Here is a 72089-nt window from a genome sequence, read left to right as displayed (position 1 = left end):
AAAGTCCAACATTCCCTGAAGCATCAGCTTTTGCATGCTTTTTGTTTCCCCTTTTCCCAGTAGCTTATGAAGTCTTTCTGCCTCGGCCCCAGCTGTGGCTACACTTACCTGTGATTTATTGATGATAATCATAGGAAAGCCATTTGTAATCAAATGTTAAACAAAGACATTCTCTCGCTGAGAGGGAGTGATAACGCACCATTTAGTAATTTTTGTGCAGTTGGTAATTTGGAGAATGAATGATAATTTCTGAGCCTTGAAAAGCGACATTGACAATGCCTGGTGTTAGTCACCTAGTGAATAAAGACACCTTCCTCTCCATGTCTTGTGATAAATTTCTTTTATTAGGGCCACTTACGCGGGACTTTATCTTAATGGTCTCTTATATGGGGCAGTTGTGCTTGGGCCGTTAGGTTGTTTTTCATCACGCCTTAAATACAAGGCTCAGAGAAAATAAATAGCACTAGTGGTTCTAGGGAGCTCAGCTGCTACAGAAATTAGGCCCTGAAGCTAACATGTTTGCCAGTCACATACAGCAGGAAACACACAGAAATGGTGTGTCCTACACACCGGTGAGGACATGAGACTCCCCACCTACCCTACATTCCACTCCTGCTGACCCTTCCTTCTCATGTCCCCTTCCTAAATGAGTCCTACCTTCCCTTCTTCATCTTCACTTCCTACTAAGCTCCCTTGATTTTACTTTCTCCTGTGTTTACTCAGCATTCCTTTCATGTATAAGGAAATGGATGTATTTTCAGTAAATAAATGTTATGTTGGCCTATACAGATTCTTTTCAACCTGCCTTCTATCCAAGAGAAATCCTTGTAGATGGTTGGGAGAATCTGAGTAGGAAGAGCAGCCACTAACCCAGACTCCACAGCATGTCCTTTGACAGCCACAATAATGTCCCATCAGGGATTTACTTCAGATACAGGTTATATAACTCATAGCATTCTGAGACCCCAGAATGACAGGACGTGGGGGCCTCTGAGTACTGTTCCTCTGAGTGCTATTCCTGAGTACTATTCCTCTGGGTACTGGATCTCTGAGTACTGGTCCTCTGAGTATTATTCCTCTAAGTACCGTTCCTCTAAGTACTGTTCCTCTGACTTTTGTTCATCTAAGTGCTGGTCCTCTGAGTGTTGTTCCTCTGAGTACTGTCCATCCTGGCAGAGATAGGCTGCCGCAATGTGCTCTTCACAGGCTCAGGGTCTCCCCAAGCATTGTGGCCACCCCTTCAGAAGTCAAATATTCAGCACACTTGTGAATCCTGTCCTTGGGTTACGTCCCTTGTCCCACACTCTCCTAGTCCCAGACCCCTTCTCTATCCCCTGCACCCAGTTCTCACCTCCAGTGGTGCCACAGACCCCAGAAAAGGCTCTTTGAATTACAAAGAGCACCCTATCATTGCTTTAGCCTAAGATACACGCAGCCCCAGCAACAGTTAGAACCCTGTATGGAACAACCATTTGTTTCAAGATCAAGAAAGGAGTACAACAGGGTTGTCTGCTGTCACCGTTTGTTTAATCTACACACTGAGCACATCATGAGAAATGTTGGGCTGAATGAGTTACAAGCTAGAATCAAGATAGGCAGGAGAAACACCAACAACCTCAGATACATGGATGATACCACTCTAATGGCAGAAAGTGAAGAGGAACTAAAGACCCTCTTGATGAGGGTGAAGGAAGAGAGTGAAAGAGCCAGCTGAAGACTAAATATTAAAAACTAAGATCTTGGCATCCAGCCCCATTATTGCATGGCAAATAGAAGGGGGAAAAGTGAAAGTAGTGACAGATTTCCTCTTCTTGGGCTTCAAAATCACTGCAGCTGGTGACTGTGGCCATGAAATCAGAAGATGATTGCTTCTCAGCAGAAAAGCAGTAGCAAACCTAGACAGTGTGTTGAAAAGCAGAGATATTACTCAGCCAACAAAGGTCCATATAGTCAAGGCTATGGTCTTGCCAGCAGTCATTATGATTGTGAGACCTGGACCGTAAAGAAAGCAGAATGCCAAAGAATTGATGCCTTTAAACCGTGGTGCTGGAGAAGACTCCTGAAAGTCCCTTGGACAGTAAAAAGATCAAACCAGTCAATCTTAAGGGAGATCAACCCTTAAGTGAATATTCACTGAAAGGACTGATGCTGAAGCTGAAGCTCCAGTATTTTAGTCATCTGATGTGAACAGATGACTCAGAAAAGTCCCTGATGCTAGGAAAGATCGAGGGCAGAAGGAGAAGAGGGAATCAGAGGGTGAAATGGCTGGATAGCATCACCAATGCGATGAACATGAACTTGGGCAAACTCCGGGAGATGGTAAGGGACAGGGAGGCCTGGTTTGCTGCTGCTCTCTGTGAGGTCATAAAGAGTCAGACATGACTGGGTGACTGAACAACAACAAAAATATATAGTTCCAGGAGGTAGGGAATAAATATGAATAACAGCTGATATTTCATTTGTATTTACTATATGGCAGACATTTTACCAAGAACTTTACCTCGATTGCCTCATTTAAACTTTGTCACATCCTGAGGTTGTAGATACTGTTGTGTTTTTTTTTTCTGGTTTTATTGAGATGTAATTGATGTATATTAATAGCACTGTAAGTTTAATATGTACAATGTGATGATTTATTTAGGTGCTAATATTATTAGCTGCTTTTTATTGATAGACAACAAGAAGCCAAGAGAACCTCAACTTCTTGCCCAAAGCCACAGAAGCAAAAAGGCTGGAGCTGGAATTGGAACCAGGCTGCCCAACCCCAAATCTCTCACTCTCTTCCTCTTTTCTGTCCTTACAGTGACAACCCCATCCAGCCACACTTGAATAATGGTAAAGGGGTTGATTCACACCATTTTCTACCACAGGTGGGGAAAGAGAGTCTGTTCCATTGCTTCCCACATACAAAGTTTATGGTCCTGGGAGAGTCCCACACCTCCCCTCAACCGCAGCCATCACACACGCCTGAGAAGCTGGGTGGATTTCCCAGCACCCTCAGTGAGGAGCAGACGCTTGTTCTCTCCCTTAGGAGATGGATCAACACCTGCTCAGAGATAAGTATCATCTGCCCTTCAGCAATGCCCTTCTCCTCACTGGAGAAGCACTGGCCATGTTCCATGGGCCCAACTCCCTCTGGACAGAGTTCCTTAGAAGGAGTCTCTAGCACCACCACCACCACCCCCAGCTCACAGATCACTGCCTCCTCCATCTCCCAGAATGGTCAGTTCAATCCCTGCCCTCCACTCTACTCACCTCCCTATATCTGGCCCAGGGATTGTGTTTTTGTCCCATTAGGTTACTGTCTATAAATTCTGTCTTGGGTTTCAAAGGCAATGTCCCATGTGGGACAGGTCTCCTCCCATTGGTTCCTAAGTGGAGAGATGTACTACCTTACCTTGATAGATCTCCATCCACCCCATCCAGTCTCTGATTGTCTTACAAACTAGCCCAGATCTTCAACAGGTTATCCCTGGACAGTGGGTCTCTTTTCTGTCTTGTGGCATTGCATTTAACTACCAGAGTGCCAAACCATTCTTCAGCTTATTGACCTATCTTTATCTCTTCTGCCTCCTTGTCTGCTCCAAATCAGAGATCAGTGGGCAACCAGAGCTCCTGCTGAAACACAAGAATCAGGGACCACATCAGAGATGGCATTTTTACTATTACTACAACCATAAGCACACATCCCACATATCATCCCCATGATCTTTACTTCTCTGGGTACAGAATTATTTTAATAATGTCTTATTATATCTATTGATTTATCAATTCCTTTGGGAGTGATAGTGAAGTAGGACTGGCCATAATCCTTGCTTACATTCAGAGCTCTTGGTCAGATTTCCTGTGGAACAAACAGAAAGACAGAGATCCCCAGGCAAAGAGGAGAATAAGCAGCATAAAAGAGAAAAGCAAACCAAAACAGGAGGTTATCATACCCATTGTTAAAAGAAAGAAATGCAAAAAGGCAAAGTGGTTTTCTGAGGAGGGCTTACAAATAGCTGAGAAAAGAAGAGAAGTGAAAGGCAAAGGAGAAAAAGAAAGACATATCCATCTGAATGCAGAGTTCCAGAGAATAGCACGGAGAGATAAAGACTTTTAAACTGAACAATGCAAAGAAATACAGAACAATAGAATGGGAAAGACTAGAGATCTCTTCAAGAAAACTAGAGATACCAAGGGTCTCTATTTCATGCAAAGATAGGCACAATAAAGGACAGAAATAGTATGGACCTAACAGAAGCAGAAGATATTAAGAGATGGCAAGAATACACAGAAGAACTATACAAAAAAATCTTCATGACCCAGATAACCACGATCGTGTGATCACTCACCTAGAGCCAGACATCCTGGAATGTGAAGTCAAGTGGGCCTTAGAAAGCATCACTATGAACAAAGCTAGTGGAGGTGATGGAATTCCAGCTGAGCTATTTCAAATCCTAAAAGATGATACTGTGAAAGTGGTGCACTCAATATGCCAACAAATTTGGAAAACCCAGCAGTGACCACAGGACTGGAAAAGGTCAGTTTTCATTCCAATCCCAAAGAAAGACAATGCCAAAGAATGTTCAAACTACCATACAATTACACTCATTTCACATGCTAGCAAAGTAATGCTCAAAATCCTTCAAGTTAGGTTTAACAGTGTGTGAACCAAGAACTTCCAGAAGTACAAGATGGAAGAAAAGGCAGAAGAATCAGAGATCAAATTGCCAACTTCTGTTGGATCATAGAAAAAGCTAGAGAATTCCAGAAAACCATCTGCTTCACTGACTTTGCTAAAGCCTCCGTGTAGATCACAACAAACTGTGGAAAATCCTTAAAGAGATGGGAATACTAGACCACCTTACCTGAGAAACCTGTATGCAGGTCAGGAAGCAACAGTTAGAACTGGACATGAACAACACATTGATTCCAAATTGGGAAAGGAGTACTTCAAGGCTGTATATTGTCACACTGCTTATTTAATTTATATGCAGAGTACATCATGCAAAATGCCGGGCTGGATGAAGCACAAGCTGGAATTAAGATCACTGGGAGAAATAACAATAACCTCAAATACACTGATGACACCACCTTTATAGCAGAAAGTGAAGAGGAACTAGAGTCTCTCGATAAAAGTGAAAGAGCAGAGTGAAAAAGCTGGCTTAAAACTTAACATTCAAAAAACAAAGATCATGGCATCCAGTTCCATCACTTCATGGCAAATAAATGGGGAAACAGTGACAGATTTTATTTTCTTGGACTCCAAAATCACTGCAGATGGTGACTGCAGCCACAAAATTAAAAGATGCTTGCTCCTTGGAAGAAAAGTGATGACCAACCAAGACAGTATATTAAAAAGCAGAGACATTACTTTGCTGACAAAGGTCCATACAGTCAAAGGTATGGTTTTTCTAGTATGAATGTGAGAGTTGGACCATAAAGAAGACTGAATGCCAAAGAACTGATGCTTTTGAGCTGTGGTGTTGGAGAAGATTCTTGAAAGTCCCTGGGACTGCAAGGATATCCAACCAGCCAATCCTAAGGGAAATCAACTCTGAATATTTATTGGAAGGACTGATGCTGAAGCTGAAGCTCTAATACCTTGGCAACCTGATGCAAAGAACTGATTCACTGGAAAAGACCCTGATGCTAGGAAAGATTGAAGGCAGGAGGTGAAGGGAACAACAGAAGATGAGATGGTTGGATGGCATCACCAACTCAATGGACATGAGTTTGAGCAAGCTCCAAGAGATGGTGAAAGACAGGGAAGCCTGGTGTGCTATAGTCCATGCGGTTGCAAAGAGTTGGACATGACTGAGTGACTGAACAACAACAGCAAATGGATTATGTCTAACAATACATACCCTGCTGAGTCTGATACCAGTAAACCTTTTCAGTTGGTCAGAATGACTTAGAAAGAAGATGGTGAGAGTAAGACTTTCCCACATAAGCCTGATAGATTCAAGATACCCATAAATTGAGAGAAAGAAAGAGACAGGGGAGATGATGTGGGAGGAAGCAATTTTTTTCAATTGTGGATATGAGTATTGGTATGCAATGCTAATTAGAATCAAATAGATAAGAAACTGACTAAATTCTTGCGAGAGCTGTGTTTATTTCCCTCTTCCCCAAAATGTGCTAGACCAAAATATTAAAAGAGTTGCTAAAGACTTAAATCAACCCTTGGGCTTCCAATATTCTGTGGAAGGAAGTGGGATGAGAAAACTACTGAAACACTAAGGGGGACATATTCTCCAATGCCCACTTCAAATGTGACCAAGAGAGACAGGAGAAGGGAAAAGACCTCAGAGAAAAGTGGATGTGAGCTCCTCTCTGAGCACAGAATCAAAAACATACTCACCCCCAGGAATCTGGTCCCATGCATCACCTATCAAGAAGATTTTGGCATTGCTACAGATCAGTGTCTGCTGTGCTCCCACTTTTTCTCTTATTGAATGGCAGTTCATATTTTGATCATCCTACATGTGTGTCATCGTTGTTAATTGGGTGTAGAAGGGGCCATATTGTCTTTTTAGAGCCTTGGTCTTTGAATAAGGAGGCATGTTTTAAAGTGACTGATACAGAGTAACATTTGTTTTTAACCTTAGTGTTAGATGCATCCTAGTCTGATAGCTCACTGATCACTGAAATAGAATTCTAGCCCACTATTTGGACCATCAAAATTTAATATTTATGTAGTAATAATATTGAAGTTTTTAACTGAAGTATAGCTGGCTTACAATATTATATTAATTTCAGGTGTATAGCATTGTGATTCATTATTTTTACAAATCATACTCCATTAAACGTTGTTACAGGATAATAACTACAATTCCCTGTGCCAATAGTAATAATATTAATAATGTTGATTACTTAATGTTTTAGTGTCTGTCTGTAAACAAAGCACAGAAGACTTGCTTGTGATTGCAGGGCAAAATGTAAACCTTAGCAATTTTGACAATGAAAAAGAAAAATGAGCTGATGGAAGAGGTAGAACTGGGCAGAAAGTATAAAAGAAAGTGTAGCCTGTTATTATCCTTATCTTATAAAGCTGGTAGTAGAGAGATACTGTCAAATGTTGACAGGACAAGATATGACAGTTTATTATATTATTTAAAGTTATAATACAAGAAGAGATAATATTGAAATTATAAAATGTTGGGTAGAGTGAAAGAGAAATAGGTGTATGTGATCCAAATCTTTTATTTACAGTGAAAAATCTATATATCTTATCTAAAGTATATAAATCAAGAAATTAAAGTGTAAACATTTATTTAGAGTTATGACAGAGGAATTAAAAGAAGAAAATGTTTTTTAAATTAAATCAGGCTATTAGTACTAGGATCAGAGAAGGCAATGGCAACCCACTCCAGTACTCTTGCCTGGAAAATCTCATGGTCGGAGGAGCCTGGTGGGCTGCAGTCCGTGGGGTCACGAAGAGTCAGACACGACTGAGCGACTTCACTTTCACTTTTCACTTTCATGCATTGGAGAAGGAAATGGCAATCCACTCCAGTGTTCTTGCTTGGAGAATCCCAGGGACAGGGGAGCCTGGTGAGCTGCTGTCTATGGGGTTGCACAGAGTCAGACGTGACTGGCACGACTTAGCAGCAGCAGCAGTACTAGTATAAAAGAGAGTTGGGGTATGAGACTCAATTTTCATTATAGATTTTTCTTTGCTAATTTAATTATTACCATATAGAAAAATCTATTTGACAACAACCAAATAGAGCATTAGCCATTTTTGCGAGCAACCTTTAAAAAATATTTTTATTGAAGTATTACATATAGTAAAGTGCACAAATCTCAAGATCAAGATAGAAAACCTTTCCAAGACACTAGAAATTTCCCTTTGGCCTCTTTCAACTACCCTAAAGGGAACCACTTTTCTGACTTCCATCACTATAGAATGGTTTCACTTGTTTTTGAAAGTCACTTCACTGAAATCATATAGTATATACTCTTGTGTTTCTGGGATTATTTGGGGGGGGGGCTCACTATCACATCTATAAAATAAACTCATGTTGTGTGTGTAGCTGTTGCCAAACAGCATTCCATTGCATGAATATCCAAAACTTATTTTTGTGTTTTGTTGATGGCCATTATTAGATTTTTCAGTTTGGAGCTATTATGAATAAAGCTGCTAAAGCTGCTTTGATCATTTGTGTACTTATCTTCTGATGGACATTTGTACACATCAGCTGTATACCTAAGAGTGAAATTGCTTAGTTATATAGTAGGTGTACATTAGATTCTGCCAATTGTTTTTCAACATAGTTGTATCAATCCCATCAGCAATATATGAATGTTCCAGTTTCTCAACATCCTCACCAGCACCTACTATTCTCAGTCTTTTTTATTTCAACCATTCTGATATATATTACAGTATCTCATTATGGATTGTGGGTTTTTAAAAAACTATTTTTATTTATTTATTTATTTGGCTGTACTGGGTCTTACTTGTGGCTTCTGGGATCTAGTTCTTTAACCAGGGATTAAATGCCAGTCCTCTGCATTGGGAGCTCAGAGTCTTAGCCACTGGAAACACCCTGGAAGTTCCTCATTATGGTTTGAACTGGTATTCCTCTGATGACTAAGAGGTTGAGCATCTTTTTGTATGTTACTAGACGTTTGGACACCCTCTTCATTGAAGTTCCTGTTCACATCTTTGCCTATTTAAAGAAAAATGTTTGTCTCTTTTGTACTTATTCTTTATATATGTTAGATAGATACATAGATACATAGAGATATGAACTTTTCTATATATATATTATATATGTATTTTATTTATATATATATAGCAAATATCTCAAATGTCTTGCAAATATCTCAAATGTCTTCTACTTCTTTGTGGCTTATCTTTTCAATATTATTATAAAGTCTTTCAGTGAACAGAAGTTCTTAATTTTATTGAGCTCCAACTTATCAATCTCTTTTATGGTTACTGCTTATTGTGTCCTATTTTGGAATCTTTGCTGCTGCTGCTGCTAAGTCGTTTCAGTCTTGTCTGACTCTGTGCGACCCCATAGAAGGCAGCCCACCAGGCTCCCCCGTCTCTGGGATTCTCCAGGCAAGAATACTGGAGTGGGTTGCCATTTCCTTCTCCAATGCATAAAGTGAAAAGTCAAAGTGAAGTCGCTCAGTCGTGTTGGACTTTTCACGACCCCATAGACTGCAGCCTACCAGGCTCCTCCGTCCATGGGGTTTTCCAGGCAAGAGTACTGGAGTGGGGTGCCATTGCCTTCTCCTTGGAATCTTTACTCGAAGTCATAAAGAAACTTTTACAAGTTGTCTTGAAGCTTTATTGTCTTACCCTTCATATTTAGGGCTGTGATGGATCTGGATTATCTTTTTTCCCTCTTTCTTTATACTGCATCACAAATAGCCCTATTTGGGGGAGAAATCCCAAGACAGATGGGAGACAGACCCTAAGGGCAAGAAAAACTTTCTTCTACCAGCCTACTTAGATGAGTAACCCAGGCTCAATCAGTCAGAAGACCCCGCCTCAGCTGAGTTGACAGTGAGTCCCACAAAGGCCTGGGAGAAATAGAGAGAGTTCACTGGGGCCCTGAGGGAGCCCAGGGTCCAGAAATACAGGGGTGAGTTTCTGGGACAGGGCAGTCAAATGGCACAGACTATTAGCTGTTATGCCAGGTGGCTTCCTTAGCAGACTCAACAAGTGTGGCCTTGGTTGTCAAGTGGATTTTGTGATCTACTCAATATCCTTCCAATAAGTTTCCATATTTTTGCTCAAGTTAGCTCAGATTCTGTTAGAGATCAAGAGTTTTGTATAAAAGCAACAAATTCAAAACTACACAAAATCTCAGTCAAAAAACTATGTGCCCACTAAAATCTAAAGTTTACATATCCTTATTAAGTGGGATTCAGGCATTTCTCAAACATTTCCCTAGGCTTTTCTGTAGCTGGAGATAGCTAAGGGGACAGCTGTCCAAGGGGTGATGGGTGTGGAAGCTGCTGGGGCAGTGCTGACAAATGGCCTTTAAAGCCCCAGTTCATGGGGTTCTACCCACAGGTGAGATAGCGGCTAATTTCAAGCACAAAATCTTACTCATCACCCTATCCTCAGGGAAGACTGAAGACGTTTTGCTGCACCTATTCTCTTGGAAGAAAAAAAAATCAGCAAAATAAAATCCCTTAGATGACAAACTACATTCAAAAATTAATGAAAAATTCCAAATGGTCTGGAAATTATGTCTTAATTGGAATGCCATTTTTAAACTTCTCTTTATAAGGCAGATCTTTGGGGCATTGCTATCAAGCAGGAGGAAGTGAATAGCTTTGTAGAAGGAAGGAAACATCCCTGGAATTGTGGCATTTTTTTTCCCTTTTGCTAAGGAATTATCTTCAGCCTGGAATGTGATGCAGATAAAACCCCAATCTCTGTAAATGCCTGAATTGGTTTTTCCCCTCCCTTCCTTAAACCCTGGTGTTTAGAGAATGTTCCCTGGTAACTCAGATGTTTAGGGATGTTCCCTGGTGGCTCAGATGGTAAAGAATCTGCCTGCAATGTAGGGGACCCAGGTTCAATCCCTGGGTCAGGAAGATCCCCTGGAGGAGGACATGGCACCCTACTCCAGTATTTTTGCCTGGAGAATTCCACGGACAGAGGAGCCTGGCGGGCTACAGTCCATAGTGTCACAAAGAGTCAGACACAACTAAACAACTAACACTTTCCCCTAAACCCTTAGTGTAGTATGACCTCATAATGCCAGTGTTTTCTGGGACCCCTTTTGGAAATCCTTCTGTCCCCTCCCCAGATCCATCTGTATCCCCTCAAGTTATGTCTGTCTGTCTGTCTCTCCTTCCTTTGCACTCCTATGGCATCCTGGGTTAGCCTCTGTCAGGGCACTGATCACACTCTTCTATATTCATTGCCTTACTATATGTCCCATCCACTGACTAGTGGATTTCTCAAGTGGGGATTACATGTCTGTGTCAGAACCTGACACAGAAGAAAAGTTCAATATTTGTCCAGTAAAAGACCAAATGAATAATGAAGTAAATGGAGTGACTCAGCCAGCCAATTATGTTCAAACATTAGTCTTAACTAAGGTGGCCAAATAATTTATCCTCCCAGCTGTGATGCTACTGAGAGTGAAAAGTGTGCTCATTGAACAGGACCCTGGGCTGGGACAGTAACTGGGAGTGGCCTGACAACTGGGACACATGGCCACCCTAGCTTTAGCCCATCTTAGCAGTCCTTTGCCACTGTACAGTAAGGGTGAACCCTTAACACTATCCTAGGTTGTTTCTGAGAAAATGGAGGTTTTGTCCTTATCCGTATCTGCTGAGCAATTGTGTAGTGTGGTGGGACTAATATGCGAGAGAGGGTAGAATTTGAAATAATGATTAGAGAGTCATTCTCATTCACATAGAGGTGTTAACAAAACCAAAGAAAAAGATGGGATCTGAAAGACAGGGTCTTGGCTGAGATGACTGAGGCTCAAATTCAAGGACCTAGATGAAGGACACACTTGGAGGGAAGACAGGAGATTGAGTCCGAGTTCACTGTTCATATATATTATCTCATTTCATCCTCACCCTCTGAAGCCCTCGGAGATAGGGAGTAATGTCATGCCTGCTGGATGGATAAGCAAATAGAGGCACAAGAGATGAAGTGACTGCTTCTTCAGTCATAAAATCACAAAGCGGCAGACCATGGACATGAGTTTGGACTGACCCTAAAGCCTATAATCCTGCCCAGGATAGGAACACAGGAAGGGAGAAGAGGGGTCAGGAAGGAGGTGTATTCAACACTATCAAATGCTCCAAAAACATTTCAGAGACTATGCCCCGTATTCTAGGACAATATGAAACTGGAAAAGGTCATTGCATCAGACAACCAGGAGAAAAGTTAAGAACTTTCAGTGGTCATATCACAGGAGATTAACAGAGTGAATTAATGGGGAGCAATAATCAATAATCCAATAAAAATTCAATTCATTGCAGGGTTACCATTATACAAAGCACTATATGTTATAAATATATATTTATACATTTAAATACCTGTGTGCATGTATGTATGTATGTATATCTATTACATATGTATAAGACTTCAGCAAAATTACTGAGCCTGATGAAAGGATCTTTTGGACAAGTTTTCAGGTAATTGTTTTCTGCTGTGCATGGACAAACTGATAAACGCAGTGAGAAAGAGAAAACCATGAGTTCTATGAGGATGGGAGGGCATCGGTACTTTCTGAATTTAGCACTATACCCAGATGCCCAATATATGATTAATTAACAAATTTTAAAAATGAGTGCATGCATGCTAAGTCATTTCAGTCGTGTCCATGCTTTGTGACACTATGGACTGCAACCTGCCAGGCTCCTCTGTCCATGGGATTCTTCAGACAAGACTACTAGGGTGGGATGCCATTCCCTTCTCTAGGGGATCTTCCCTATCCAGGGATCAGACCTGCATATCTTGCGGCTCCTGCTTTGTCAGGCAGGGTCTTTACCACTAGCGCCACCTGTGAAGCCCCCAAAATGAATAAAATGAGAAATAAATGAGTGAGCCCAAATTAAAGCAAGAAGAATGGCTCATGTTCACTTCTTATTTGGTTGCTTTTTTAACAAATAGTACAAGTTTGCAGTTGCTACCAAGGAACAGAGAACCCTTTCTGTATTTTTGCTTAGAGTCCTATAACTTAACTTGTGTCAATGAATGCAATATTTTATCTTTCACATTTCTTCCTCAAATCTTTTCCTCACTTACTATTCATCTTTTTCCCCCTCTTAAGTTAACTTTAATTTCTTCTATATCCTTGGTTTCCAGGCCTTACAAATGGATGGAGTCATCTTTTCATCTACCTGCACTTCTGTCAGCAAACACTTTCAAGACTAAATTATAATATAAAATCAAGGTCCCTGGAAGATACAGCAATGAACAGTGGTGACTTATCCCCTTGTTGCAATATAGAATACTTAACTTTCCATTTTAGGCACTTAGGAACAGAGAAGCCAAAGAAGGGATAATTGTTTCATGAAATTAGTGGTGGGTCCTAAATAAACCCACAGAAATGGAAGATCTTAAATACAGTCCCGATAACAATGAGTAGAGGAAATTGACAGAAACCAACTCTTACTAAGATAACACATGCCCAGAATCAATAAAAGGGCAGCAGGAATTAAACAACTAAGCTGATAAAGGACAGGTCACCAAAGAGTCTGGGTTTAGAAAAATCTCTAGGGAATGGAACATATTGAAAGATGCTCAGTAGAACTGTTTTTCTTTGAAATAAATAATTCAATGTATTTAGTACACAACTCTCTTGTGTACCCACATCAGCTACTACCACTCCCACCAATTAAGCCTCAGCCCAAGATACATTTTTATGTAGTATTTGTCAATTTGTTTTTTATACAACGTTTTTAGATAATCACAACAAATATTTTTGAGAAACTAAAGGTCAGTGCCCATTCCTCTAGGTGAAAGATAACTTTGACAGGCATGAGGGACTCTAGGTAGAGTCTCTGTACCCAGATTTTCTTCCAAGACAGCCAGCCTCTATCCCAATCAGAGGTCAACATGAATTTGCAGAGTGTTTAATCTTCCCAGGAGTAGTTTTTCCCACCTTCCCCTACCTTTCCCCTCCCAATAGAAAAAAAAAAAAAAAAGAGAGAGAGAGAGAGAGAGAGAGAATCACAGGAGAAAGGAGTTTACTTAAAAGTGCAAGTCATTGGAGGTGAATGTGCTTTTACAATACTTAGTTTATAAAAACAAAATACTATTCTTTTTATACCATATATATTCTTATTGGTCATGACTTAATCAGGAAGAGAAATCCTGTCATTTAGAAATGCAATGCAATGTGGTGGTTCCAATTTGATTTCTACTAAGCAAACTGCTGGGTTTAAATCCAAAACTTGGAACTGAGACCTAAGGAGAAGTGCATCTCTTTGCATGTGTGTTTTTTAATTGGAGTAGAATTGCTTTACAATTTTGTGTTGGTTTCTGCTGCACAACAACGTGAATCAGGAGATACATATATCTCCTCCCTCTTGAGCCTCCCTCACACTTCCTGCCATTGCACTCCTCTAGGTCATCACAGAGTGCCAAGCTGAGCTCCCTGTGCTATACAGCAGCTTCCCACTAGCTATGTATTTTACACGTGGAAGTATATATATGTCAATGCTACTCTTCCAGTTTATCCCACACTTTCCTTCACCCTCTGTGTCTACAAGTCTGTTCTTTATCTGTGTCTCTATTTCTGCCCTGCAAATAGGTTCATCAGTACCATCTTTCTAGATTCCATATATACATTAATATACAATATTTGTTTTTCTCTTTCTGATATACTTCACACTATATGACAGACTCTGGGTTCATCCACATCACTACAAATGACCCAGTTTTATACTTTTTTTTCATTTTTGTCCATATTTTATTCATATCTTTTTTTGATATGACACTCGAACTTCATCTAACAGGAGACCAGAGGCATACGAATTACTATTTTTTTACTTATTGAGACCTAGACTCTCTGTGAAAGTCAGTCACTCAGTCGTGTCTGACTCTTTGTGACCTCATGGACTATACAGTCCATGGAATTCGCCAGGCCAGAATACTGGAGTGGGTAGCCATTCCCTTCTCCAGGGGATCTTCCCAACCCAGGAATGGAACCCAGATCTCTCACATTGCAGGCGGATTCTTTACCAGCTGAACCACCAGGGAAGCCCAGACTCTCTGTGTTAAATGCTAACTTACAAATTGTCAGCAGAGATACAAATAATTCCCATCTTATAGAGAAGATAACTGCAAAGGTTACTGTTGTATTGCCCTATAAGACACTAACCAGTTTTGTCTGTAATTTAGCAAACTTACTTTAGCAGGCCTTTCCCAAGGCCTTCCTAATTATATAGCTATCTGTTCTCCAAATGTTCTTTGAACTACATTTACCATCCTGCTGGTCCCCTCATTAATGAGTCCAATTTTGATACATATCCACTTTATATTCATATGATATATTTTAAACTGTTTTTAAGTATATTTTGAACTTAGCTGTGTGAGTTTATATATATATATATGTATATATATATATATATATATATATAATATTTGTAAAGCATTCTGAACCATGATCAGAAGAAAATAAATAAAATACAGATGTTTATTAAATAAATTTAAATAAAGCTTTAATAATCAATCTTTAGCATGCAGACTAGATCATTTACCTCCTCTTCTCCCCAGGTCTTAGCACCACTACCAACCTGAAGTGAAGATTTGAGTTATCCTAGAAAGAGGGCAGAGAAATTATCAGGCATGAGGAAGACTCATATTTCATTGGGGAAGGAGTGGTCTTCTTGGATATGTATGACCAACCTAGACAGCATATTCAAAAGCAGAGACATTACTTTGCCGACTAAGGTCCATCTAGTCAAGGCTATGGTTTTTCCTGTGGTCATGTATGGATGTGAGAGTTGGATTGTGAAGAAGGCTGAGCACCGAAGAATTGGTGCTTTTGAACTGTGGTGTTGGAGAAGACTCTTGAGAGTCCCTTGCACTGCAAGGAGATCCAACCAATCCATTCTGAAGGAGATCAGCCCTGGGATTTCTTTGGAAGGAATGATGCTAAAGCTGAAACTCCAGTACTTTGGCCACCTCATGCAAAGAGTTGACTCATTGGAAAAGACTTTGATGCTGGGAGAGATTAGGGGCAGAAGGAAAAGGGGATGAACAGAGGATGAGATGGCTGGATGGCATCACTGGCTCAATGGACATGAGTCTGAGTGAACTCTGGGAGTTGGTGATGGACAGGGAGGCCTGGTGTGCTGTGATTCATGGGGTCGCAAAGAGTTGGACATGACTGAGTGACTGAACTGAACTGAAAGTGACTATCCAAGTTTTCTAGTCTATCATGAGGCCTGTTCAGATCAAGGGTCTATTACAGGCTTTCTAATAAGGCAGGAAACATTTAATTTTAGAATGGAAATTATGCTATTCTATACTATACTATACTATCTATTTTGCAAGTGGGGACAAAACACAGAATTGCCTGTATTTACCCAGCAGTACTCATGTAGGCTATGGTGGAGTTGAGATGAGAACCCTGGTCCATGGGGCAAGGCCACCTCTACACTGTACTTATGGTGTGGTATGGTCCAGAAGCAACTTTCTTCTTTTTGTACCACTTCCCTCACAATCTGTAACAGAACTTCCTTCCCAGTCTCTGGATGACATCACAGGCAAATTCTGTACTTTGTTAGTCTCTGTCACACATTAAAATTCTTATTTTCCAACCTTGAAAATCCAGTCCAAATTAAAAGTTACATGTCATCTGATGGAAGCATACAACACCTGCAATACAGTACTTCTTGGGAAAAATCAAACTTGTATCCAATCAAGTTTCTAGACCTAAAAAGTAGTTTATAGAGAAATGTGCTAAATGACACATAGGAAAGTATAGGAAAATTTAGAATATGCAGAGCTCTATGGAACAGATGACTCAATTTCTTTAACAAAAACTTCAAGTGGAGATAAACAGGAATGCAGAGTCAATAGATTAAAATATCTTAAAAGACTATTCTCAGTTAAATTATTTCTCTCCAAGTAGGAAATGGCAACCCACTCCAATATTCTTGCCTAGGAAATCCAATGGACAAAGGAGACTGGTGGGCTAGTTCATGGGGTCGCAAAGAGTCAGATGACTAAGCAACTTGGCACACACGACTCCCCCAAAAGATATGCTGAAGTCCTAACCCCTCATATCTGTGACTATATTTCTATTTGGAAATAGGGTCTTTGCAACGTAATCAAGTTAAGATAAAGATCATTATGGTGGGCCCCTAATCCAATACAATTGGGTCCCACAAGAAGAGACAAAAAGACAAGAGACATACAGAGGAAAGACAGCCACATAAAGATAGAGATGGATATTGAAGTTAAACTTCCAAAGCCAAGGAATGCCTGGGGCTACCAGAAGCTGGAGGAGTTGAGGAAGGATCCTCCTCTAAAGGCTTCAAGGAGAGCAGGGCCCTGCTAACACCTTGAATTTGAACTTCTGGCCTCCAGAACCATGAGAGAATAAATTTCTGTTGCTATAGTTATCCAGTTGGTGATACTTTCTTTCAGCAGACCTCAGAAACCAGTACAGAGACCAATAGACCAAATGCAACAACTTTGGATCCTAATTCAAACATACTCACTATAAAAAAAAAAATATGAAATGGATGAGGAAATTTATACAGTGGATATTTGATGACATTAGGGAACTACTGTCAAATATTTGGGAGTAGTAATAATAAATAAAGAGTTCTTATGTCTTAGACATCCTTGAAAACTTTATAAGATGAAATGGTATAGTGTCTAGGATTTGCTTCAAAATAATACGGAGATGGGAAATGCTTAAGATTATAAATGAAGGAACGTTGGCCCCAAATTGATAACTATTGAAGCTGGGAGATAGGTGCTTGAGAATTTATTATACTCTTTGCTCTACCTTTATATATGTTTGATTTTTCCACAATTAAAAGTAAAAGGAAAAAAGTCTAATTTAAGAAAATCTTTAGTGTGACTTAAGTGTTATTTCATTTATACCTTTTCTTCCATTTTCCTGTACCCTACCTCCAAGTTCAGGCCCCAGTCTGATCTCTACCTTCTAACCTCCCTGATGTCAGATCAGGGAGGAACTGGAGGAAATATAGGCAAATACCTTTCTACATTAAGAGGGCCTGTTAGTAAATCTCCTTTAGTTGTCAATGTCCTTTTCAATGCAGGAGTCCAAATCTTGCCCCTTTTTCACAGAGTGCTCAACACATAGATGAGGACTTGTGCACCATCACATTTCCTGATAAGGATGATATTCTGTTTAACTGACCTCTTGCAAGCATCCTAAGCTCTTGCTTCAATGATAAAGCCCTATGGTGTTCAACAAACTCCCTTTACACAGTTCTCTTGCCATAGTCTTTTTCAGCATAACTCTTGCCAGGTTTCTTCCAGAGGCATTCTTGTAGCCCATAAGAAAGTTCACTAAGTGCCAGGAGCCAGCATGGGGAATCCCGCCCGTGGCAAAGGTCATGAGGAAAGGGGCCTGACAAAACGCAAAGGCAGGATCAGGTCTCAGGGGTCCCTCTGGATTTTCTTGAGCATCTACCCCCAAAACCAGCATCTGCCTACTTTACTGTGTTATGCTTTCCACCTACTCTTCTGACATTATAGGGGAGCTGTCCCCCACCCCCTCCACCTTTTTCTGGAAAAAGTTAATTTAGAGCTTTTAGATAATAAGTCTCCTGGGCATAATAAGAGTGTTTCAATCCAAAAACCCTCTGATAGCTTTCTAGTCTGCTTGACAGGTTTGTCTGGACTCTTACAGCTGCGCATGTGATTGTTTGTGGCCTCCCGATCACGAGAGGCACTGGAAGCTTAAAACACCCTAGGAATGTAGGGGCTTCTGAGGAGTCAAAATCATTAGAATAGGACAGATTAAGGGTTTCATTTGTTGAGCCAATACTTGCTGCCAAGTTTTCATATCTTTTATTTGTTGATATAGTTGGTATATAGAAAAAACAGGTAGTAGCCCTGGCATTAGCAACATTAGATCTTTGAATTAAGTACTTTCTTTGTTATAACCCACTGCACCTTTGTTCTATAGGAATGTAACTTTATTTAGTACTTTAAGGGTGATGCAGATTAAAGAAAAAACACTTCAAGGGAAAATGAGTTTTCTGGTTGATAGACGTTTATCTAGGAAAAGAGCCATAAAAATGTTAACAGGCCCCCTGGCCAGAAGATGACGTAAAACTACCTGAGACCTTTTGTATACAGGAAGGTATGCAAAAGGAAAGCCTGGTCTCAATAGGGTCAGGACTGCTGCCCCTGCATAACTCAGCATATTCCATTATTTCTTTATGTACAACTTGGGGTATATAAGCTGCTTTTGAAAGTAAAGTTGTGGGTCTGGCATCAATGCTTGGCTCCCCCATGGAGTTCTTTTCTCCCCTTTCAGGCTGAATTCCCATCTGGAGCACAGAGGCTCTCCGTTTCTACTTATTTGCCCTGGCTTCTAAGACCCATGCAAGAGGGAGCCCAAGGTGGGGCATGCTCTGCTATTCAAGCGGGCGCCAGTGGCCTACGTAGATGGTGCAAGCCCCTATCTTGTAGCTTTATTGGTTTCCTGTGTAAACCAAGTTATTAAGCCTCTTTTCTCCACTAATTTTCCTACTACACTATTCTTTCCTAATCTCTCTTTATAAATAAGTCTCTCCTCGCTGACTCTGTCCTCACTTCGAATTCCCTGGATCCACCTGGGCTGGACCCCAGCAACTAAGCCTTGACCATTATGTGAGGTGAAAATTCCTCCTTCAGCTTCCCAGTCTCCAGCCAGAAGTTTCCAGGTGCCTTGAGCTTTGGGTGACTTATGAGGGCCTCCCAAGAACTCTCTCAAGCCACATTCTGCCAGCAATGAAGGAAGTGAAATGAGGGTCTCCCCTCCTCTTTAGTACCCCCAATCTTGCTTAGTCATTCTTTTGGGTTTCTCCTGGCTTGACTGAGGTAGGAAAAAAGCACTCCTGACCTTCCTTTCTATATCCTCTGTGCCTACAAATTCCTTTCCAAGATTCTCCCATAAAGCACCCTCTAAGCAGCTACTGTTTATCCTACTGGAGGAGACAGTTACTACTTCACTTTGGCCACCTCTTGGCAAGCCCTTCTCTTGCTAAGGGCTCTTAAGATCCTGTGTGTGTGCATGCTCAGCCGCTTCAGTAGTGTGCGACTCTGCACAGTGCAAAGAGACTCTATGGACTGCAGCTGTTCATGTGCCTCTGTCCATGTGATTTTCCAGGCAAGAATACTGGAGTGGCTTGTTATGCCCTCCTCCAGGGGATCTTCCCGACCTAGGGATCGAGCCCGTGTCTCCTGTGTCTCCTGCATTGCAGGGAGATTCTTTACCATTGAGCCACCAGGGAAGCCCTTTAAGATTCTAAAGATATCTTAAAATATTCCCTAGCTTTGTCAACCATTCAACATCCTGCCATTCTCACTTCCAATCCTCAAACACCCTACAAGATGTATATTTTTCACAGGTAAGGAAATACACTATGAAACTTGCCCAAGCTCACTCAGCTCGCAACTTGTGGAAATTGAATTTGAACCTGGGATGTCCGACTTCAAAGCTAGAACCCTTTGTACTATGCTTCTGAATATTCTGGCTTACATCAAGTTAAATCAATGAAAAGGCTTTTTCAAAAAAAAAATTCTTAAGATAAAATATTGGGCACTCCCCCATAGTTGCATAGGACTGCTTCCAGCCCTGTTGCCAGAGAGATATAGTATCCCCAGTCAAACTGTCAAATTGCTGGAACAAAAACAAACAAAATATTATCTGCCAAGGAATACAGCAGCAGACTCAGAGCAGTCATTTTTGTTCTTTTCATAGCATCTGTATGAGGAAGATATTGAGACTATTAACCTTCATTCTACAAAGCTCCATCCAGAAAGTTGCCTTGTTTTTGTCCTCAGTCTCTTGCTCTGTCTTCCATAAACATGTCTGGTTACATGTCCATGGGGCCTTCAGAAACTAGAGGAAGAAACCCTTCTGGGTACCAAGTGAGTTGTAACATCCATGTTTTCATAACAACTGCTCAGGGACTTGGCATTCTCTTGGCCCACAAGAAATTCACAGTCCTTGCCCTTCAAGCTCTAGAAGTTTGACCACTCTTTCTGCTGCTCTTTCTCCTCACCCAGCATCCTGGACTACTCCTGTTAATCTCCCACCCTTCAAACAGCCTCCCAGACTTTCAAACCAAATCTAGTATCTTTCACCCTTAAACTATTCTTCTGTCATCATGCCTTTTCCAAGTGAATGATACACCAGAACTGGCTCTATAATGTGTAGGGCCTGGTGAAAAATGAAAATGTAGGGCACAGGTTGCAAAAACAGCTAGGAATTTCAAGACAGTAATAGCAGGGCACTAAACCAAGTGAGGCCCTGTAGAGTTTAATCACTGCTCTGTTATTGAAGTTTACTTTATTCTCATCAGTGGTGTATACCCACCACTACACTGTAAGTAACTTGAGAGCAGAGAATGTGCCTTAATCAGTTCTGTGTCCTGGTGCAAATTCAAGTGAGTACACAGTAGGCATTCAGTAAAGGTTGAATAAATGAAAAAACGTTCGAGTGTCATGAGTCTTCCAGAACTCTGACTTGTCAAGCTCATTCTGCCTCCAGAGAATGGAAGGAGCAATGTAGCCCACCTGGAAGTGTGCTAGGATGGGCCTTTCTAGAGGATATGGAACATGCCCAGGACAAAACATGAGCTATAATTCAACAAGATACACGCACTCCTATGTTCTGCTGCTGCTGCTAAGTCGCTTCAGTCATGTCCGACTCTGTGCAACCCCATAGACGGCAGCCCACCAGGCTCTGCTGTCCCTGGGATTCTCCAGCCAAGAACATTGGAGTGGGTTGCCATTTTCTTCTCCAGTACATGAAAGTGAAAACTGAAAGTGAAGTTGCTCAGTTGTGTCCCAACTCTTAGTGACTCCATGGACTGCAGCCTACCAGGCTCCTCTGTCCACAGGATTTTCCAGGCAAGAGTAGTGCAGTGGGGTGCCATTGCCTTCTCTGACCCCTATGTTCATATCAGCGTTATTCACAATAGCCAGGACATGGAAGCAACATAAATGTCCATCAACTGATGAGTGGATAAAGAAGATGTGGTACATATATACAATGGAATACTGCTCAGCCATAAAAAAGAATATACCATCTGCAGCAACATGGATGAACCTAGAGACTATAATACTTGGTGATGTAAGTCAGAGAAAGACAAATACCATATGATATCACTTATATGTGAAATCTAAAATATGATGCAAATGAACTTATCTGTGAAACAGAAACAGACTCACAGATATAAAGAACAGATTTGTGGTTGCCAAGGGTGGAGAGGGAGAGATGAGCTGGGAGTTTGGGGTTAGCAGATGCAAACTCTTGTATATAGAGCGGGTAAACAACAAGGTCTTACCATAATAGCCCAGGGAATTTTCAATGTCCTGTAATAACGCATAGTGGAAAAAAATACAAAAGAGCTTGATTTTATATATGCATATATATATATATATATATATATATATATATACATATATCACTTTGCTGTATAGCAGAAATTAACACAACACTGTTAATCAACTATTTTGCTGTTGTTGTTCAGTCACTAAGTTGTGTTCAACTCTTTTGTGACCCCCATCGACTATAGCCCACCAGGCTCCTCTGTCCATGGTATTCCCAGACAAGAATATTTGAGTGAGTTGCCATTTTCTTCTCCAGGGGTTCTTCCCAACCCAGGGATGCATCTCCTGCATTGCAGGCAGATTCTTTACTACTGAGTCACCAGGGAAGCCCTAATCAACTATACTACAAATTTAAAAAAAGAAAAGAAACACACCTGTGGAGCTGGACCTCCCTGGTCACCACTGTCCACCAGTCACTCAAGCCAGAAACCAAGAGTTCTCCACCATTCCTCCCCACACCTCTTTACTCTCACACATATAATAAACTGCTCCATGTTCTGTCAAACCTAACTCCTTAAAAGCACTAAAATCTAGGTCCTTCTTTCTGCCCTCTGCCACTGCCTCACTTCAGGCCTGAATCATTTTTCACTTGGTGTGTTTAGCTGGGGTAAGAGGCTGAGCTGCTGTAATAGAGAGACTCCACAATGCAGTAGTCAGAGTTTGAAACCAGATTTGTCTCACTCCAAAGCACAGGTCCTTTACCTACACTGGTATTTTATAAGAAGTCGAGGAAGATAGAAACTCAAACTAAAAAAGAGGAGGAGGAGGCATTTATTGGTTGCCATAACTGAAGAATCCAGAGGATAGCTATTTTCAGGCATACCTAGAAGCAGGGAAAATGTTATCAGGGAGCCAACTCTGGACTCTGCTTTTCTTTGTTTGTTGACCTTATTCCTTCCCATGGCAAATTGTTTTCTCCTTCAGGCAACAGCGGAAGATGAAATATAAGCAACTCCAGCTCACATGATCCTTTTAGCTCCAAAATCTAATCCTTAGGTTTGCCGACCTGGATTCTCGATACGAGCAGTCATAAGGAGAGAAACTTCAGGGAAGCCAATTCATGACACAACTAACACTGAGTCACCAAGATGTTGGTATGTTAATTTATAGTGAGGTATTTCAGGCCAGGACTCCCAGTGAAGTGGAGACATATGCCTTACAGCAAGCTAAAGGCCAATATATTCACCTCTTTAAGCAGTGGTCCCTGAAGCTTCCCTATTTGATCAAGCATGCATCCTTGACAGACCTCTTAATACACAATCCCAGGCAGAATTCCAGGAGGGCTGCTCTACTCCTTCCATTCTTTATAAACATTGTGAGCCTGCAGTGTCAGAGATCTGTGGCATTCTCATTCATTTATCCATTCAACTCTAAGGGAAAGCATATTCCATAGGGCACATTCTCCACCCTCAAGTTTCACCATAGTGGGCAAAACTAATGAGAAACAAACAGAAGCACAGAGCAGTTGAAGGTCTTATTAAAGTTAGGTACAAGAGGCAGTAGGGGGACTTCCCTGGTGGTCCAATGGTTAAGAATCTCCCTGCCAATGCAGAGGACACAGGTTGGATCCCTGATCCAGGAAGATTTCACATGTCACAGGGCAGCTAAACCCATGCACCACAACTACTGCACCCATGCTCTAGAACCCACAAGCTACAACTACTGAAACCTGAGCACCCTAGAGCTTTTGCTCTGCAACAAGAGAAGTCACCATAATGAGAAGCCTGCACATTGAAACTAGAGAGTAGCCTCTGCTCATCACAACTAGAGAAAGCCACACACAGCAATGAAGACCGCAGAGCTCAATATAATAAGTAAGTAAAGATAGTGGGGAATGAGCAATGTTATGAGGTCTTGGACAACCCTAAATTTTACCTCACTGATTATATACCACACGTGTTCATCAGTTCATTCACATATGAGAATGTGAGTCTTTTAAGGGAAGAGACATACCCTGTTTCTCTCCATAGCTATGCTCTGTAATACTTAGTATGGACGTAGTAAATGCTTGATCCAAATAAACAGAGGTGAGAATAAAAGATTCTGGAATTCTTTTCAACATTTCTCAAGTACCCAACTAAGTTCAAGGCTCTGTGATGGATGTGAGTGAAACACGAGGATTATCAACTTCCTGTTCCTGTAGGGAGTGCGACCACGGAAGTTGATTCTTGGGAAGTCATCTGAGACTTCTCAACAACTGGACTATTGTTCCAATGACCAAAAGTTCTTTCCTACTGACTCCTAGAAGAATGGAGCTTGAGCCAATAAACTCATTACCCTCTCTGCCCTGCAATTGAATAGACAAATAACTCTTTAGTTAGTCATTATGCTCTCATCAGAGTAATTTCCATACAACAGTGTGGATAGAGTTTGTTCTCCAATTGTAACATTTGTGAAATTCAACCACAATTCCACTTATTAATAGTCATTAGTGGTCTATGAATACAGCACAATCCTTTAGGTACAGAAACCAAGCTATGAGCTTGTTTGAAATGTAAACAAGACATTCATGAATTTGCTAATTGCAATTCCCTGTTTGGCCTTTGGCCAACCTTCATTTGCTCACTGGAAGTGGCCACTGATTGAAATTTATGTTTTCTGATGAGTCCTGGGGGTGGTCAGAATCTAGAATTTGTCGGTTTATAATCCAGAAGCCTGGTACATATTTCACCCATTTACTCAAATATTTACTGAGTCCCTGCAGTGTTCAGGTCTGTGGATTATCTAAATATGAAGACAGCACAGTTCCAGGCAGGTAAGAATCTAAGTTCTGCTGTTAGATATAAATCCAAATATTAGCAATGCCCCTTGGGACAATGGAAATGCCTGGGACACTCTAAAGGTTGAGGGAAGGAGGGTAAAGAGGAAACCTTCCTAAAGAGAGTGACATCTGTGAAGAAAGGGATTGGAAAATGAGAAAGATTTTGTCTGTAGGGTTAGAAGTATGGAGAGAGGAAAGACATACTTAGGAGAGGGAATGTGAGATTGTGAACAAAAAAGAACAAAATGTGTCACTTCTCAACCAGTTATACAAAGTTTAAGTTGCAACTCGCTGAAGTCACCCACTGACAGTGTGCCCTGAGGGGAATTCAGGATGAAAAGCAGGATAAGGCACTCTGCATTTTGATAAGAGAGCCCCTAGATGCACATCTCAGGAAAAATTTCAGTGACCCCAGATTCTTGCATCTTCCCATACATAGAAAAGTACTAAAATCATTAATTTAAGATATCTGTTCTTTGTGATTAGCAGTAATCTTTTTTGTCATTTTTTTTCTTTTTTTAAAAAATTTGAAGTACAGTTGATTTACAATGTTGCATTGGTTTCAGTTTTACAGCAAAATGATTCAGTCATATTCTTTTTCAGATTATTTTCCATTATAGTTTATTATAAGATATTGAATATAGTTCCCTGTGCTATATAGTAGGTCCTTGTTCTTTATTTATTTTATATATAGTAGAGTGTATATGTTAATCCTAAACTCCTAATTTATCCCCCTGCCCATTTTTCCCTTTGGTAACCATCAATGTGTTTCCCAAGTCCATGAGTCTATTTCTATTTCATAAATAAGAGTATTCACATCATATATAAATGATATTTGTCTTTCCCTGTCAGATTTACTTCACTTAGTATGATAATCTCTAGGTCCATCTGTGTTGCTCCAAATGACATTATTTCATTCCTTATTATGGCTGAGTAATATTCCATTGTGAATATATGCCATATCTTCTTTGTCCATTCATTTATTCATGGACATTTAGGTTGCTTCCATGTCTTGGCTATTGTGAATAGTACTAATTTGAACATAGGGTGCATGTTTCAAATTAGAGTTTTCTCTGGATATCTGCCCAGTGGTGGAATTCCTGGGTCAAACTATTTTTAGTTTTTTCCTCCATACTATTTTCCACAGTGGCTGCAGCCTCCTACATTCCTACCAACAGTGTAGGAGAGTTCCCTTTTCTCCACACCCTTTCCAGCATTTCTTATTTGTAGACTATTTGATAATGGCCATTCAGACTGGTGGGAGGTGCCACGTTATTGTAGTTTTGATTTGTGTTTCTCTAATGATTAGTGATAAGCAACTGTTCATGTGCCTGTTGGACATCTATATGCCTTCTTTGGAGAAATATGTACATAGGTCTTCTGCCAATTTTTGATTGGATTGAATTTTTTTATACTAAGCTGTATGAGCTGTTTGCATATCTTAGAAATTAACCCTTTGTCAGTTGCATTGTTTGCAAGTATTTTCTCCCATTCCATAGGTTGTTTTTTCACTTTGCTCGTGGTTTCCTCTGCTGTGCAAAGCTTGTAAGTTTAATTAGGTCCACTTGTTTATTTTTGCTTTTATCTCCACTACTAGGAGACAGCTCCAAAAAAATATTGCTGCAATTCGTGTCAAAGAATGTTCTGCCTATGTTCTCCTCTAAAAGTTTTATAGTATGCAGCGATAATCTCTGACCAAGAAATATACTTGACTACATGTATTTTCTAGCCGAAAAACTCATATATATGCTAGTTCTTTCCATACCTCTCTGGTATGGGAACTGCTCTCTGGAGCAGTTTACTCAGAGCCACTAAGTGGCTGTATCCCAGGCTACAGTCCACAGTAAGACCTTGAATAAAACTTACATTTGTGATTCTCATGTTGTACATTTTTCTCTAAGTCTACAAGATCAACTCTTATGTTCCAACTCTCAATCCCATCCATACATGACTACTGGAAAAACCATAGATTTGATTATATGGACCTTAGTTGGCAAAGGTCATAAAGAAGGCTGAGTGTCAAAGAATTGAGGCTTTTGAAATGTGGTGCTGGAGAAGACTCTTGAGAGTCCTTTGGACTGCAAGGAGATCAAACCAGTCAATTCCAAAGGAAATCAAGTCTGAATATTCATTGGCAGGACTGATGTTGAAGCCAAAGCTCCAATAGTCTGGCCACCTGATGGGAAGAGCCAACTCATTGGGAAAGACTCTAATGCTAGCAAAGATTGAAGGCAAAAGGAGAACAGGATGGCAGAGGATGAAACAGTTGGATGGCATCACTGACTCCGTGGACCTGAGTTTGAACAAACTTTGGAAGACAGCAGAGGACAGAGGAGACTGGCATGCTGCAATCCATGGGGTCGAAAAGAGTCAGACATGACATAGTGACTGAACAACACAAGATCAAAGGCTTAGATCATAAAAATTGAACACTGGAAAATATTTCTATGTAATATTTTTACATAAGGGGCCATATTTATAAATTCTCTTATAAAGTCAGGAGAGATCCAACAGTACTAAGACCACCCTTTATTCCATCTGGCAACAATCAGCTGAGTCTAGGTTTCAAAATTCCCTATAGATATTAATCTTCAGGATTTAGGAACAGGATAAACTGGGAATCCCTGGTAATGCCTGAATAGTCCTGTTAAGTCATAAGTTATTCTTAAAATATCTTCATAACTCTTCAAAACCACTACTTATTATTGTGGATATTTTAAAACACTTTCTCTAGCAAATAATAAATACTAAGCTTGGCAGTATTTACGTATAAATGTAGGCCATAATAAACACTGGTAAAGAGCAGGGAAAGGACTTCCCTGGTGGTCCGGCTGTTAAGAATCCACCTGCCAGTGCAGGGGACATGGGTTCCACCCAGGTGCCAGAAGATTCCACATGCCACAGGGCTACTAAGCCCATGCACCAAAACTACTGAGCCCATGCTCCAGAGCCCATGCTCCACAAGAGAAGCCACCACAATGAGAAGCCTGCACACTTCAGCTAGAGAAAGCCTGTGTGTAGCAACGAAAACCTAGAGCAGCCAAAACCAAATAAATAAATAAACACTTTATAAAGAGCAGGAAAAATCATTGATAGTATTCAAATAGATCTAACAAGGTTCCTGACACTACATAGAATCATATGTTAAAACTGCCAGTTTTAGAACTCCATTCCAAACTTGTTCTTGTTTGGAACACCATTCAGAGGGTTTATATTAAGTATACAATTCATAAAAATTTAATATTTATTTTATTTACAAAATTGTCTCACCATAAGCAACAGACAGGGCCACCAACACTCACTTAACCCTCAATTCCACATGTCAGCATTTCCTGCTCATTTTCAACTTGGCAAAAGTGGATTCCTTGGAACCAGTTATGTCTCACTGTTGTAAACTCTAAATTTTGCTGAAGAGTTTTAACACTTTTTCTTATTTTCCTGATGCTTTGACTGATTTTTCACTGGATTCAATTCAGAGAAATGAATACATCTTCTAAGAAAAGCTGGAAAAGAATATCTACATGGAAAGACTAGCAGCTTCCCCCTCAACACAGGATGTGTGTTGTCTAAATTTTCCAGAGTCCACAACTGCATTTCTTTTCTTCCCTAACAAGAAAAGAGGGGTTAACCTGAACCCTCAGCAGTGAAAGCATGGAATCCTAACCACTGGACTGCCAGGGAATTCCCCATCCCCACCAAAAAATTTTTTCTCAAAAAAAATCTCTTTTTGTTGGAGTACATTTAGGCTTCCCGTAGCTCAAACAGTAAAGAATCTGCCTGCAGTGAAGGAGATCCAGGTTCGATCTCTGGGTTGGGAAGATCTCCTGGAGAAGGGAATGGCCACCCACTCCTGTATTCTTGCCTGGAGAATTCCATGGGCAGAGAAGCCTGCTGGGCTACAGTCCATGGGGTTGCAAAGAGTTGGACATGACTGAGCGACTAACAATACCTACGCTGTTGATTTACAATGCTGTGTTAGTTTCAGGTGTACAGCAAAGTGAATAAGTTGTGTGTGTGTGTATATATATATACACACACAGAGATATCATAATTTTTTAGATTCTTTTCCCATATAGGCCATTACAGAGTACTGAACAGAGTTTCCTGTGCTAAAGAGAGGGTACTTATATAGTTATCTATTTTATATTCAGTACTGTATGTATGTCAATCCCAATGACAACAGCTTCACATCTGCCAACCATAAGAAGGGAGATAAACTTCGTTTCAAAAAAGGAATTTTAGGGACTTCCCTGGTAGTCCAGTGGCTGGGGCTCCTTGCTCACAGTGCAGGGGGCCTGGATTCAATCCCCAATCAGGGAGCTAGATGCCACATGCTACAACTAGGACCCAGTGCACCCAAATAAATTTTTTTAAAGGATTTTTATAATTGTTTAAAATTATTCATTTTGTTTGTTTTTCTTAATACAGTCTCTGTTTCAGCCACAGGAAAGACAAGGAAATGCCTTGTTTAGATTTTTTGTGTAAAACTTCAAGCATTGTGTTGCCCTCCAGACCACATCACTCAGACCAGCATGCTGCTTCCTGCCTGGGCTGCTGGGCATCCATCACCAGCCCCCGCCCCATGAGTGCTTCCTCACCCTCCCCAGCCCTGAGCAATTCCAGTCCTCCCCACAGTCCAAGCTACAGCTGCCCATTACCTGGGAGAGTTAATAAGAAATTCACCTTCCTTCCCAGGCACAAATGAATTCCAGTCAGTTCATTCTCACAGGAAATAAATTTTCAAATGGAAATTTAAAAAAAAAAAACAATTGCAAGGAAAGGTAATAACATGTTGCCCCTGAATTGTGCCTCTGAGAGGAATATATTACCAACCCCAAGATCACAGCAGGCCCCAAGAAGCCCCTCTGGACACCAAAGCTTTGCAGCGTTGGGATGGGCAGGCCTTGGGGCTCTGGGTACATTCATTGGTGTCCTGTGAAGTTGTTACATGGTATCAAAACTACATATGGACTCTTCAAAATGCACCAGCAACGCATGGGTGAGGCCTCTGCACTCACTTTATTTTTTTTTTAATTATTATTATTTTTTTTTTACTTTACAATATTGTATTGGTTTTGCCGTACATCAACATGAATCCGCCACAGGTGTACACATGTTCCCTATCCTGTGAATGCTCTGTAGCCGGGAATCCCATTGCCTTTGTTCCTGGGACAGTTTCCACACCAATCAAGGCACTGTGTGCTCTAGCACAGTGATTAAGAGACAGGCTTGTGAGGGATACAGACTCTTCCATTTACTACCTGTGTGACCTTGGGCAAATTACTTAAACTCTCTAAGCTTTGGTTCCTTATCTGTTCAATAGGATAAAAAAAGAAAAAAACCTTCCTCGTCAGATTACTGTGAAAGCAAATAAATTAATGCTTGCAAAGCCCAGTGCCTCACAGATCATAAGTGCTCAATAAATGTCAGCTTTTTATTATTATCCTATTTTTTAAAGGTCTTCAGGGGTGGGATAGATATTCTACCACTGAAAGCAAGTCCCAGGTGATTTATTGTTTAGAAGTGGGTATTCTGTTTAAACATTTAATGTGTTTCTCTTAAAGGCATTTTATCTGTAAGCCAAACGTAGAGAGTTAGATATCTGAGTCACAAGTTTGGTAACAAAATTTAGTAGTGCTCTTTATTGAGCAGTCTAAGACTGCTGACCAGGAAAATCACAAAATTCTGAAATGAAACCTTGCTGCTGGTGATTCCAGGCTGCATACATGCAAACCGCAGATAGAATGCTTCATTTTTTGCTGGAGGAGAAAACTAGGGATAGTACTTATAAAAAGAGACAGAAACTAGAGTAACATAAATAGCTGGAAGTATTAATACTAAGAATTTGCTCCTGCTCTTTTATTTGTATAAGCAGTTAATTAATGAATATTGAAATGGTGGAGAGACTTATAAGGGATTTGTATGTCAAACTTCCCTGATATCCCAAAGTACCAGCCCAGTCAATGTTATATTCTATGGGGACGTGTCAGCATGAATTAAGGTGGCTTTTCACTTAACCTTGGGAGCAAAAAAATCAGTTTGTTTTAGAAGAGAGGTTTAACTAAAAGTTAGATGAAAACCATGAAGTCTGACATTTTAGTATATCTCTATCTTGTGAAGGAATGCTATGTAGCCAATGAAATGACAGAGGACCTGTTGGTGAGGATGTTCGGTTCAGTTCAGTCGCTCACTTGTGTCTGACTCCTTGCAACCCCATGGATTTCAGCACACCTGGCTTCCCTGGAAAGAAGTACGATGATACTGACATGTTTATCCATTTGCTGTCCTTAATAGCTAACACATCTCCCAGTTATATAATGAATATTGAAATGTTATAAACTGTTTAGTTCTGTGTTGATGTGATTTTAATGCTATCATTTACTAAATTTTCTCTAGTCATGTCCTACCTTTGTGTTTGATCTTGCTTAGTTTTACCAAGTGCCAAGCAAGCTCTGGGCTCAGACAGCCATGGCTTTGAATATTGCCTTTGCTGTTCACACTAAATCGTCTGCTGCATGTTCCTTTACTTCTCAGCTTCTTCACCTGTGAAATGGGAATGATAATAATACCTACATAAAAAGGTTACAAAGAGGATTAAATTAATCTAATATCAATTGCATGGTTTAGGGCCTAATAGGTAGTATGTTCTCTATAAATTTTAACTATCATCAATAAGCCCATATTTCTGGCATCATCACACCAAGCACATTTGAACTTTAAATCCCATGAGCCATCAATTAATATGGAGCCAAATCACTTATTAAATCACCAGAAACATGAGCACAAATGGACTTGTCACCTTCAACTACCAGCCCAATGATTCTTCTGTACTTAAACTAATGATTTAGAACTGGTGAACATTTGACAGGAAATCAAAGATGATCCCTCTCCTCCCCCAATATCCTTTTCATTATGGAGCTCAACCTTCAGAGCAACATCAGACACATTCCCCAGACCCAAAAGACCCAAGCCCTGGGGCTTGAGGAGCACGGACAGCCAAGGGACAGCAGGCTCAGCCCGTCCCTTCCAGGAACCTTCTGCTGGACCAAATTTAAGAAATAAGTATCAATCTTTCAGTGCCCACAAGTTGCAGTCCCAGCCAGAATCCATCCTGACTATTTAGCCTATGCTGTTTTCAATTTTTCTAAATTCATTATCAACAATTAGTTGACATATTAAAATTTCAGGCTTCTCTTTTTAAAAAATTTTTATTGATTGGTGTATTTTTGGCTGCGCTGAGTCTTCATTGCTGTGTGAGGGCTTTCTCTAGTTGTGGCAAGTGAGGACTACTCTCTGGTTGCAGTAACATGCTTCTCTTGTTGCAAAGCATGGGCTCTAGGGCACCTGGGCTTCAACAGTTGCAGTGCATGCGCCCAGCTGTCCCAGGGCATGTGGAGTCCCCCCAGAGCAGGGATGGAACCTGCATCCTTCATATTGGCAGGCGGATTCCCAACCACTGGACCACCAAGGAAGTCCAAATTTCATGCTTCCCTTGAAGTGTCACAAGAGTTGGCCACATCAAGCCTGCATTCCCCAAAGGCAACAATGGCTAGAAGTTGGGTCGCAGCTGCCTGCTTCAGGTAGGGCATGGGATCTCCAGTTTTTCCCATTTCACCCACTTCATTCATCTGTATTTCTTACCTGCCCCTGAGGGCACTTGGTTTTCTGACCCTGCTTATTGCTGCATAGCAATAAGCTATGTGTGTGTGTGTGTGTGTGTGTGCATGTGTGTGCATCTCTGTGTGTGTGTGTCTGTTTGCATGCATGCACATACCAGTCCTGGGGCAGGGCGTGGGTTGGAGGTTATTTGCTGGGAATCTCTTGGGATTCAGGAATGTTTAAAAAGACAGAGGAGGGCTTTAGCAGCGCCAGTGGAAGTGCTCTTAGATAAGCAGAATGTTTGGGGCTGCAGGGTTTCTGAACACTGTTTATAGACTATGCCTGTGTGGGCCAAGTCCTAGGCAACCCCACAGGGCTGGTTAGAAGTTACAGAATTCCTGCACTATCCCCTGTCAGCAAAGTGCTGAGACAACAAACTTAACCTCTCTGTCCAGCATGAGCCTATCAGCCATGGTTATTAAATCCCACAAAAGGGAGAAGAGGAGGAGTGAATAGGGATGAAAGAAAAAGCACTTTTCCCATTTGGATAGCTGTGCAGAACAGGAGCTGCTGGAGAAAGGCAGAGAGTGTAATTGCTGGCCTGAAAGAAAAAGAAAAATTATAAAAGGAAAGAAAGAAAGAGGGGGGGAAATTGATAATGAACAATTTATCCTCAGAGCTAACAGTTAATTAATTCTGAAAATATCTGTCAGGCTAATAGAAGTTGGGGAGAGGGCTATGCCACATACACAATTAATAAAATAATAATAACAAAAAAGGAAAGAAAAAAGATTTTTTAAAGGTGTTACTATCTTCTTACAGGCTGGGCCCTTGGCTTCCCAATGTCATTTTCAACACAATTTTTTCCCCCTCCGTCTCTTTTCAGAAATTGTTCTCATGAATGATTTATATATGTCTAGTTATCTGGAGTGATTTCTATGGACCCCGGCGCATTGCTGCATAATTGTTAATTTTAACGCCATAATAGCTTCAGATGGAGGAAGAGATTAGGCATTTATTGCACAATTAAATGAAACATACTTGAGAATCACAAAGGGTTCCGTAATTATTTCAGACCATTAATAAAATGGGCATTAAATTATATGGGACACAAAAGGGAAAGGAAATAGATTTTCATTACAGCAATAGAAGCTGAGAGTAGTAATAGATCCTTGTTGAATTATCTTTCTCTCTCTCTCTCTCTGAAATTAATTGTTGCCCAGCTTATTTCAAAGGAAAATAAAGGAGGGAAAAAAAGTGTTTTAAGAACCTCTGATGAAAGGGCTTTATTTGATGGGGACAATAGCCAGTGATACACTCCAAAAAACAAGGTAATCTTTGATTCTGGCTCCTTACCTTCGGTTCTGACGACTTTAAAGGCAGTTTTTCAGCAGTGTGGGGTTCCCCATCCCTACCCAACTCCTGGCCCATGAGAATCTAGATGGAAGAGGGAAATGGGGAAGTCAAAGAAGGGTGGATCACTGGCTTTTTTCTCCAACCACTCATGATGGGAGAACTTGGGCCGTTACACACAATCCCACACTGTTTAAAAACACGGAGACCATTTGGCTTGAACTTCTTGAAATGGAATAAAATGGAGTGAAAATGTGCTTCATTCATTGAGTATTCGTTTGACCTGCTCTGATCTTCAAAACAACACTCTGAGGTAGGTACTGTTATATCATTCCCATTTCACAGATGAGGAAACAAAGACTTAGAATGAATGAAATTGCCCAAGGCCTTAACACCCACTAAGTGGGGTAGGCAGGATTTAAAGATAAAACAATGTCCCTGGGCTAAAAATATTCTTATCCTAGTAGGGGAAGACAGACAAGCAAGGACACGGGAATATGACACCAAGGTTTTCACTGCAGAATATGTGCACTGCACCTAGACTGCAACACACATCTACTGCTGCAGCTGCAGAAATATGCAGTGGGATAAAATACTTCTTCTTCTTTTCCTTCCCTTTACTCATGTCATAACTTCTCATCAGAATTCAAGCAAACGTTTCCTCTATTCCTTAAATGTGATCTACCTTTGTCTCTTTGGGGACCTGTGAGCAGGATCTCTGCCCAATTCTATGTGGCAATAATAACAAGAAGACAGGAGGAGGCCAGGATCCCTGGAAAAGTCAGATCCTTTTAACCCTCCCTTTAGTCCATGTTGGCTGCTTCTGCCAAGGCGTTATGACCCTGAGGAAACCAGTGTGGCCACTGCTTTGAACTCAAGGCACATGGGTGAAGCATAAAGCTAAAAAGCAAAAATAAACAAACAAACACCACCAGCTTAAAAGCTGCAGCAGGCCTCAAGCAACCAAGATGCTCCTGCCTTGGATGATGGACTATCACTTCAAACTTCAGGGCATCACTATGGTATCCAGGTACTTCTGTGCCTGGTCTCCCTGAAATCTGATGGGGCTTAACCTCAGAGTTCAGAACTATGGGTTGACTTCTTCATCCTTATTCTGCTGCCCAGCTTTGTGGAGCCAACACAGTGCCAGCCACATGCATACCAGTATTTTACCTCTAAAGCTTTAAATATGTGCCCCACACAAGGATCCTGTAATACTTAGCAGGAGCCCCAGTTTGTAGAACTCCAAGAGCCCCCATGACTACACTAAAATAGGGAGCTTGGCAATGGGACCCGGGCATCAGGGGAATAGAGCACGCCTTCCTTAGGAGAAACTCACCCAGAAGTAGCAGGGAAAGTCCAGAAAGAGGCCAGGGAGTGGCAGATGTTCCTGAAAAGTACCCAGATGTCCACATCATGAACAAGGTCAAGTCAGGAGGGACACACACCAAGTTAAATGACCTAGATCCATGTGAGCATAAGACTCATAGCCTATGGATTTCTCTTATTGACAAGAGAAAACACTCATATGGTAATCTTTCACCTGCCAACTCATCCACAATTTGTGTATTAAAACTTCTATTTTACTATTAAAAGAAATAATCTTCAATCAGCTAGTAAGAAAAGCTGAATTCCAAGAAGATGAGGAGATAGCATCTGGACACTTCCAGATCCAAATGGATTATATAGACGAAAACAGAGAGAGAAAATGCCAAACAACTTTACCACTTGATAATTTTTATGGAATTATGGAAAACAGGAATGCAGTCAAGACATTAAATAGGGATGGACATATATGGTCTCAATTTCGACTAAAAAGATAGATTCTGGAAACTGCAAATCAGTTATTGGGAAACAATTTCTCCTCTGACTTTTAACCACACACAAGGATTCTAGATTGTTATTTCGCTTCAGGAAAGAAGCCAATAACGAAGACATAGTTTAAGAAATAAACACAGACTTACGCGATGAACTTTTGCTTGCCAGGGGGAACAATGAGGGCAAGAGATAGTTAGGGAGTTTGGGATGGACATGTACATACTGCTATATTTTGAATGGATAACCAACAAGGACCTACTGTATAGCACATGAAACACGAAACTCTGTTCAATGTTATGTGGCAGCCTGGATGGGAAGGTAGTTTGGGGGAGAATGGATACATGTATATGAATGAATGAGTCCCTTTGCTGTTCACCTGAAGCTATCACAACAGTGTTAATCAGCTTTACCCCAATACAAAATAAAAAGTTTAAAATTTTTTTAATAAAAAAGAAAACATGGTTTATTAAATTTAAAAAATCTAAGATGAGAGACATCTCTTCTGATAGCTTGGAAGGCTAGAAATTCCAAAATGCCTTCTCATTGTAATAAAATGACTAGATCCTGAATATGTTGTAACTAAACAACAGTTACTGTTAGTTAAACATCTAACTGAGCTAAAAATAAAGAGAAACTATCTGTGCTGTAAAAGACTAAATTTTAAAGATTAATAATAGAGAGAAATTCTTCTTAAAGTCAAAACAAAACAACGCAAGATGAAATTTTTTTAATGCAAATAAAAAACAAAATGTAAATGATAACTAAGAGCAAAATCTTGTAAAGCCCTGAAAGAAAATGTGAATTTAGCAACCAAAGCCTTGAGGATTAATTATTGTGCAGGGTAAGGGAAGAATAAATCATGGTCTCAAGAAAAATGTAGGAAATATGTCAAAGTTTCTCAACTCAAGCCAAAACACTTGTTACCATGGGTGAAATAAGAGGTGAAATTATCCACCTGCCACTAATGGGAGCCTGGAATGGGAGCCTTCTTGCTCTGATAATTCTAGGTAGAAAAGAACAACAGAAAGAGAAATAACAAAAATCATAGTAATTGTATTAGTCTCTCCAGAAAATTTGCTATCCTAGGAGTTCAAATGTAGGATACTCATAGGTCAGGAATCTACTCAGTCTAGAAATTAAAGTAGTTCAAGATTAATAAAACCCTGTGGCACCCAGTTTCTTGTTATTCACACTGTCAAAGCAGAAGTAGATATTTTTCTGGAATTCTCTTGCTTTTTCTGTGATCCACCTCCTCTTAATATTTTCTGCTTCTGTTAGGTCCATACCATCTATGTACTTTATTATGCCCATCTTTGCATGAAATGGACTTCCCTGGTGGCTCAGATCGTAAAGCATCTGCCTACTATGTGGGAGACCCAGGTTCGATCCCTGGGTCGGGAAGATCTCCTGGAGAACAAAATGGCAACCCACTTCAGTACTCTTGCCTGGAAGATTCCATGGACGGAGGAGCCTTGTAGGCTACAGTCCATGGGATCACAAAGAGTCGGACACGACTGAGCTATGTCAATGTTGCATGAAATGTTCTCTGGGTATCTTCAATTTTCTTGAGGAGATCTCTAGTCTTTGCCATTCTATTGTTTTCCTCTATTTCTTTGCACTGATCACTGAGGAAGGCTTTCTTATCTCTCCTTCCTGTTCTTTGGAACTCTGCATTCAAATGGGTATATCTTTCCTTTCTCCTTTGCCTTTAGCTTCTTGTATATTCTCAGCTATTTGTAATGCCTCCTCAGAAGGCATTTTGCCTTTTTGCACTTTTTGTCTTGGGGATGGTCTGGATCACTGCCTCCTATATAATGTCATGAATCTCTGTCCATAACTACCAGACCACCTTACCTGCCTCCTGAGAAATCTGCATGCAGGTCAAGAAACAGCAATTAGAACAAGACATGGAACAACATACTGGTTCCAAATAGGAAAAGGAGTACATCAAGGCTATATATTGTCACCCTGCTTATTTAACTTATATGGAGAGTACATCATGAGAAATGCTGAGCTGGAAGAAGCACAAGCTGGAATCAAGATGGCTGGGAGAAATATCAAAAACCTCAGATAAGCTGATGATACCACCCTTATGGCAGAAAGTGAAGAGGAACTAAAAAGTCTCTTGATGAAAGTGAAAGAGGAGAGTGAAAAAGTTGGCTTAAAACTCAACATTTGAAAAACTAAGATCATGGCATCCAGTCCCATCACTTCATGGCAAATAGACGAAGAAGCATTGGAAACAGTGAGAGATTTTATTTTCTTGGGCTCCAAAATCACTGCAGATGGTGACTGCAGCCATGAAATTAAAAGACATTTGCTCCTTGGAAGAAAAGCTATGATGAATCTAGATAGCATATTAAAAAGCAGAGACATTATTTTGCCAACAAAGGTCCATCTAGTCAAAGCTATATTTTTTCCAGTAGTCATGTATGGATGTGAGAGTTGGACTATAAAGAAAGCTGAGTGCTAAAGAATTGATGCTTTTTAACTGTGGTGTTGGAGAAGACTCTTGAGAATTCCTTGGATAGCAAGAAGATCCAGTCAGTCCATCCTAAAGGAAATAAGTCCTGAATATTCATTGGAAGGATGATGCTGAAGCTGAAACTCCAATACTTTGGCCACCTGATGCAAAGAACTGACTCATTGGAAAAGACTCTGATGCTGGGAAAGACTGAAGGCAGGGGGAGGAGATGACAGAAGATGAGATGGTTGGATGGCATCACCAACTTGATGGACATGAGTTTGAGCAAGCTCCAAGAGTTGATGATGGACAGGGAATCTTGGAGTGCTACAGTCCATGGGGTCTCAAAGAGTGGGACACAACTGAGCAACTGAACTGAACTGTGGCACCCAGTAAAAATAAAGGTAAACACTCTCTTACTCCTCAGGATTCACACAGATTAAGTTGGATCAGTCTTGAATTCACAATTAAAAATGAAAACACAACACAAGGAAATGTGCCACCATGAGGGAGATTCAGCACACACACACAAAAATAATAATAAACAGTAAATTTAGATATCCTTCCCCACAAGTGCCTCAGTTACTGAAATTTTGGATAATGCTTTTGAGGTATCTATATATGAAATATTTTTTAAAGGAGACAGAAACTTTAAATGGTTAAAGAACAAAACCTACTAAAAATGATTTAATAAAGGATTTGAATAGGTGGCTCAGATGGTAAGGCGTCTGCCTACAGTATGGGAGACCCGGGTTTGATCCCTGGGTTGGGAAGATCCTCTGAAGAAGGAAATGGCAACCCACTCCAGTACTCTTGCCTGGAAAATCCCATGGATGGAGGAGTGTGATAGGCTACAGTCCACGGGGTCACAAAGAGTCAGACACAACTGAGCAACTTCACTTTTACTTTCACTTTTCACTTAAAATTCAATCATTTTTGAAAACTCACTGGATAGAGTATAAAGAAGATTAGACACAGTTGAAAAGGAAATGAATAGGAGGATGAATCAAAACAAACTACCCAGATTGAAGCATACAGAAGCAAAAGAAGTAGAATTTGTAAAAGATAAGATTGTTAACCAGAGTTCCAGAATGAGAAAGAGGCAAAAATCAAAGACATGTATTTTCCAGGCCTATTATCAATCATGAATCTAGATACAGGAAGCCCAACATATACCAAAGCCTATACAGAAAAAAGAAGTTTCTGTTTTGACACATTTTAATGAAATTATAAAACACAAAATTAAAAAGAGATCTTAAAAACAGCAACAGAAGAAAGATCACCTTCAAAAGAACTACAGTTTTATAAATAGCACACTCCTGAACATCAACAATTAACCCAGAAAACTATGAAACAATACTTTCAATGTGCTCAGAGAGAACATTTATCAATGTAGAAATGAATACCACCATAAAAAAATTTCAAAATGAGGATCAAAGAAATGTTCAAACAAAGACTTTGAAAGGACATTTCCAGATCCATGTCTAAACACGGAATTCTTTTATTTATATGGCTTGGTATATGTTCAGTTTCATGTCAGTGTCTATTGATTCATGTCTAATTTTCATTCACTTTGAGATGATCTCCCATTTCTCTGTGACTGCTTTTAAATCTTTATCCTTGATGTTTTGTAATCTCACTAGGGAGAAACAATAGGAAGACAATATATAGGATGAAATGATGAGTGAATAGATTAGTTAAAATGTTAATAAACTTAAGCAAATATTGACTGTATGAAGTGATGATATTCAATTTGTGAGGTTGAGAAAAACACAAAATATAATTAAATATTTAACATTAATAGTATACACGTTTAGGAGTGGATGATCAGTTATTCCAAGTACCAGGAAGAGAGTATATAATAGCAATGGAAAATCTCACTTTCAAACCAGAAGAGAGGATAGGAAGGTGGGGGAGTAAGGGAATACTTTAATGGATCCAATAGAAGACAAAGAAGAAAGGAAACAGGATGGAAAAGTGGGAAAAAAAACTAAATAATATAACAGAAATTATCAAGGATTGTGAATAGAGTAAGGTTTTACCCTACTTATAAGTTAGCCTGCCACAGTTTCATGGATACTAGTAGAAGACACACAACTCCTGGGTCAAAGACAAGAGATGATTTATTACTCACAGCAGAAGCAATAGCCAGCATATCAGCATTTTTGTGCCTATTCTCTAAAGCACAATTCCCACAGTGCGATAAGAGATGGCCAGATGACACCTGCACATAAAGTGGGTTGTGTTACAGAAGAGGAACCTTGAGCTTGGGAAACTTGAATCTTTGATGATGAATAGTAAGCATTCTTGCTCTTTGCTCTGGAGAGAGACTCCATCTCTATCTTCCAAGGCTGTAAGTAAAAATGCCCTTTGCTCCAGAGGGAGACACTATCTCTCTCTTCTGAAGCTACTCACTACACAAACATCCTTGAAAAGCTAGTTTTGAACAAAAGGCACTCAGTACCTCTCTTCAAAGATATGCATAAACAGAAGAGACTTACGTAGAATTGTTTGCCAGTAGAAATAGGTCTAGATATGTTAATAATCACAAAAAATAAATTCATCAGCTAAATACAGAGATTATCACACTGAATAGAAAAAAAACTACCAGAATTATTTACAAGAGAAGAAATGCAATACACATAGCTATAAAAGGCAGAAAGCAAAAGGATGGTAAAGGGCATTACAAGAAAATTCAAAACAAGAGGAAGCCAGAGTTAATTATACTAATATCAAATGAAATAGAAGCTAACAGAAAAAAAATTTGCTAAGGTCATATATCACTACATAATGATGAAAGGTTTTATTTGGCGGGAAGATATATAACAATTCTAACCATGCACAAAGATAGCAAAAATGATCAATCAGATAAATAAAAAACTAATAGAACTATAAAAAGAAATAGATAAATACACTATCATAGTGGAAGATCTTGTTACACATCTATCAACCTTTTTTATTTTTTTATTTTTTATTTTTTTTAGTTTTTTATTTTTTAAATTTTAAAATCTTTAATTCTTACATGCGTTCCCAAACATGAACCCCCCTCCCACCTCCCTCCCCATAACATCTCTCTGAGTCATCCCCATGCACCAGCCCCAAGCATGCTGCATCCTGCGTCAGACATAAAAAATTGAAGTCTATTTGACCTATAACACTATGTCAGTTCCATGTGTATAACATAGTGAGTTGATATTTCTATACATTAAAAAATAATTGCCATAATAAGTCATTACCATTTGTCACTATGTAAAAGTATTACAATGTTATTGACTACATTCCTCCTGCTGTACATTTCATCCCAGTGACATTTATTTTGTAACTGGAATTTGCACTCCTTTATCTCCCTTACCTGTTTTACTCATCTCCCCACTGGCTGCCTCTAACAACCACCAGTTTTTCCTCTGTATCTATAAATCTATTTCTGTTTTGTTATGTTTGTTCAGTTATTTTGATTTTTAGATTCCACCTGTAAGTGAAAACATATGGTATTTGTCTTCCTCTGTCTGACTTATTCACTTAGCATAACACCCTCTAGGTTCATGCTGCTGTTGCTGCTGCTAAGTTGCTTCAGTCATGTCTATCTGTGAACCCATGGACAGCAGCCCACCAGGCTTCTCTGTCCGCAGGATTCTCTAGGCAAGAATACTGGAGTGGGTTGCCATTTCCTTCTCCAGGCTAGGTTCATGCATGTTGTCACAAATAGCAAGAATTCATTCTTTTTTATAGATGAGTAGTAGTCCATCATATATTCATATATATATATATATATGTTATATCACGTCTTTTTTATCCACTAATCAATGAACACTTGGATTGCTTCCATATCTTCATCTTTACTACTGTAAATGACACTGCAATGATCATAGAGGATGCATACCATTTTAAATTAGTGTTTTTGTTTGTTTGCTTGTTTTTGAAAAATACCCAGAAGTAGAATTTCTGGATCTTATGGCAGCTTTATTTTTAATTTTGGAACAGGCACCATTTTTTATAGCGACTGTACCAATTTATATTACTACCAACAGTACATGAGTGTTCCTTTTTCTCCACATCCTCATCAACACTTGTTAGTTCTTGTCATTTTTATAATATCCATTCTGACAGATGTGAGCTGATATCTCATTGTGATTTGATTAGCACTTTCCTGATGATTAATGATGGAGATTATCTTTTCATGTGTCTATTGGCTATCTGTATATCTTCCATGGAAAAAAATGTCTATTCATGTCCTCTGCCCATTTTTTAATCAGATTTTTAAAACTTTGAGTTATATGAGCTCTCTGAATATTAAACTTTATCAGATACATTGTTTGGAAATATCATTTCCTCTTCAGTGGATGGCCTTTCCATGTTTCCTTTGCTGTGCAAAAGCTTTTTGGTATCATGTAGTCTCATTTGTTTCAGAGAAGGCAATGGCCACCCACTCCAGTACTCTTGCCTGGCAAACCCCATGGACGGAGGAGCCTGGTGGGCTGCAATCCATGGGGTCGTGAAGAGTCAGACACGACTGAGCGACTTCACTTTCACTTTTCACTTTTATGCATTGGAGAAGGAAATGGCAACCCACTCCAGTGTTCGTGCCTGGAGAATCCCAGGGATGGGGGAGCCTGGTGGGCTGCCATCTGACTTAGCAGCAGCAGCAGCAGTCTTATTTGTTTATTTTTGCTTTTGTTTGCCTTGGCTGAAGAGGCAGATTTAAAAAAAAAATAGTGCCAAGATGGAAGATGTCAAAGAGTGTACTGACTATGTTTTCTTCTAGGAATTTTATGGTTTCAGGTTTTATACTTAACTAATCCATTTTGAGTTTATTTTATATTTTGTATATGGTGTGAAAAAGTAGTCCAGTTTGATTATTTTGAATGTTGTTGTTCAGCTTTCCCAATACCACTTACTAAAAGGCTCTTTTCCCAATTGTATATTCTTGTCCCTTATGTTGTAGATTAATTGACCAAATAAACATGGATCTATTTCGGGGTTTTCTACTCTGTTCCATTGATCCATGTGTCTGCTTTTGTGCATTACTATATTGTTTTGATTACTATAGTTTTGTAATATAATCTGAAACCAGGAAATAGAATACCTCCAGATTTGTTCTTCTTTCTCAAGATTGTTTTTGCTCTTCAGGGTCTTTTTTGTTTTCATATAAGGTTTAGAATTATTTGTTCTAATTCTGTGAAAAAATGCCATTGGTATTTTGATAGAGATTGCATTGATACTGTAGATTGCCTTGGAGAGTATGGTCATTTTAACAATATCTATTCTTACAATCCATGATCATGGTATATTTTTCAATTTGTTCATATCACCTTCAGTTTCTTTCATCAATATCTTAGAGTTTTCTGAGTACAGGTCTTTTACCTCCTAGAATAGATTTATTCCTAGGTATTTTATTCTTTTTGAAGCAATTATACATAGGATTATTTCCTTAATTTCTCTTTCTGATAGTTTGTTGTTATTGTACAGAAGAGTAACAAATTTCCATGTATTAATTTTCTATCCTGCAAATTTACAGAATTCATTTATTAGTTCCAGTGTTTTTTGGTGATATTTTTAGGACTTTCTATACATAGTATCAATGTCATCTGCAAATGGTAACAGTTTTTATTCATCCTTTCCAATTTGGACTCTTTTCATTTTTTGTTTTTGTATGATTGCTGTAGCTAGGACTTCTAGTACCATGTAGAATAAAAGTGGTAAGAGTGGGCATCCTTGTCTTGTCCCTGATATTAGAGTAAATGCTTTCAGCTTTTGACCATTAAGTATGATGCTAGTTGTAGGTTTATCATATATGGCCTTTATTATGTCATCTATTAGTTAAAGGCAAGCCAAAAAAAATTAAAATATCTATAAATATATGAAAAATAAAAACTTTATAATTAATAAGATTAACATTAGACATATATGGAACTCTGCACTCAACAATTAGAACATCCATTCTTTTCAGTAAATTTGGAATATTTAAATATTCACCATATAAGAGCCTGACAGGCTACAATCCATGGGGTTGCAAAAAATTGGACACACCTTAGCAACTAAACAACAGCAACAAACTGTCACAACAAATGTCAAAAAAGCATTATCATTTCACCACATTGTTAGCCACAATGCAACTTAGCTAGAAATCAGTAGCATAAGACAGTCTACCAAAAGGAAATACATCAGAAAATGTACAAAAATTCTTATAAATCACTCCTTGGTTAAAAAGATAATAATGAAAATGTGATTTTTAACCCATTTATAATTGAATAATAGCTTATAAACTATAAAGAAAGCTTATGGGATAAAGCTAAAGCAGTACTAAGTGAAAATTGTTCAGTAGTGTCTGACTTTTTGCAACTCCATGGACTATACAGTCCATGGAATTCTCTAGACCAGACTATTGGAATGGGTAGCTTTCCCTTCTCCAGGGGATCTTCCCAACTCACAGATTGAAACCAGGTCTCTGGGATTGCAGGCAAATTCTTTGCCAGCTGAGTCACAAGGGAAGTCCAAAGCAGTACTAAGTGAAGAATTTTTAAAAATGTTTATTTTGTATTATAGTATAGCCGATTAACAATGTTGTGATAGTTTCAGGTACACAGCAAAGGGACTCAGCCACACATACACCTGTATCCTCTCACTCCCAAACTCCTTTCCCCTCTAGGCTGCCACATAACATTGAGCAGAGTTCCCTGTGCTACACAATAGGTCCCTGCTGACCATCCATCTTAGACAAATGTTCAAAGATGCTGATAAACATAGCAGTGTATACCCATCCATCTCAAATTCCCTAGCTATCCATTCCCCCATACTTCCCCCAGCAACCATAAATTTGTTCTCTAAGTCTGTGAGTCTGTTTCTGTTTTGTGAATAAATTCATTTGCATCATGTCTTTCTAGATTCCACGTATAAGGGATGTCTCATGTTTCAGTTTCTCTGTCTGACTTACTTCACTCAGTATGACAATCTCTAGGTCCATCTATGTTGCTGCAAATGGCATTATTTCATTCTTTTTTGATGGATGAGTAATATTCCATTGTATATATGTGCTACATCTTCTTTATCCATTCCTTTATCAATGGTCATTTAGGTTGCTTCCATGTCTTGGCTATCGTAAACAGTGCTGCAATGAAACACTGAAGTGCATGTATCCTTTTGGATCATGTTTTTCTCCAGATATATGCCCAAGGTCATATGGTACCTCTCTTTTTAATTTTTTAAGGAACCTCCATATAGTTTTCCATATTGGTTGTACCAACTTGCATTCCCATCAAAAGTGTAGGAGAGTTCCTTCTCTCCACACCCTCTCCAGCATCTATTGTTTGTGGATTTTTTTGATGATAGCCATTTTGACTGGTGTAAGGTGATATCTCATTGTAGTTTTGATTTGCATTTCCCTAGTAGTCAATAGTGTTGAACATCTTTTCATGTGCTTCTTGGCTACTTGTATATATTCTTTGGAGAAATGTCTTTAGGTCTTCAGCCCATTTTTTGATTGGGTTGTTTGTTTTCATGATGCAGTACTTCACGAGCTATTTGTAGATTTTGATGACTAATCCCTGGGTTAAGAAGATCCCCTGGAGAAGGGAATGGCTGGCTACCCGCTCTAGTATTCTGGCCTGGAGAATTCCCATGGACAGAGGAGCCTGGTAGGCTACAGTCCATGGGGTCACAAAGAGTCGGCCACAACTGAGCAAATTTCACACAATCCCTTGTCGGTCATATCATTTGTGAATATTTTCTCCCAGTCTGTAGGTTGCCTTTCCATTTTGTTTATTGTTTCCTTTGCTATGCAAAAGCTTTTGAGTTTAAGTAGGTCCCATTTTTAATTTTTGTTTTATTTCCATTATTCTGGGAGATGGATCAAAAAAGATATTGCTATGATTTATGTCAGAGAAAAGAGGAAAGAGATAAACATTCCACTTAGAAGTTAAGAATTTAAGAAGTTTGAAAAAGAACATTCAAATAAATCCAAAGATAAGTGACACAGTGAAAAGCAGGAATAATAAAACAGAAAAAAATTATAGACAATAACCAAAGTCAAAAATTTGTTCTTTGAATATACTAATTCAAAACAAGCTTATGGTAAGATTAATCTGGGTGTGAGGGTGAGAAGAAAAGCACAAATATTAAGTATTAGGAATAAAAAAGTAGGTGAAATTGAATCAGCAGAGAATTAAACTAATAAGAATATACCTTTGATGTCTATATGCCAATAAATTTGTGAGCTTAGTTAAAATTTACACATTTTTTCAAAAATTTAACTTCTAAAAGTAGGTTATAGAAGAACCAGAAAATCTGACTAGATTTTATAATTGTCTATTAAAGAAATTGAATCAATAGTTTAAAATCTTCCCACAAATAAAACAACAGACTTGATGATTTTGTAGTTCACTTCTACCAAATTCCTAAGGAACAGATCAATTACACAAGTTTTTTCAAAGATTAGAAATAGAAGAAATACTTACTACCTTATTTTGTGAGATTATTATTTAATATTAAAACCAAGCAAATAATATACAAGAAAGGAAAATTAGAGAGAACAAGAGTGAGGCTAGGGGAACACCCAATAAAAGATGTGCAAATTTTGTCTATAGATAAATATAAAATGATATTGAAAAGCATTAAAGAATAATAAAATAAATGTAGAATTATACTATGTTCATGAAGAGAAAGATTAAATGTGTTAAGATGCCAGATCTCCCAAAATTAATCTATGGGTTCATTAAACCTCAGACCAAATTCCAAGAAAGTTCTTTCTAAAACTTAACAACCTCATTCAAAATTTTTATGGGAGAGCAAGTGATCGTGACAATTGGCTAAGACATTTCTAAAAAAGAAGGTAGAATGACTTGCTCTATCATATTTCAAGATCCGAAACTAAGAATTGTTGAAAGAATATGTAATTGGTGCAAATACAATCAAATATGCAAGTAGAATAAAAGAAAGAGCTCAAAAACAGATGAATGCATACATAGAAACCTGGCATATGATTAAGGTGGCCTTGATAATCACTAAGGAAAGAAAGTTCTGCTTAGTAAATTCAACCTCTACCTGTACACACAGAAAACTCAAAGTGAATTAAAGATAAAAATCAAAGCTTAAAATCTTTTAGAAAAAGTATAGAGAAAGGTTTCTAGTCCACCTTTAGTTGGTAAAGGTCAACCAAAGCCATAAATTTAAACATTTGTATGCCTATTATCTATATTATAAGTCCAGATATTAGAAGATGAATATAGATTTCGTATTTCTGCATTCCAATCTGGTCCTGAAAACCACTGAATAAAAGGTCTTGATAGACCGGTATTCTTTTTAAGACAAAATTTGCCTTGGATCACCGTTGAAAACTTTTTAAGAATATTTCTCAGTCTGGTCTGTATATGAGAATATGACTTTAGGAGAGCTCTTCTCTTCAAACACTCTGACCTGCAAAGGGTTGCTGGTTTCTTGAGTTAGAAGGTAGGATGAGCTTGCCCTTAGGACAAATCACCCATCTGTGATGTCTGTTAGTAAACTGCGCCATTTCTTAAAAGAATTTTGGCCTTTGCATTCTCATTTTTGCATTTACCTTTCTAAATGTCGTAAATTTAAAGACTTTTGCTCCTTGAAAGGAAAGCCATGACAGCGTATTAAAAAGCAGAGACATTACTTTGAAGACCAAAGGTCTGTATAGTCAAAGCTGTGGTTTTTCCAGTAGTCATGTACAGATGTGAGAATTGGACCATGAAGAAAGCTGAACGCCAAAGAACTAGTGCTTTCAAATTGTGGTAATGGAGAAGACTCTTGAGAGTCCCTTGGACAGCAAGAAGATCAAACTAGTCATCCAAAAAGAAATCAATCCTGAATACTCATTGGAAGGACTGATGCTAAAGCTGAAGTAGCAATAATCTGGCCACCTAATGTGAAGAGCCGACTCATTGGAAAAGACCCTGATGCTGGGAAATATTGAGGGCAGGAGGAAAAGGGGGTGACTGAGGATGAGATGGTTAGATGGCATCACCAACTCAATGGACATGAGCTTGAGCAAACTCTGGAAGATAGTGAAGGACAGGGAAGCCTGGCGTGCTGCAGTCCGCAAGGTCACAAAGAGTTGGACACAATTTAGGACTGAATAACAACAAAATGTCTTAAGTTCCCAAGGACAATTGTAATCACCTTGGCAACCAAAACTATTCACTTGAAGGTTCTGCAGCAGACATGAGAGTGAGCTGCTCAGATCTCCCTCTAAGTGAGAACTTGTGAAAGGAATGCAATCAACTGACCTTCCCCACTTTCAAGGACTAACACATTCCCTAGGTAGCTTATAACCAATAACTTAGAACTGCAGAGGTATGATATCTGGGAAATTCCTGCCAACAAGGACTCCTCTAACAGGCAACATTTGCTCTAGAACACCCTCATTGCCTGACTGACACTTTCTTAGAGTTGTACTGTGGATGGAGCATTTTAAACCCAATTTTCCCACCTTTCCTTCCTACCTTAACATATGTCACCTTGTCCATGCCTGCTTTCCCTTTAAGGACTTGTCTCCCAATAAATATTTTTACATTTAAGTAAGTTTTGCTGCCTGCTTCTCAGAAGACCAAAAAATGAAATGGGTGCCTTAAAACAAAAGGGAAGAAATCCCTCTGAAGAAATTCTCTACTTTGTCTAACTAAAAGATGTATCATTTTAATATAAAGGTGACCCTCCTTTGGGAAATAGTAAGTATCATCTTTCATTCATATGGTCCTCATGGAATTATCAAGGTCCTGAGTTGTTTAAATCAGCTGTAACTTCAGTCTCCTCTCTCTTTCACTCCCTACAAACACCACCATGTGTGGGTGTATATATGTGTATGAAAATATATTTTCCTGCATCCAAGGCTTCTTTGATGATCTGTAGTGCCTTCCATATCTATTTGTAGCCAGCTCTCTCTCACTCCCACTTTTTTATCCTTTTCCTCTCTTTCTCCTGCTCCCTCAAGAAACTTTGGAGATCAAATAGTCTTTTAAAAATTGTCTGTTATGTTCAACTCTAAGAACATTTAATCCATATAAACACATCTAATATAAAATTGGAATAAATCCAATTAAAGGTCTCTTAAAACCTATTGGGGCAACTTCTGTTCCTATTAACTTTTAGGGTGAAAAAATAATACATGAAATACTCAGGCAAGTATGAAAAAAACTCAAGAGTTTCTCAAAGGGAAAAATTTTAATCCTGATATTTGGTTTATTTTGGATAGTCTGTGGAGAAAAATCTGTTTTACTACAGCTCTGAAAAATAATAAAAGTTTACCTATGAGTTAGTGAACTTGGTTATATACTTGGTTACAAAATAAAAAAGGGAGATAGTCAGAGCACTTAAACATGGTTTAAAGAACATTTAAATTTTTGTTTAAGAATTCAAGTATGTTTGAATTATATTAGAAAAAGTAACAGCCTTATCAAGATGCTTTGGACAAATTAGACTGATCTAATATATTTAGTTTAAAATAAACTCTATGTCTTTTCCTTGTTTTTATTACCTTATAAAAATAATGTAAGTACAATATTCTAGGTTGCATAAGGTAGAGTTTGTTTCCTCATGATTTAAATTTTCCAAATTTTCTATATTGGCTTTCAGTCAAAATCATTGTTTTCACAAATAATTTAATATGACAAAACATTTAATTAAATAAGGTTATAATAATATGTGTCTTTTAAAAGTGTTATGCTAGTGAAATTTTTAATACTACAAGTTGTAAGAACTTAATGTACAAATCGAACCTATAGTCTTCATATTCTTACTTAACTTTAAGATCTTGCATTGATATTAATTTTTCATTGGTAAATACTTAGACAATACAATCTTCATATACCTATACTCTTTTCTCTATATAATAAAATATGCATCAATTAATATGACCAAAAAAGGAATGCACAAAAATCTTTCAGTTTTCTTAATATTAATTTTTTAAAGGAATGTAAAATAAACAGTGTGATGAAAATGAGCTACATATGCAAGATAGTGGATATGTTTTTGTTTATCAAGTAAAAGAGGAGAATAATTTTGTCTTAAGTAAAAATTGGCTGGTTGTAGCAGTGCATGAAAGAAAATCAGAAAGATGAAAGAAATGAACTATATTTCCTGGCTTTAAAATATATATAAATAACAACCTTTAAGGAGAAACAAAATTTAAAAACACTGAAAAAAGTATATTAAATATGATAGATTTATAAACCTGTATGCAGGTCAGGTAGCAACAGTTAGAACTGGACATGGAACAACGGACTGGTTCCAAATAGGAAAAGGAGTACATCAAGGCTGTGTATTGTCACCCTGCTTATTTAACTTGTATGTAGAGTACATCATGAGAAACGCTGAGCTGGAGGAAGCACAAGCTGGAATCAAGATTGCCGAGAGAAATATCAATAACCTAATATATCCAGAGGACACCACCCTTATGGCAGAAAGTGAAGAACTAAAGAGCCTCTTGATGAAAGTGAAAGAGGAGAGTGAAAAAGTTGGTTTAAAGCTCAACATTCAGAAAACTAAGATCATGGCGCCGGTCACATCACTTCATGGGAAATAAATGGGGAAACAGTGGCTGACTACTTTTCTGGGCTCCAAAATCACTGCAGATGGTGACTGCAGCCATGAAGTTAAAAGACGCTTACTCCTTGGAAGGAAAGTTATGACCAACCTAGATAGCATGTTCAAAAGCAGAGACATTATTTTGCCAACAAAGGTCCATCTAGTCAAGTCTATGGTTTTTCCAGTAGTCGTATATGGATGTGAGGGTTGGACTAAAAAGAAAGCTGAGCGCCGGAGAATTGATGCTTTTGAACTGTGGTGTTGGAGAAGACTCTTGAGAGTCCCTTGGACTGCAAGGAGATCCAACCAGTCCATCCTAAAGGAGATCAGTCCTGGGTGTTCATTGGCAGGACTGATGTTGAAGATGAAACTCCAATACTTTGGCCACCTGATACAAAGAGCTGACTCATTTGAAAAGACGTTGATGCTGGGAAATATTGAGGGCAGGAGGAGAAGGGAATGACAGAGGATGAGATGGTTGGATCGCATCACTGACTCAGTGGACATGCATTTGGGTGAACTCTGGGAGTTGGTGATGGACAGGGAGTCCTGGCATGCTGCAGTTCATGGGGTTACAAAGAGCTGAACATGACGGAGTAACTGAACTGAACTGAGATTTATAAATAGGAAAGAGAAGCCTAGGAATTTTTTTTTTACTATAAATAGACAGTTTGAATTTTCCTTGTGTTGAAATGGAAAACAATAGGAAACAATAAAATGGGAAAGAGGAAAACAATAGAGTGGGAAACACTAGAGATCTCTTCAAGAAAGTTAGAGATACCAAGGGAATATTTAATGCAAAAATTGGCACAATAAAGGACAGAAAATGTACGGACCTAAGAGAAGCAGAAGATATTAAGAAGAGGCAACAAGAATACAAAAAAAAAAAAAAAACTATACCAAAAAAAAAAAAAAACTATACAAAAAAATTACCCAGATAACCACGATGGTGTGATCACTCACCTAGAGCCAGATATCCCAGAATGTGAAGTCAAGTGGGCCTTAGGAAACATCACTACAAACAAAGCTAGTGGAGGTGATGGAATTGCAGTTGAGCTATTTCAAATCCTAAAAGATGATGCTGTAAAAGTGCTGCACTCAATATGCCAGCAGCTTTGGAAAACTCAGCAGTGGCCACAGGACTGGAAAAGGTCAGTTTTCATCTCAATCCCAAAGAAAGGCAATGCCAAATGGTTCAAACTACTGCACAATTGCACTCATGTCACATGCTAGCAAAGTAATGCTCAAAATTCTCCACGTCAGACTTCAACAGTACATGAACCGAGAACTTCTAGATGTTCAAGCTGGATTTAGAAAAGGCAGAGGAACCAGAGATCCAATTGCCAACATCTTATGGATCATAGAAAAAGCAAGAGAATTTCACACCAATACAGTATACTAACACATATATATGGGATTTAGAAAGATGATAATGATAACCCTGTATGCGAGACAGCAAAAGAGACACAGATATAAAGAACAGTCTTTTGGACTCTGCGGGAGAGGGAGACGGTGGGATGATTTGGGAGAATGGCATTGAAACATGTATAATATCATATGTGAAATGAATTGCCAGTCCAGGTTCGATGCATGATACTGGATGCTTGGGGCTGGTGCACTGGGATGACCCAGAGCGATGGTATGGGGAAGGAGGTGGGAGGGGGGTTCAGGATTGGGAACACGTGTACACCTGTGGCAGATTCATGTTGATGTATGGCAAAGCCAATACAGTATTGTAAAGTAAAATAAAGTAAATTTTAAAAAAAGAAAAAGAAAAAGCAAGAGAATTCCAAAAAACATCCACTTCTACTTTGTTGATGACACCAAAGCCTTTGAGCTGTGGATCACAACAAATTGAGGAAAATTCTTGAAGAGATTGGGAATACCAGACCACCTTACCTGCCTTCTGTATGCAGATCAAGAATCAACAGTTAGAACTGGACATGGAACAATGGACTGATTCAAAATTGGGAAAAGCGTACGTCAAGGCTCTATATTGTCACCATGCTTATTTAATATATATGCAGAGTACATCATGCAAAATGCTGGGCTGAATGAAGTACAAGCTGGAATCGAGATTCCCAGGAGAAATATCAATAACCTTAGACATGCAGATGACATCATCCTTATTGCAGAAAGCAAAGAAGAACTAAAGAGCCTCTTGATTAAAGTGAAAGAGGAGAGTGGAAAAGCTGGTTTAAAACTCAACATCCAAAAAACTAAGATCATAGCATCCAATCCCATCACTTCATGGCAAATAGATGGGGAAACAATGGAAACAGTGACAGACTCTATTTTCTTGGGCTTCAAATCACTGTAGATGGAGACTGCAGCCATGAAACTAGAAGACACTTGCTCTTTGGAGGAAAAGCTATGACCAACCTAAAGAGCATATTAAAAAGCAGAGACATTACTTTGCCAACAAAGGTCCATCTAGTCAAAGCTATGGTTTTTCCAGTGGTCATGTATCAATGTGAGAGTTGGACCGTAACGAAAGCTGAGCACTGAAGAATTGATGCTTTTGAACTGTGGTGTTGGAGAAGACCCTTGAGAGTCCCTTGGACTACAAGATGAAACCAGTCAATCCAAAAGGAAATCAATCCTGAATACTCATTGGAAGGACTGATGCTGAAGCTGAAGCTCCAATACTTTGGCCACCTGATGCAAAGAATTGGCTCTTTGGAAAAGACCCTGATGCTGGGAAAGATTAAAGGCAGGAAAAGGAGATGACAGAGGATGAGATGGTTGGATGACACACTGACTCAATGGACGTGAGTTTAAGCAAGCTCCAGGAGCTGGTGATGGACGGGGAAGCCTGACATGCTGTAGTCTGTGGAGTCTCAAATAGTCAGACACAACTGAGCTGCTGAACTAAACTGTGTTGAAATGACCAGGGGAGTCTATGCTCAGATAACATAAGTCCCTTTTACAACCTGGGTGGCGCCAGTGGTAAAGAACCCACCTGCCACTACAGGAGACACAAAAGAAGTGGGTTGGATCCCTGGGTTGGGAAGATTCCCAGAAGGAAGAAATGCCACTCCGGTATTCTTGCCTGGGAAGTTCCAAGGACAGAGGAGCCTGTTGGGCTACAGTCCATGGCCTACCAAGAGTAGGACACGACTGAGCACAAGCATACATAGCTTTCACAACTATAATATTTATCTTTTATACTTTTGACATTCTCTTGAATACTTTTGAAAAAAGTTTCTAAATTTTGAAAAAGATTAAGTCCCTAATAATTATTATTGTTTATTGTTCTTTATTTGTTATACGTATATTTGCAGTTGTTACATAATCCTGAAATAGTAATCCTTTGATCATGAGGTATACCTCTTCTCCCCACTCTTGACCCCTGTCTTGAGGTATATTTTGTCTGATATAAATACCACTCTAGATTGTTGCTGTTATGGTTTGTATAATACGTCTTCTTCCATCTTTTTTCTTTCAACCTATTTGTGGCTGGCTTTGTATTTAAAGTGCGTCTCTTTTATACACAAAATATACTTGGCTTTTACTTATTTTAAATTATTCTAACAATCTCTGTCTTTTGATATGAAGTTTTAGTCCATTTATGCTTAATATAATTATGCAGTTTTTATGTAGTTCTACTATTTTCTATTAGTTGCATTTATTTTTTGTTTCTCAATTTTCCTTTCCTGCATTTTTTTTGTTAAAAAAAACATATTTTAGTGTTTCATTTTGTATTTTAGAGCTATATTGATTTGCATTCAGTTCCGTTCAGTTGCTTGGAGAAGGCAATGGCATCCCACTAGAGTACTCTTGCCTGGAAAACCCCATGGATGGAGGAGCCTGGTGGGCTGCAGTTGCAGTCCATGGGGTCGCGAAGAGTCGGACACGACTGAGACTTCACTTTCACTTTTCACTTTCATGCATTGGAGAAGGAAATGGCACCCCACTCCAGTGTTCTCGCCTGGAGAATCCCAGGGAAGGGGGAGCCTGGTGGGCTACCATCTATGGGGTCGAACAGATTCGGACACAACTGAAGCAACTAGGACACAGCAGTAGCAGTTCAGTCACTCAGTCGTGTCCGACTCTTTGTGACCCCATGAACTGCAGCACGCCAGGACTCCCTGTCCATCACCAACTCCTGGAGTCCACCCAAACCTATGTCCATTGAGTCGGTGATGCCATCCAACCTCTCATCCTCTGCCGTCCCCTCCTCCTGCCCTCAATGTTTTCCAGCATCAGCGTCTTTTCAAATGAGTCAGCTCTTCACATCAGGTGGCCAAAGTACTGGAGTTTCAGCTTCAACATCAGTCCTACCAATGAACACCCAGGACTGATTTCCTTTAGGATGGACTGGTTGGATCTCCTTGCAGTCCAAGGGACTCTCAAGAGTCTTCTCCAACACCACAGTTCAAAAGCATCAATTCTCTGGCACTCAGCTTTCTTTTTAGTCCAACTCTCACATCCATACATGACCATAGCCTTGACTAGATGGACCCTTTTTGACAGAGTAATGTCTCTGCTTTTGAATATGCTATCTGGGTTGGTCATAACTTTCCTTCCAAGGAGTAAGTGTCTTTTAATTTCATGGCTGTAATCACCATCTGCAGTGATTTTGGAGCCCAGAAAAATAAAGTCAGCCACTGTTTCCACTGTTTCCCCATCTATTTGCCATGAAGTGATGGGACTGGATGCCATGATCTTAGTTTTCTGAATGTTGAGCTTTAAGCCAATTTTTTCACTCTCCTCTTTCACTTTCATCAAGAGGCTCTTTAGTTCTTCTTCACTTTCTGCCATAAGGGTGCTGTCATCTGCATATCTGAGGTTATTGATATTTCTCCCAGCAATCTTGATTCCAGCTTGTGCTTCTTCCAGTCCAGCGTTTCTCATGATGTACTCTGCATACAAGTTAAATAAGCAGGGTGACAATACACAGCTTTGATGTACTCCTTTTCCTATTTGGAACCAGTCCGTTGTTCCATGTCCAGTTCTAACTGTTGCTTCCTGACTTGCATACAGGTTTCTCAAGAGGCAGGTCAGGTGATCTGGTATTCCCATCTCTTTCAGAATTTTCCACAGTTTATTGTGATCCACACAGTCAAAGGCTTTGGCATAGTCAATAAAGCAGAAATAGATTTGCATTATTTTATTGCAATTGCATATGTAACATATTCTAATATATTTAGAACTAATATTGAATAATTTCATATAGTTTAGAAACTTTGTAATAGTATGTTTCTATTTATCTCCCCTAGCCTTAATGCTTTGTTTTTATATGTAATTATATACATTATAAACAGAAAAATACGGTGTCATAATGTTTGCTTTAAATAGCTGTGCATCTATTAAAATATATTTTATAACATTTTATATACATATGTTTATATATATAACATAAATACTTTTGTATATATATGTGTATGTATATATAATGTATATATATAATATATAGATATACACATTCATTCTTGTGTTACTTTCTATAGATTTAGTATACTGTCTGCTGGCAATGTATCCTCTGTTTTTGTTTATATAAAGTCATTATTTTATTTTATTCTTAAAAAACAGTTTCTTTGGATATGGAATTCTTAGTTAATATTGTGTTTTAGTCATATTTCTTAAATATTTTGTTTCTTTCTAACCTTTCTTTCTGGGACTGCATTGGCATGTATTTATATTTTTCTAGAGGTCTGTTGAATCCATTTTCTGTTGAGCCCATTTGGTGAATTTTTCATCTCAGTGGTTTTAATTTCAGCTCCCAAATTTTAATATACATTCCCTTTCTCTGATAACGGTATTTTCACTCATTGAAATTATTTTTCTTTACTTTTAAAATATGTTTTTCTTTGATGCTATGAGTCTATTTATTTATTTATTACAATTGCAAGCCATACGGGGAACATGATTTACCTAACAATATAAAATAATTACATGCAATTTGGGGGGTTAAGCAGAGTGATGTGGTAAGTGGAAGAGCATACATGTGCATGTTTTCATCTGCACAGCCAGTCTGTCTTTGGTTGGTGCATTTAATCCATTTACACTTAAGGTAATTATTAATACATATGATCCTATTACCACCTTTTTAATTGTTTGGGGTTTGTTTTCTATAGGTAGATATTTTCCTTCTCTTGTTTCCTGCCTAGAAAAGTTCCTTTAGCATTTGTTGTAAAGTTGGTTTGGTGTTGCTGAGTTCTCTTAACTTTTGCTTGTCTGGATTGCTTTAGATTTCTCCATCAAATCTGAAGAAAAGTCTTGCTGGGTAGAATATCCTTGATTGTAGGTTCTTCTCTTTCATCATTTCAAATATATCTTGCCATTGTCTTCTGGCTTGTAGAGTTTCTGTTGAGAGATCAGCTGATAGCTTGATGGGAATTCCCTTGTATATTATTTGTCATTTTTCTCATGTTGCTTTTAATACTTTGTTGCTTTTAATATTTTATCTCTGTCTTTAATTTTTGTCAGATTACTATGTATCTTGGTGTATTCCTCTTTGGGTTTATCCTTCCTGCGACTCCCTGTGCTTCCTGGACTTGGTTGACTATTTCCTTTCCCATGTTTGGGAAATTTTCAGCTATTATCTCTTCAGATATTTTCTCAGGTCCTGTCTATTCTCCTTCTGGGACCCCTATAATGCAAATGTTTTGTGTTTAATGTTGCCCCAGAGGTCCCAGAGGCTGTGTTCCTTTCTCTTCATTCCTTTTCCTATGTTCTGTTCTGAGGCAGTGATTTCCACCATTCTGCCCTCCAGGTCATTTATCCGTTCTTCCACTTCAGTTATTCTGCTATGGATTCCTTCTAGTACATTATTCATCTCTGTTTGTTTGTTCTTTAATTCTTCTAAGTCTTTGGTAAACATTTCTTGCATCTTCTCAGTCTTTGCCTCTGTTCTTTTTCCAAGATTCTGAATCATATATATTTTCATTATTCCGAATTCTTTTTCTGGAAAGTTGCCTATCTCCATTTCATTTCATTGTTTCTGGGATTTTACCTTGTTTCCTTCATCTGGGACATAACTTTCTGCCTTTTCATGCCGATTAACTTTATGTAATGTGGCTTTTGTTTTAGTCACTGTGGTACTATGGTTCCTCTTGCTTTTCTGTCTGCCCTCTGATGGATGAGGCTAAAAGCCTTGTGTAAGTTTCCTGATGGGAGGGAATGGTGGTGGGGAAAACTGGGTTTTGCTCTGGTGGGCAGGGTCTTGCTTAGTAAAGCTTTAATCTAATTATCTGCTGATGGGTGGTATTGTGCTATCTCCCTGGTAGTTTTTTGTCCTGAGGCAACCCAGCTCTCGGGTCTACAGGCTCTATGTTTGGGTTAATGGTGACCTCCAAGAGGGTTTATGCCAAGGGGGAACTTCCTAGACTGTTGCTGCCAGTGCCCCCATCCCTGTGGTGAGCCCCTGCTGACCCACACTTCCACAGGAGACCCTCCAACACTATCAGGTTCAGTCTCCTGTGGGGTCACTGCTCCTTTCCTCTGAGTCTTGGTGCATGCAAGGTTTTGTTTGTGCCCTCTAAGACTGGAGTCTCTGTTTCCCCCAGTCCTGTGGAAGTCTTGTAATCAAATCCTGCTGGCCTTCAAGGTCAGATTCCCTGGGGATCCCCAAGGAATCTTTTAGCTTTTGATGTGCTGAGGTCATGGTACAGAAACAAACCAGAAAAGGAATCTGACAGGCAGCTGAATATACAGTCACCAGCATCCTTTGGAAACAGTTTGTAAGTAAGAATCCTTGGAGAGAGTATGCAGACTAAGGATAGTGGTGGTCTGAGAACAACAACTAGAGGCTGACATTTAAGGTGTAAACCAAAAAGATGATTGATAAGAGAGGAAAGAGAAGCTGATGGATACAGTGGAGGTAGTCACAAGCACTAGAGAGAGCAGTGGTCTCCACTACAGACACCTACAATGCTGGAATCTTGAGACGGGCTGGCCTCACCTACACCTTTTCCCTCACCTCTTACTGGCCCCTCTACCTCTTGCTCCTAATCCAGATTGTGTGCCAACCCTTACTAAATAAATTAGAAAAGTCCTAATAGATACAATATTCCCAGAAGTGTTATTTAGTTTTGCTAAAGACTTCTGTCCAGTTGTAATCCATTGCACTTTATATTTAGCAAAATAACCCCCTGGCAACTTCAACCTATTCATCAAACGTCACCCCAAATGTGCTGATGAAGACCACAGAGTCTCAGGATCAGACTCATTAGCCAGGAGATCCTTCAGTTTAATTCTCTATGGACTTTCCTTAGTCGCCTTCACCACAGGGCCATGCAGCCCTGGACCCAGGAAAATGAGAATGCATGTCTTGCAAAGGCTTAACCAACCAGAATTCTCTGCAGTCTTCAAGAATCAGAAAAAGGAGGAATGTCACTGTCCTAAGAAACACATTCTACACCCACAAAATAGCATTTAAAGAGGGAAAGTAAAGAGCAGACTGAGTGTGGATTTAGACACATGTTCTTGAGGATTCAGAATTCACTTATACCAATAATCACAAATTACATGAATTTCTAAAATGAAAAGAGATATGTTTTCTAAGAGAAAAATGAGTTACTAGGTAACAATGAAAGATTAAATGTTGAGCCATATTATCTTTCTTAAATTTCAGAAGACACAGTCATAACTCACAACCTAGGAGGGGGGATTTAGGTAAATATTTGAATAATCCTGAACTGGAAACAGAATAAATTTTGAAGTAAGAGCAACAATACTGCTGGGAAGAGGATGGAGGGGAGGCTAGAGAGGGTGGTTCAAGGGAAAGAAGCTGGAACTAGATGGAGTTTTAAAGAGACTTACAGCTTTTATGAAAACTCAGAGTATCTAAACATAGAGAAGATTTCTGTACCCACCACAAATTACATGTACTTAAATTGTACAATGTGATAATTTTATATATATATATATATCTTATTAAATTATTACCACTATCAAGATTCCCTAGTGGCTCAGAGGTTAAAGCATCTGCCTCCAATGTGGGAGAACTGGGTTCGATCCCTGGGTCGGGGAGATCCCCTGGAGAAGGAAATGGCAACCCACTCCAGTATTCTTGCCTTGAGAATCCCATGGACTGAGGAGCCTGGTGGGCTGCAGTCCACGTGGTCACAAAGAGTCGGACATGACTGAGTGACTTTACTTACTTTACTTACTTATCAAGTTAATTAGCACATCCATCACTTCACCTGGTTTCCCTTTTTATTTGGTTGGTTTTGGTTTTTGGTGATAGCACTTAAGATCTACTCTCTTAGGAAATTTCAGTAAAATAATGAAATACTATACAGTGATGCTGAATGCCTTTCCATGTAACTTTTGGCCATTTATATGTCTTCTTCAGAAAAAAAAATGACTATTTAGATCTTTTGCCCATTTTTAATTGAGTTATTTGGTTTTTTGTTAATGAGTTGTGTGTCTCATATTTTTTATGTTGACCCCTTATCAGATACATGGTTTGAGAATATTTTCTCCCATTCCACAGCTTGCCTGTTCATTTTGTTGATTTTTTTTCTTTGCTGTGTAGAGGCTTTTTAGACTGATATGGTATTGTTTGTATATTTTGCTTTTTTTGTTTTTGTTTTTGATGTCATATCCAAAAAATAACTGCTAAGACCAATGTGAAAGAACTTTCCCCTGTGAATATATCACTTGTGACACATTCTTGCCTGAATTCTTTAACCTGAATCATCAAGTTTTCAAATCTAACTTCCAGTTCCACACAGCCTACACGTGACTGACTCAGACAAAGTCATTCTTAACCATTTGGGCTTGGCAGCTGACCCATTCAGAAGCTGTAGAGTAGAACAAAGTAACCTAGAGTGCAGGCCCTGGGGCTAGACTGGCTGGAACTGAATTTTACTGGTTAATCTTACTAGCAGTAGAACTTGGGGAAGTCATCTCTGTGCCTCAGTTTCCTCATTTGCAAAGTGGGGATGATGACTACACTTGCCTCATAGGGAAGTTCTGGACAGAAATGATTTATAAATATAAGACCCTTAGGACAGCACTGCACACATCATGAGGGCTCCATTGCCACTTGCTGCTGTTAAACACCACATGTTCTTGTGTGATATATTAGTAAGGTAACAGGTGTCTGTGTACACCTTAGGGATATGTATATGGTCTTGCCTTGATTTATCTGGCCCTATCTTTCTACCATACTTCACATCATTGTGCCTTGTCTCCCACTCTACTTATTGGATTCCAGCTTTATTAGTCCTGGATCAGTTCCTAGAATATCCACTTCTTTTCCCTCCTAGGATCTCACAAGGTATTTCTTTTGCCTAGATGCTCTTCACACGGCTGACTGTTCCTCAGCTTAAATCTCATCTCCAGCTTAGTCTGGCTACATGGGCTTTGCCATCCAAAGTGGACTCACTCCATATACCTTTCATACCTGTGTTCATTTTGGGGGAGGAGCTATTTTGTTTTGCAATAATGTTATTGATTTACTTTGATATCTGCCTCTGCCTATGATGGTTAGCTCTGTCCCATCTGCTCTTGTAATCATAGTGCCTAGCACTGGGCAGGGCACATGGAGGAACTCTGTAAATAGTTGTTAAATGAATGCACAAACTACAAGAGCCATTCAGGTAATTCTTCTCAAAGGAAAAAAAAAAAGGAAGGAAAGAAAGAAATGGTGAAATTATAGCCAGAAAAACAGTATAAGGGTACATCTTTTCATGGCATTTTCTCTTCCTTGAAAAAGTTTTGTTCACTTCACTCCACTGTAATAAGATTGAAAATAATAAGAAATATAGTAGCAGCCAGAATAGAAACTGGAGACAAGCTAATTTAAAGGAGGTACCAAAAAAGGACAGAAAAATATAGAAGTAGCAGAACATAGTGGGAAAACTAGCCAGTAAGTACTGAGAGACCAAGAGTTTACAACAGATTGGGGGTCTTTTTAAGGAGAACAAAAGAAGAAAATTTGAAGAGGGCCATGCCTGCTTCCTTCATGAACTGTATTCCCATAATCATAGGGGCTGCCTGGACACTTTACTGCTAGAGCTTACCAGGAAGCTTTCATGGTAAAAATCAATAAGGAAATAGAACTTGTTTTTTCTGAATCTTGGTTCCTGACTCTCCACCGCACCAAACTGGCTGTTTTACTTTCAAAGTGACCAGAATGTGAAATTTTCTTCAAATGGAAAGTGAAGAGCAAGAAACATCACAATGTAATCATTTCTAGAATGAGTTCAGAAATAGCAGAAAACCCTGAGTCCTTTAATGAACCTGATTCAAGTCTCCATGAATTCTGTAATCATGTAATCATGAATTACAGGCAGCAGAGATCATCTCAGTGTTACTTTCAACATTAGAAATAGGAACCTGAAGAATGAAGGTAAATGAATACTATTCTAATTTGGGGGGATTTTCCTTAAAAAACTTGAAATAGAACTGCCATATGACCCAGCAATCCCACTGCTGGGCATACACACTGAGGAAACCAGGATTGAAAGAGACATGTGTACCCCAATGTTCATCGCAGCACTGTTTATAATAGCCAGGACATGGAAGCAACCTAGATGTCCATCAGCAGACGAATGGATAAGAAAGCTGTGGTACATATACACAATGGAATATTGCTCGGCTATTAAAAAGAACACATTTGAATCACTTCTAATGAGGTGGATGAAACTGGAGCCTATTATACAGAGTGAAGTAAGCCAGAAAGAAAAACACCAATACAGTATACTAATGCATATATATGGAATTTAGAAAGATGATAACAATAACCTTTTTTGTGAGACAGCAAAAGAGACACAGATGTATAGAACAGTCTTTTGGATTCTGTGGGAGAGGGCAAGGGTGGCATGATTTGGGAGAATGGCATTGAAACATGTAAATTATCATATGTGAAATGAATTGCCAGTCCAGGTTCAATGCGTGAGACAAGGTGCTTAGGGCTGGTGCATGGGGATGACCCAGAGGGATGGGATGGGGAAAGAAGTGAGAGATGGGTTCAGGATGGGGAACACATGTATACCCGTGGTGGAAAAAAAAAAAAGTTAAAGACACACTTAAATATCTACTCACAAATAAGCTTGCTATTGTGTACAGTTAAGTTCCAGGGAAAAGTCATTTGTCTTATAGAGCTGGCATTTTAGCGCATCTCCCTTCTTCTGCAGTTGCAGCCTTAGTGTTACATGAGTCCAAACATGTTTGTGTAACTTCTTCATGATATCACCAACTACTATACACAAACAGAGGACACACCAATGAAAGTCTAACATCCCAGACTATAAGAATTTCTAGACTAGAAGTTCAGAATCCTAGACTAGAATAATTTCTATTAGAATGATTTTAAAATCCCAACATATCATAAAGGTGATCTTTTAGAAAACAAGGAGAAATCAATCAGAACAAAAGAGTTTACAAAGAACAGACCATGCTAAATCATCCCCAATCCTGGAATTATTAAGAGCAAGGAAAATGCTAGAGAACTCTTATCTGTATCTTGATATCAGTAAGCATCTGAAACAGCTGTCCATGGTACCATTTTGAATCAAATAGAGACTGTAGACTCAATGATATTACCATCATGTGAGTGCAAATCATATGTCAACTACAGTAGAAGTCTGGTACAGTAGAAGCCCAGTTCATTCATTAGACAAAAAAATAAATAAATAAATTAGAGTAAAACCACTAAAAAAAACCTATCTACTTTATAAATTTTTATTTGATACTAAACTTTTCAAAATGTACAATCACTTGTCAGTCTTTAGATTGAGGCAAGATATATTTTTGTTCTCTTTCTTGCAAAAAAGCACATCTTTGATAAATCCTTTATGATTCTAAGTTGTTGGGGTTTTTCTAGCAAACAATGATTTAAAGACATTCACAATTTGAATGCAAACTCTTTTTCAATTTTTGTGATCTTTTGTCTGTTTTCTAATTTTCTAAATTTCTCTCACCCACATCTAAATGGACAGAATTCCTTTAAGCACCTCAGCCTTATCAATTTATTCAAAGCACTTAGCTCAGTTTTCACATAGGCAATTATTCCTTTTCATACTAATATTTCATTGGTTCCCATGATATCTGATGAAAGTATATAAAAAGCTACTGTAGCAAGAGCAACTGGTATAAATGGGCTTGAGGCAACTCTTGGAAACATAGATCTTAACCATTGAAAGCAGCAGGAATCCCAGACATATCTGAGTAAGTTGCCAGCCTGATTCTGCAAAACAGGGAAACTCCTCAGTTGGCTTAGAGATGGTATGGAAAGCACTGGTTACCAGAAGTCATTCAATGGAAGCTGGCAAATCCCCACAATGATAATTTAGAAGCTATAGCAAAATCGTGGGCATTCTTTTTGGCTGAATAATAGTCCATTGTGTATATATACCTCATTGAATCCCATTGATTTTTAACCTAATTTGAACTATCTATTCTCTATCTCTGCCACACAGCCACCATCCTAGGACCATCACCCTGAAAATCCTTGTACTTCTCTCCTAGCCTGGATTCTTACTCCCCATATCTGATCTTATGTCCTGTTTTGGAAGACCCCATCCTCCAACTGCTTCCTTGAAATGGTGCATGAAAGGTAAACTGAGAGATGAATATGAAAAAAAGTTTTCATTCTACTCACACTTTTTTGAAAATTTGGCTAAGTGACACGACTAAACAACTAACACACACACACACATAGAAAGTTAGTTTGGAAAAACACCTTGCTCTTCTATCTTTTAGTTTATATTGTTGTTGCTGAGAAATCTGAATCTGATTTACGATCCTTTCTATACGACCCATTTCTCTTCTCCAGAAATTTTTAAGTACTCTTTCTGTCCCCAGGGTTTTGAAATTTTATATAATTTTTATGATATGACTTTACATAAGTTTTGTTGTTACCATTGTTGTGTTTCATCCACTGAACTGTAGCTTTCTTAAAGGCCCTTTCCACTGGAAACTTATGTTCCATGGTCAAAGAAAATTGTTTTAAATTATATATTTGTTCATTTTCTCATCTGTGATTTTTATGTTCTCTTTCTGAAAAGCTTTGTCTTCAGATATTAGCTTTCTTGACCTGATCCTCTAGTGTTGTTACCTTTCCTCCTATTTTCCACTTTGCGTTCCATTCTTTAACAATTTGTGCTACTGTTTTATCTTCCAAAACCTCTGTTGAAATATTCACTTATGCTTTCATTTTTAATTTCCAAGAACTCTTTTTTTTCCTTCTCTCTGAATGTTTGGTTTTATTAGCTTTCTGTTCTTGTTTCATGAACACAATACCTTCCTTATTTCTCTGAAAACATTTGGCCATATGGTTTTCTTGTTCAGTTTCCATTGGCCCATTCTGTATTGTCTGTTTCCTACAATATTTCCTGTTTCCTTTTCTCTATTTCTTTATTTTGATCTTCATATTTCACAGAAGAGGTTTTCCTCAAAAGGCTAGTGATGCATAGAGAGAGGTATTAAAAAACTGATAGGAAGCCCTGCGTGCTTGGCTGTGCCTGCCAGGGCCAGAAGAATCCCCACGTGACAATGTCTGTGCATCTTTTCTCCTTGGCATCTTGTTTCTCCTCTCATCCCTGGCTGGGAGGGAAAATTCTGGCTGCTAGTGTTCTTGGAGTTGGTGTCAGAGGCATGGGGCCTTAGTGACTAACACAGTTCTGCTTCCTGCTTCCATCACATCCCTGAAGTCCTAATTTACAGAGCCCTGAATCTTTCCCTTTTTAACCATGTGGGGCCAGGATAGGGGTTGGGCTTCTAACTGCTTCTTGACTCAAACATGTTTTATCATTAGCTGCACCCACCTTCAGTGCCCCTAATTCCTGAAAATTTTTGGCACTCTGTGAAAGGAATGAGGTTGTTTCTTCATTTACCTCCTCCACACAAGCACCCTCTGCAGGCTTTCACCATTCAGCTTTTTCTAGACTATTGGGTCAGTTACCACTCCTGTATCAGCTTTCCAACTTCCAACAGTTGGCTAACATCTCCCTGCATTTTTTTGTCCTTGGGCTTATGCCCCATTTTATCCTGTAACTGTTATTTGGGGAGACATAGCATAGAATGGCATCCCACTCCAGTACTCTTGCCTGGCAAATCCCAGGGATGGAGGAGCCTGGTGGGCTGCTGTCCATGGGGTCGCTAAGAGTCGGACACAACTGAGAGACTTCACTTTCACTTTTCCCTTTCATGCATTGGAGAAGGAAATGGCACCCCACTCCAGTGTTCTTGCCTGGAGAATCCCAGGGACGGGGGAGCCTGGCGGGCTGCCGTCTATGGGGTCGCACAGAGTCGGACACGACTGAAGCAACTTAGCAGCAGCAGCAGCAGCAGCAGCAGCATAGGGGCTTCCCAGGTGGCTTAGTGCTCATGAATCCACCCGCCAATGCAGGAGCCAAAGGAGACTCAGGTTCACTCCCTGGGTTGGGAAGACCCCTGCAGGAGGAAATGGCAACCCACTCCAGGATTCTCACTGAGATAATCCTGTGGACAGGAGAGACTGGCAGGCTACAGTCCATAGGGCAGCAAAGAGTCAGACATGACTGAAGCAACTGAGCATGTTAGCTAGAGCTCACACATGTGCACACAGGAGACAAAGGGGAAAAGAAACTGTAGGAAAATAAAGTTTTGTAGAATCAAAGTTTTAAATATGCTCCTCACTTATGCTGTGAGTTTCAAAGGTTAATTAAAGGACTTTTGAGAAACAATTAACAGTTTGGCCATTGTCTGGAGTTTTTCTACTGCCTTTTATATTTTTATATGGGAGATTCTCCGGGCTTCCCTGGTAGCTCAGACATTAAATAATCTGAATGCAATGTGGGAGATATGGGTTCAGTCCCTGAGTTGGGAAGATCCCATGGAGAAGGGAACAGCTACCCACTGCAGTATCCTGGCCTGGAGAAATCCATGGACAGAGGAACCTTGCAGGCTACAGTCCAAGGAGTTGCGAAGAGTCAGATACGAATGAGAAACTTTCACGACTTCACTTATGGGAGCCTCAGCTCTACAGGTTGGGTAAAATGAAGCTGGTTTTCGGTTATCAACCATGCCCTCTATATCCCATGTTTCTAGACCTCTTCATTCTAGCAGATGGCTCCTCGCCTCTCCCACAGCTCACTGAGATCCAGAGAGTTGAAGGAGACTGCTTCAGAGGGGCTGTACTTCAGTGGCAGTATTGTGCAGTTTGAGTAAACTCTGGGAGTTGGTGATGGACAGGGAGGCCTGCATGCTACAGTCCATGGGGTCTCAAAGACAAGACTGAGCAACTGAACTGAGCTGAAGTCACTGCACTGAGATGGGATCTGCTCTCCACTATATTCTAGTGGAGCGCTGACAAGGCCAAAGCTAGACAGGTCTGAAGGCTTATCTGCAAGCCTTGAATCAACTCTTGCGGCCAGTTACCAGAGCCCAAGCTGGTGACTGCACACTCCTACCTTGACAGTAGGAGGCAAGACCAGCACAAAGTTCAGTTCCCAGGGCAACTCATTGAAATCATTTAGAAAGCAAACACTAGTTGACCCTAATGAACCCCTGAACTCTGAAGCAAAACCAGGGTTAAGATTTTAGTGATGACTAATTCTGGAAGCCTACTTGTTTATAGAAGTGAAAACAGTGACAGATTTTATTTTCTTGGGCTACAAAATCACTGTGGATGATGACTGCAGCCATAAAATTAAAAGATACTTGCTCCTCGGAAGGAAAAGTACAGACAGCCTAGACAAGGCATTAAAAAGCACAGACATCGCTTTGTTGACAAAGGTTCACATAATCAAACCTATGGTTTTTCCAGTAGTCAGGTATGGATGTGAAAGTTGAACCATAAAGAGGGCTGAGTGCTGGAGAATTGATGCTTTTGAAATGTGGTGCTGGAGAAGACTCTTGAGAGTCCCTTGGACTACAAGGAGATCAAAGCATTCAATCCTAAAGGAAATCAACCTTGAATATTCATTGAAAGGACTGATGCTGAAGCTGAAGCTCCAATACTTTGGCCACCTGATTCAAAGAGCTGACCCATTGGAAAAGACCCTGATGCTGGGAAAGGAGGTGACAGAGGATGAGACAGTTGGATGGAATCATTGACTCAATGGACATGAATTTAAGCAAACTCCAGGAGATGGTGAAGAACAGGAAAGCCTGGTGTGCTGCAGTCAGTGGGGTCACGAAGAGTCAGACATGACTTAGCAACTGAATAACCGCAACAAACATAGGTACACTATAAAAAATAACAGAAAAGGGAAAGTCAGAAAATATCTTTTAAAAGTAGACTGACATATCACTATAAATTATCTTGGCACACTATTGAAAAACACAGCTCATTGATTCCACAAAACATTTGCTTCTAGAAAAATAGAATTTTTCTAATTCAAGTGGGTGATACATGCTCTTCTCGTTAGTCTAAACTTGGTGACCTTTCTGAATTTTCCACTTGTCTCTGGAAAAGCTTGCCCTCAGTGTGTTTGCTGCTCAACACAACTGAGGATAGTTATAATGTACCAGGCACCACTGTGAATTATAGCTCCTTCCAAGAGCCTCTCTTTATTTTGACTTGATTATTATTCCTCAAGAAACTGTGCAGGCAGAATTATCGTAAAAGGAAGGTATAAGCATTAGATGAAAATGAAGAATGAATCCACCTTTTCTTGCTGTTGAGGCCATGTGAAGAGCAAAATTTTCAAGGTGCCATCTATTATATAATATAGATTTTACATAAAAAATAGATTCAGTTCAGTTCAGTTCAGTCGCTCAGTCGTGTCCAACTCTTTGCGACTCCATGAATCACAGCATGCCAGGCCTCTCTGTCCATCACCAACTCCCGGAGTTCACTCAGACTCATGTCCATCGAATCAGTATGCCATCCAGCCATCTCATCCTCTGTTGTCCCCTTCTCCTCCTGCCCCCAATCCCTCCCAGCATCAGAGTCTTTTCCAATGAGTCAACTCTTCGCATGAGGTGGCCAAAGTACTGGAGTTTCAGCTTTAGCATCATTCCTTCCAAAGAAATCCCAGGGCTGATCTCCTTCAGAATGGACTGGTTGGATCTCCTTGAAGTCCAAGGGACTCTCAAGAGTCTTCTCCAACACCACAGTTCCAAAGCATCAATTCTTCAGTGCTCAGCCTTCTTTACAGTCCAACTCTCACATCCATACATGACCACAGGAAAAACCATAGCCTTGACTAGACGGATCTTAGTCGGCAAAGTATTGTCTCTATGCTATCTAAGTTGGTCATAACTTTTCTTCCAAGGAGTAAGCATCTTTTAATTTCATGGCTGCAGTCACCATCTGCAGTGATTTTGGAGCCCAAAAAATAGATTAAACATAGAAAAAATTCTTCTGAGCTTTTCATTCTGGTCTCATAAAATTTTAGTGATCACTGCAGGCATTCTTATCAATTCTTAAATGTCATAAATATTTTCTGTGACTTACTGCATCACCATATATGCAGATTATTGAATCATTGACTTAAGTATTATTCTCACCAATTTCCATAGGAAATACAGTGACGGAATCATGGACCTAAGAGGGACCCAAGATGGCCCAACCCCTTCCTTTTATTATTAATGTAGTTAGGTAGGTAGAAGAGTAGGTAGATAAGTGATAGTTAACTCCAATTTCACAGTGGATTTAAGCCTTTGAAGCAAGTCAGCGCCTCCCATACTAGCACATATCCCCAGATACTAATGCAGAAATTAAAACTGGTGACAGTCCAAAACCACAGTTTTTATAAATAAATAGGAAAGTCTTTTAGGTGGAGTGCACACCAGTCCGTTCAGTCTCATATCCAGTCACTTCGGACATTTCCAATACCTACCCGATCCTGGAAGCAACCGCATTTTTCCCCATCAATTAAAACTGTAAATCAGTTCTATCTAATAGAGCTTTTTGTCTTGATGAAAATTTTCAGCATCTGTGTTGTTCAATTAGATAGCCACTAGGCACATGTGTCTAATTAAATTAGTTAAAATTACATAAACAAAATAACTTCAGTTCCTCACTTGCACCAGCTACTTTTCCAGTGCTCAAAAACCCCAAGTAGCTAGTGGCTATAGTATTGGACAACACAAATTAGAACATTTCCATCACTGCAGAAAGTTCTATTGGACAGTGCTGCCTTAACTCATCAAAAACACTTTAAAAATATTCAGAAGCAGAGGTTCTATCATTGTTTATTATAAATTTTTTCCATATTAAAATATTTCTTCACCAACTATACATGTATTCACACACATATGTACACACACATTCTAAATTCTAATAACATATTTGAAAATCACTTTTTACTTCACAAAGAGCTCTCCCACTCATGATATTACTTTATCTCCACAAGAATTTACGATCAGACAAGATTAATATGTGTTGGGTGATGTGCCTTGCAAAACAGATAGTAGTATCTCATTTCACAATTCAGAAAACTAAGCCCCAGAAAGGTTAAGTGATTTGTCTATGTTATAGAGCCAGAAGTTGGAGAGGTCAAGATTTAAGCAAAGGTTTTCCAACTCCAAACCCACATCTCAGTTTCATAAGTCACAAATTTCATAATTCACAAATTGATTCAAAGTCACAAATTCATACCATTCATTCATTTACTTATTTGTCAACATTTGTTAAGAACCTACTCTAAACCAGCCATTGTGCAGATTCTAAGAATACCAAAATCAGTAAGACACGTTTCTATTTTAAAGGCACTCCTAGTATAGCAGATAAGATTAATGATTTAAACTGGCAGTTACAATCCCCAGTGACTTGAGCGACAGCAGAGGAAGAAGGAGATGCTATAGGAACCCAAAGAGGAGCACCTTGGCTGCCATAGTCAAGGCAGGAGGAGGGAATCAAAAGAAACTCTGGAGGAAACATCTAAGCTCAGGATGGAAGCAACAGCAGGTGTTGGCTTGGTGAAGAGTGAAGAGTCCTGGAAAAGAAAACAATACATTCCAGGGACTAGATGCAGGACAAATTCAGCAAACTTTCAAACTTGCAAGACAAAGTCAGATTTTTCTCATATGCTCTGATTTAATTTCTTTCCTACATTCATTCCCTCCAGTCTTCTCTTTCAGTTCCTAGTGTGTTTAATTCTTTTTCCTGATTCCTCCCAAATGCAACTCCTTTTCCCACTGTCTCCAGTTGCCCAACTCATGATCCCTCTATTATCTCTGCTGCCTTCACTCTTTTTAACCCCCTAGTTCTCAGTGTTGGCATAGACTTCTGGCACTTTCCTTCCCGTAATCTTTGCCAACTCATCCAAAAAGCCTTTCCCAACAAATACACACACAGATATTTGTGCTTGTGCATGATCATACTCCCCAGAGGGAACAGAGTGTGCTGCATGCTCTTGCAGATGTTGTTAGCTCAGTCAGCTATTATTTATTGAGTGCCCACTGTGTCCCAGGTACTCACAGTTCCAGACACAAAGCAGCCTTCTTGGAGTATACTTTCCAATTGGGGAGCACACAATTAAGGAAGAAATAAATACAGAAAGTGGCAGGTTACAGATATCCATACACATCAGTACATAAATGAGATACCATACATGATTCTCTAAGTTGCTCTTTTTCACTCTACAGTATATCAAGGGTACGTTTACTCTTCAATAACAGATTGATCTTTGTGATCTCTTTTTATCTCCAAGGCAACCTCAAGCAGCATGCAGAGGCAGCCTTTTCCTCCCTTTATTGTGCTTCTTTCTCGCAGAAGCTCAGACCCCTGCTTTTACCCTATACATCATTGCTTGGCTCTACTCTGAATCCAGGTGACCTAGTGAGCCGCTTCAAGAGCGCATCTTAGTCTCTTCTGTATCCCAGGCTCATTTGTCCCCAGGGGATGCACATGACAACAGTCAGTGTACCCTCAGCCCATAGTGATCAGTTCAGTTCAGTTGCTCAGTTGTGTCTGACTCTTTGCAACCCCATGAATCGCAGCACGCCAGGCCTCCCTGTCCATCACCAACTCCCAGAGTTCACTCAGACTCACGCCCATCGAGTCGGTGATTCCATCCATCCATCTCATCCTCTGTCGTCCCCTTCTCCTCCTGCCCCCAATCCCTCCCAGCATTAGGGTCTTTTCCAATGAGTCAACTCTTCACATGAGGTGGCCATAGCGATCAGAAGGATTATAACAATTTAGACTACCTTCTAGCTACATCCAGGCAAGTCCACACTGATATTTCCAAGAAAGGATCACACGGTGTCTGGTCTGTGCTTGTTCTTTTACCTTCTTCTCTCTGGATACATTATGAGCTCACTGCAATTTCCTTTCTGAGTTAAACAGTGTTTCCTTGTTATTTGTACACTAATTTAAACACCCCCAAATAAACTTCTTTTGTTTTCCCTAAAGGGATAGATGATTAAAGCTTACAACCCAGGACTCTCCCCAGACAGCACTTCATGTGACACATTCTCCAGGAGATAAGTGTTTACTTTGCTGTCAGACTGAGCCAAGTCCCCATGAAAAGTTCTACGATCTCCCAGCTTGGTGACCTGGGAAGGTTCCTCTGTGGTTACTCTTTCACATATCATCCATCTTCTAGTAACTCCAAATCACTGGCCCCTTGAACATGCCTTGCTTCCTCTCACTGCCACATCTTTACACATTGCTGGTTCATCTATCTGAAATGATAACAAAAACG

The sequence above is a fragment of the Ovis canadensis genome, chromosome 1 (assembly GCF_042477335.2).
Source record: "Ovis canadensis isolate MfBH-ARS-UI-01 breed Bighorn chromosome 1, ARS-UI_OviCan_v2, whole genome shotgun sequence".
Taxonomy (NCBI): Eukaryota; Metazoa; Chordata; class Mammalia; order Artiodactyla; family Bovidae; genus Ovis; species Ovis canadensis.
This window is presented reverse-complemented; position numbering follows the sequence as displayed.